Below are 72089 nucleotides of genomic sequence, written 5' to 3'. Positions count from 1 at the left end.
TTTACTTTTGTTTAGACATTCTGGAGTTAAACACTCGTAGTCATTCAAAAGCTTGTGATTTCATGAGATTTCGGGTTTTGGAAAATGTAGTTTCAGTTTGAGATCTTGTATTAGTATATGCCGAGCGACATCTTAAACGTTTCTATGTTTTTTCGCTTATCTTCAGTTTTATTAGTTTTTCCACATTTTGTTCTTTTTCCGCAATTGTTAGACTTACCTAGTCGTAGAGACTAGGTGCCATCACGACAGTTCACAGAGGGCGAACTTGGGTCGTGACATGTTTGGTCTTAGAATGAAAAGTGGAGTTTGGTGAGATAGATATCACTCTAATAATCACAAAATAAGATGTACCTTGGTTGATCAAAGCCAAGATCATTAATAAACACCTTCAGTGATAATAGCTCTTTGGAACCTTCTGTGACAATAATATATTCAACTTTTGTGGTAGATAGAGCTATGCATTTCCATAGTCTAGATTGCCAAGAAATAGCTCCCCATGCAAAAGTGATCAAATAACCGGAACTGGATATTGAATTACCAAGATTTCTTCCTAAATCAGAGTCTGTGTAACAAACAAGTTCAGGCCTGCCACTGCCAAAGCACACCTTCAAATCTCTAGTACCTTTCAGATACCTTAATATCCATTTTACTGCATCCCAATATTCCTTTCCAAGGTTAAAAAGGAATTTACTAACAACACCAACGACATATACAATATCCGGTCTAGTATAAACTATAGCACACGTCAAACTACCGTCAACAAAAGAGTAAGGAATATGAGACATCTCATTTTTCTCTTCATCAGTAGATGGGCTCTAACTAATACTTAATTTAAAGTGTCTAGCAAGAGGAATACTAACCACTTTTGCTTATGTCATATTGAACCTCTTGAGTACCTTCTCAATGTATTGCTTTTGGAAAAACCCCTTTCTATCCATGTGCCGATGGATTTGAATACCTAAGATTTTCTTTGTTGGCCCCAAGTCCTTCATCGCAAATGACTTTCTCAACTGCTTCTTAAGGACTGCAATTCTGGATTTATTCTTTCCAACAATAATCATATCATCCACATAAAGCAATAAGATAATAAAATCATCATCAGAGAACTTCTAGAAGAATACACAGTGGTATGAAGAAGTTTTCTTGTACCCTTGTTCTTTATAAGAGACTCAAACCTCAAATACCATTGCCTTGGAGCTTGTTTCAATCCATACATGCTCTTTTTTAATTTGCAGATATAGTTTTCTTTGTCCTTAGTTACGAAACCCTCAAGTTGCTCCATATAAATCGCATCATCTAAATCACCATGAAGAAAAGCAGCCTTTACATCTATCTGCTCAATCTCTAAATCTAGACTCGCGGCTAAGCCTAGAACCACGCTAATAGAAGACATTTTTACAATAGAGGAGAAAATTTCATCAAAGTCAACTCCTTTCTTCTGGCCAAAACCTTTAACAACTAATCTCGCCTTATACCTAAGCGCAGAGTATGTTTATCTTGCTTTACTCTGAATATCCATTTGTTTGATAAAGCTCTCTTACCTTTCGGCAATTTTACTAACTCATATGTGTCATTCTCATAGAGTGACTTCATCTTATATTCCATGGCTTCATCATAACTCTCAGATTCTCCCATGTCAGTCAAAAGTACGCACTCATCAGGAGGATATCGCATAGATTTTTGCTTCTCCCTTATAAAATTCTAAGAGAGGTTTCGGGAGCATTCGAAGTAATTACCTGAGAAGGAATTAGTTGCTGATTAACTATAACTTCATCAACTGGAGCATTCATAACATCTACATCATCATGATCATTTTGATCTTGATCACTATCTTCATTATTATCTTGTGCTCATTCGAGTGCAATAGGTGCTTTAGCAATAGAAACTGGATCAATATCAAATAAGCTCTATTACTATGAGAATCTATCTTCTCAGCTTTTTCAATATCTTCAATAGTTTGATACCAGTTATTAGGCTTAACCAACCCAAAGATACTCTCAACATGGTGTGATATTGTCCACTTTGGATCAATCCCGCACTGTTTTACTCAAAAGTTCTTACACCAATAAGAGATCTGTACACCTTATATGTAGGCTACCAATCTTTTCAGCTACCAATGTGGAACTTTATTCGCACACCCAACAATCTCCCCCTCGAACTAAGTTCCATGTGGTAGTGAGCCATGCACATTGTTAGAGTATTATGGCAACCGAAGCCCACAACTAGCTTCTTCTTGAGTGCGCACAGCGCCGCACCATTACTTTGCCATCTCTATACTCGTCCTGCCGAACCTGGGCTCAGATACTAGTTGTTGGGCTCATTCAGCCCAAAGATACTCTTAACATTGTATGATATTGTCCGTTTTGGGTCATGTCCGCGCGATTTTTCCCAAAAGATTCACGCCATTAAGAGATCTTGCACCTTATATGTAGACTCCCGATCTTTTCAGCTACTAATATAAGAATTTGTTCACACACCTAACAATACGTCATACAGTTTTGTAACAATATATAGAGAGGAGTATGCTCCATTCTCATAAACTTCGAGTTGAAGTCTACAAAGTCCGCCAAATCTTCAAAGTTTTCCAAGTGTTCAAGTCGATGTCGTCTTCGAGTTGAAGCTTTATAACTTTCCAATCTTAAGGTGGACATATAAGTCCCTTTGCACCTTAAGTTGGCCTTTTCGTGGGTTTGTCCTTTAAAAAAAACTATAACTTTCCAATCTTAAGGTGGACATATGAGTCCCTTTGTACCTTAAGTTGGCCTCTCCGATAGTCGGGTCATTTTGAGAGTAATCTCTCCGATAGTCGGCCACATTGAGAGTAATCTCTCTGATAGTCGAGCCACATTGAGAGTAATCTCTCCGATAGTCAGGCCACATTGAGAGTAATCTCTCCGATAGTCGAGCCACATTGAGAGTAATCTCTCTGATAGTCGGGCCACATTGAGAGTAATCTCTCTGATAGTTGAGGCACATTGAGAGTAATCTCTCCGATAGTCGGGGCACATTGAGAGTAATCTCTCCAATAGTCAGGTCATATTGAGAGTAATCTCTCCGATAGTCGGGCCACATTGAGAGTAATCTCTCCGATAGTAGGGCCACATTGAGAGTAATATCTCCGATAGTCGGGGCACATTGAGAGTAATCTCTCCGATATTTGGGCAAGGATGAGTACTCATCCCCTCACACCCCGTGATTGTCTTCTTCATGTGTGGATCATCTTGTTGAGCAAGAACATATCTTTCTCGCTTGACCTACAAAAAAAAATAACAAAAAAGAAGAAATTACCTTCGCATTAATGCTCCTGAGTCCGCAAAGCTAGACTCAATTGGCTTGTAGATTCTGCGAATTGATGCTCAACAAATACGAACATATGACTTTATATAGATCTTCATATATGGCTTTCTATGGCATATTGCACGATGTGGGATCGTGTAAAAGGCGGTGACTATTACCTGTTTCCGACATGGACTTGGTGGGGACTCTTCCGTATCCAAATAAAAGTCAATCAAAGCTATTTGGTTTAGAAAAGGATTTGGAAACATTCAACATCAAGCTGTGTGGTAAGAATATGTACACATTCATAAGAATTAATGCTTGCTTATGACTCTTCAAAGGATTTGTGAGTAAAAATTTCAAATGAAAAAGGTTGCCACGTACCATCAATGTTTCAGTAAAGCAAAAGTGAATTGCATCGGCAAAGTTGAAGTGTAAATGCCAAAAGTTTCAAGCTTATATGGCTTTCCATTGTCATCTTAAAAGATGAATTTCTATTATAAGTAAGTTTCGAGCAACTGACAAGATTTTCGTTACAAAATATTGCCTAGACTAGTAAATTGAGGCTTCAAAAGTATCCCATTTGATATCTTCATAATACTTGAATCTTTGTCTTAAGTTCGACATATCTAGGACTGACAAGTCTTGAAGTAGGGGGCATTTGTAGGCATATAAATTTTACATAAATTAAATCTATAAAATAATTTGGACTATATTTTAAATTCGAGATATATTGATCCAAATATATATTATGGGCTAATATAATTGGATTAATTATATAAGTCCAACATATATGGATTAAATAAATAAGTCTTAATCCCTTGGGCTAGCCCATTTAGTTGGGCTAAAGTGATGAGCCCACTTCATTTAGCTCAAAATGTCATCTTCCTAGAGGCCCAATTTGGTACCACGTGTCAAATGACGTGGCGCGCCAAGTCAAACAGAAAAGCCAATAGGATTGTGCCACGTGTCAAAATGACAAGGCATGCCCAATCAAATTAAAGGGCCAATGAAACCGCGCCATACGTGCAAGTGACATGTTTCGGCCAATCAAATGCAACCATGTCACACTTCAATTTGATTGGTCGGAAAAAGTTTATTCTTATCACAACTCCTCCCTTCCACAAATATAAATAGGGGTCTTCATAACTTAGAAAAGACACTAGAAGTTATAACAAGAAACAAGAGAGAGCTCGTGGATCAAACACCGCAAATTTCTCTACAAGTTTCAAGCAATCAAGTTCAAGTTCAAGAAATCAAGTTTAAGCTCAAGAATGAAGAACAATTCAAGTATTCAAGATCAAGAATGAAGTCAAATTAAATACAAGGCGTTCAAGATCAAGGCTACTTGTTCGTGATACAATTCGTGGCAACAATCAAAGTGTTCGCGACGGATAAATCAAATTCAAATTCAAGATCAAGCTCAAAGGCCCTTGAATTTATGTTAGAAAAGTAGAATCATAGGAATCATAGAGATTGTACACTCAAATATTCGAAATAAAATACTACGATTATTGCGATATTTTCGGTCTTGATTTTATTTTCTCGATGCAAATTTATTGTCTACAGCTAGTTATACAAAAAAGTTAATTTCACTTCTTCTAATGCCCATATAATAAAAAAATTATAGTATTACAAAATATTAGTCAATATTCATATCATATAATTTCAGTCTTGAGAAGCAAAAGATTGACAAAAAGCATACTTTCCGAAAACATTAGGACAATCAAGTCAATGCCATCGGCCATCAGCCCAATAAATCTTTAAAACTTTGGCCCTGTTTCATTGGATCGGACTGTGATTCACTTTTGTGCGTGTATGTTTGATATTAGCACTTTTGTTATAAAATACAACAAACTGGTACCTTCTCTGGTTTATATTATTTGTATTTTAAGTTTTTTGTACGTCTCTTAAGAAAAAGTTTAAATATTAATTTCCTAATTTTGTAATCTAGAAAAATATAACCATATATGTGTCTGACCAATTGATTAATTGAAGTAAGAATTTCGATTACGGTTCACATCTCTACTGCGAGGACCATACACCACTCCATATTTGGGTTTGGATCGAGTTTCATGTTGGGCTTTCCATATCTTTCTTCCATTGGTTAGACCACCTAGATTATCCATTTTTGAGAACTTTACACCGTATACCCCTCTAAAGAACCCTTAACACTATATACTTTAATTATAAAATTACATGTAATACACATTAATTAATTACTCCACATATTCAATTAGTTAAAGGACAATAACTACCTAACAAATTTGTCGCCTAAATTAAAGGAAATTATCTGTACAAAGCAAATCCAAAATCTTACCACGTCCATGTTAAACTTGGACATAAAATAAAATTAAAGAATAAAAATATTATCCATTAAATTAAACAATTTTTTTATTATGGGAACCTTTTCCTTATTTTATTGTATACAATAAAAAATTATATAGTAAACTAGTCATTGTGCAATATTAAAGTACGTTAATATTCCAAGTAAAACAATATATACACAATAAATAAAAATAAAAGTATGTTTGATTTGAATATTGTATTCCAAATTAGAATACTGCGCTATATTTAGTTTGAATACTATATTTCAAATTAGAATATTATGGTATATTTGGTTTGAATATTGTATTCCAAATTAGAATATTGTGATATGTTTGATTTTGAATATCTTATTCTTTATTAGAATATTATGGTATGATAGTTTGAATACTATATTCTTCATTAGTCTATTGTAATTTGTTATGTTTAATTTGGTTTGGATAATATATCCACATTAAAATTGTAGTATGTTTGGTTTGAATATTGTATTTTATTAGAAAATTATGGTATGTTTAGTTTGAATATTGTATTTCAAATTAGAATATTATGGCATGTTTGATTTGAATATTGCATTTTTCATTAGAATATTGTGGTGTATATATTAGTGTGAATACTTGTAGTATATTCTAATATTTCTTTTAGTTTAGATACTGTATCCCAAATTAAAATATTTTTACGTTATTTAACTTTTCTTTTGATTACATAGATAAAAGAGAAAAACAAAAAAGATGAACCACTTCATCTGACAAATAAATGATAAAAAAGTATTATCTTGTACATAACAAATGCTCCATTTTCATATTCTTCTTCCATCTGCGTCCCCATGTCGTAGAAAAGAATAGAGAGGGTTGTTTATTTAGAACAAGAGAAATTATTAGGGTTTGAATTATTTTGGTGAAAATGTATAATCCTAATTTCGTGGGATGATGGAGTGTTTTAAGGAATTTATTAAGTTGGAGTGAAAGATAATCTAGTCCCTCAAAAGGTGGGATATGTTTAATGGCATATAATTATATTAAAGATTTAAGAAGTAAATAAAGTTTTATAAAGTAGGTATAAAATGTAAAATAAATATTTTAAAAGTATATGTAGTTAACTGGTATTTTAATGGGTAGACCACGTAGATTATGCTTCATTTTTTTTTTGGTTTTATTGGGTTTATCTTCTTAAAATGGATTTCTACACAAATAGTCGAATTCAATATTTACTTTTCATAGCTTTTAAACATAGACTAATTTTAGTGTACGTAATAACAAGCGTGTTATTACTTATAGCAATATTATCCAACTAAAACGTGTTTTATTACTTTAAAACACCTTCCTAAACGTAATAACAAGCGTTTTATTACTTTAAAATACCCTCCCAAACGTAAAGGGTTATAAAGTGGTCGAAACCTGTTGTGAACTGAATAGTGTAGGAATTTTAGTATGGTAAGGAATTAAAAAGTCAAGTGCTAAAAAGTAGGACAATAATTAAATGACTCTTTCTAAATATAAAAAAAATATCAAATGACTACTTTGTCCAATGTGAACTCTATTTTAAAAAGGTAAAAAAGACGAAAGACATTTCACTAAGGAGTTTTGTGCTTTTAATATAGTATATATATATATAGTCGGAGTGTACATAGGTCGGTTGGTTCGGATTTTGCTTTTACCAAATCAAACCAACTGTGTCGGATTATTAAATCTAAAGACCAAACCAAATCAAACCAATAAAACTCGGGTTTTTCAATCTCGTATTTTCTCGGGTTTTCGGGTTTTTTTTGTTTTGTTTTTCCAGTAAAATCTTCGTAGAACAAAACATATAACTTGTGCTCAAACTATTTCTTTAATCATAGTAAGATACAACTATATAAGACATTTTTCAAGAAAATAATATAAAATATGAGATGTGTGATGAAATTATCCTAAAATATTCAACAATAAAGACAATAAAATTATGTAATAAAAATATTTCTAATTAAAAAGCCATAATAAAGATAAACATAATTTAAAATTACTAAGTCATGCTAAAATAAGTAGACTAATAAGAGAGTATTAATTACATGACTAAACGCTAAACAAAATATAAAAATAGGTTATTCATTTTAATCTAAATTATTACAAAACAAAAAATAGATATTCAATATATTGTCATTCGTAGTATTGAATTGAATGTCTTTTGTAAACAGTAGTATTGATTTGATTTTGGTTTGGGCTTTTGTTAGCATTATTTAAGTTACTAATACTAATGGCTATAAAATTTATTTAACATTCAAAAGTTCTAAGTCCAACCTTGAAATAATACCTTAAAAGATAAAATTATGAATTTTTTTAAGAAATATTTATAAATTACATCACAATAAGTATATTTATTATATTAAATATATCTAAATTTCTATATGTAATGACGGGTTGGTTTGGTTTCGGTTTGACTTTCTTTAGTTAAAACCAAACCAAACCAATTATGGTCGGAGTTTTTTTTTCTAACACTAAACTAAATCAAACCAAACCATAGTCGAGTTTTTTTCTCGGGTTGACTCGGATTATCGGGTTGGTGCAGTTTGTCGATTTCCTTGTACACCCCTAATATATAGTATATAGATAGATTATATTTGGTTATACATATATTATAATGAATTGTGCATAAATTATACATCCGTCGATAATTCTTAATTCAAGCGGTCGAATAAGCGACTATTAATTAGGTTAATTCTTCTTCTTAAAATGCTGGGTTTTCAGGATTTGCGGTCGCAACTCGCAAGCACATTACATTCGTATTTTAAATTTGCTAATATCCTCTTTACCTGATCATAACTGAAAACATCATTACCTGTAGACTTTAATAATAGCTTTTAATTACAAGGGTGGAGATTCCCTCTTGTATATTTCCCTCCACTATGCTCCAGTGCAACTTTCTGATTTTAAACATTCATAATCCATAAATTAGTACTACAGGAGTTATTTACAGATTAACTAGTTTAGTTTTAATTTATACTTGCAGATTATGATATTGAGGCATAGTAGTGATGGTAATTCCTCTCATTGATGAGGACATCCAATGCCATATCAAACATATAACGTAACACAAAGTTACTTGTTGTTATAGGTTAATTTAATCTTACAATGATGAAAATAAATTTATACACTATTCGTGTGTAGTGAACTTAAACTCTATAGATAGTATTTCTTTTCATTCGACGGTTAAATAATGGAGCGGAGAGAGTGTTCAAAGTCAGTTGAAAGAAAAGGAAGTTAAAGATCCTTTACGTTTGGGGGAGGGGTGGATAGAAGGGGGGGGGGGTCGTCTTTATTTACTAGCTACTGATCAGGACTTAGGTTGGAGAAAAGGTGGTCCATGAATTGTAGCTTACTAGTTACTATTATAATAAATGAGATGATTATCATGAAAGTCTTGTTTGTATTCTAAAACAGATGTGATTACCTAACCATTCTGTATGGGTCCAAATTTGACCGACCACGACCAACGACGAGTACGACAAACGACATGGTCTTTTTGAGTCGGCGTCCCGAGGGAGACGACCTTAAGACAAAGAAGAAATTGTACGACCCTTGTAATAGTGTAAGTCCATTGGGGGATATTAGGAATATTCTCGAATATTCCTTGTATTTTATCTTTTACAATTTAGAAGAGTTTCTCTCTTGGTACAAAGGGAGAACAATAACCTTGTAACAAGGAGGCTGGACTTTAGAGAGATTATGATTCTTGAGCGAAAAGTAACGACCATCTTCTCTTTATCTGTTATTCTTTCTAGAAATTATTATATTCAGCTAAGATTTACCCCTTCATCTTTGATTGATTTGTTCAAAAAGATTTTAATATCTTTTGAGTCAAACAATTTGGCGCCGTCTGTGGGGATTTCTATAGCTGAAATCATAGTTTTCATCTAGATTCTTGAAGGAAATAATCACCTTTCTCCAGCTCCATAAAAGCCAACGATGGCGGGAAAGGGAGAATCGAGACTAAAAGCAATAGAGGGTGTCACAAATAACCTCCTGAATTCCCTCAACGAGGCCAGTGGAGAAGACAATGAAAATGCAACACCAAGTGTTACACCTGAGGGTGAGATCCCACCTCTTCCGCACGGGGATCTAACGACCTTGCGCGAGAGAGGAACCTCAACATCCTCAGCAGGAGAAGCACCACCAACAGTCAAAAGGCTACTAGAAGAATGGTTAACAAGCACCTTGAGCAACATGCTCGAGAAACCCATTCAGGGAGGTGTCGAAGACGCGCCACCCACCGAAATTGCAGCTGCTGCCGATGAGCCAAGCGCTACACGAACAGGAAACACCCGTACTGTTACTGACGTAGGTGACATGCACTTATGGCTATCTTAAAGAAAATGGAAGAGATGGAGAATGAGAACAAAACACTCCGCGACCAGATGAAAGAACATCAGGAAATGGTCGATAAAATACCAGGCGCTCCGAAGCTATTACCAAAACGCGATGTGGGCCGATTCATCGAACAACCATATAGCGAAAGGGCAGCTCCCCATTCTATTCCAAAGACCTTCAGAATGCCTCCATATTTGAAAATATACGATGGAACTACGGACCCGGAAGATCACATAATCCATTACATTACCGCAGTAAAGGATAACGATTTATCAAAGGAACAAGTGCCGTCTGTACTGCTGAAAAAGTTCGGTGAAACTCTGACAGATGGAGCGCTGACGTGGTATTCCCAACTACCAGCACGATCGATATCCACGTTCGAAAAGATGACAGACAAGTTCGTCACCGCGCACGCGGGAGCGAAAAAGGCAGAAGCTAAGGTGCGACCGCTCAAAGTCGGAAATTACGTCCTCAAAGCTAAAACAACAACATCGAAAGACCTAATGAGGGAAAATTGGGAACGAACTAGGACGGACCATACAAAATCATAGCTGCAGCAAACAAAGGAGCATTCCAGTTAGAAACAATGGGGGAAAAACTACTCCAAAACAACTGGAATGTCGCCCATCTCAAGTACTTCCACTTCTAAAAGAAGGCATCACCTGAGTCGTACTCTTTTTCCCTCACCCGGGTTTTGTCCCAATCAGGTTTTCCTGGGGAGGTTTTTAACGAGGCGGCAAGGGAGACGCTTCAAGGATCGAAATGTTGTTCATTACCTCGACCCGACGACATGATCTCCGGAGTGAAGTAATGAAGGGATTGGATATAGATAATCGAATCTCCATTGTATGTGCAGAGTCGACATGTGATTCTCACAGGAATTTAATCGAATATCCATTGTATATGCAGAGTCGACATGTGATTCTCACAGGAATTTAATCGAATCTCCATTGTATGTGCAGAGTCGACATGTGATTCTCATAAGAATTTAATCAAACCTCCATTGCATGAACAAAGTCGACATGTCTTCCTGCGGGAATACGATCAAATATCCAACAAGAAATGGCCAAGGCCATCGGCGATAATATGAGTTCGACCTCGTTCGAAATACGACGGAATCCTATTTCGACGACAGTTCAAAGCAACATCGATATAGCCAAGGCCATCGACGATAATATGAGTTCGACCTCGTTCGAACTACGATGGGATCCTACTTCGACGACAGTTCGAAGCAACATCCCAATGGCCAAGGCCATCGACGATAATATAAGTTCGACCTCGTTCGAACTACGACGGGATCCTACTTCGATGACAGTTCAAAGCAACATCCCAATAGACAAGGCCATCGATGATAATATGAGTTCGACCTTGTTCGAACTACGAAGGGATCCTACCTCGACGATAGTTCAAAGCAACATCCCAATGGCCAAGGCCATCGACGATAATATGAGTTCGACCTCGTTCGAACTACGACGGGATCCTACTTCGACGACAGTTTGAAGCAACATCCCAATAGCCAAGGCCATCGACGATAATATGAGTTTGACCTCGTTCGAACTACGATGGGATCCTACTTCGACGACAGTTCGAAGCAACATCCCAATGGCCAAGGCCATCGACGATAATATGAGTTCGACCTCGTTCTTACTACGATGGGATCCTACTTCGATGACAGTTCGAAGTAATGTCCCAATGGCCAAGGCCATCGACGATAATATGAGTTCGACCTCATTCGAACTACGACGAGATCCTACTTCAACAACAGTTTGAAGCAATATCCTAATGGCTAAGGCCATCGACGATAATATGAGTTCGACCTCGTCCGAACTACAACGGGATCCTACTTCGACGACAGTTCGAAGCAACATCCCAATGGCCAAGGCTATCAAAGATAACATGGGTTAGATAAATGCTAGAAAGAACAAATCGACAAATTAAATTTTACATTACATCAAAATATTATTTACACTTGCCCTTAAAAACAAGCTCAAGTATGCCCCCCGCAAAAACCCAAAAACAAAAGCAAGTACAAACAAAGATTACACATCATCCCCGATGGGGTAAGCACCTTCGTACCACGAATCCGAAGCAAGGCGGTTCGCATCATCAAAGTTGATGTTATCCCCATCAGGTGTGAGGGAGTCGTACCCGCATGCCTCACGAGCTGCACGAGCTTTGGTGTGCACAGCCTGAAGCTCCGCCTCAGTAGCCCTTCCCTCAGCGTGAAAAGCCTTATACACATCAAGCCGAGCCTCCGCAAGGACCCACAACTCATATAAACGACGGGGCACGGCCGGATCAGCTGAGGCACATGACGAGAAGGCTGAGAACGTCGACTTGCATCCTCCTCCCTCAGTAAGGACATTTGTCCATTTAACGCAGCCAGCTCCGCCTCCAGTTCTTTGACACGCCCTCGAGCCCTGCAACCTTACGACCAGAGACCTCCCTCTCTTCAGCCAGCTCCGACCTACAAACGTGGAGGGCATTCTCTAAAGATGCGGTTCCAGAAATATCTGCCGCCAACTTATCAATGCCAACGCTCAGCTCGCCCTTAAGCCCTTCTACCTCCGCTGCCTTCGCATTCAACTCAGCGGTCAAATCGGCCACCTTCGCCTGCAAGTCGGCATTTTTGGCCATCACCACTTACTCAACTCAAGTTTGTCGTCCTTCACCTTAAGGGAAGCCTCGAGCTCACTATTGCGAGAAACAGCCTTCATGAGCTCCTCATCCCTCTCTATCAACTCTTCGATCTTACGCTCTAGTTGGTCATCCCGCTATTTGAGCCCCTCACGAAACAACTGAAACTCAGGGTCCTGATGATAAATGTCTGCCATCGCACGGTGCTTAGCACGATACTATTGATATTTGGAAGATATCTTCTCATAAAGGCCTGTCCTTTTTATCTCCCTACGATATCGCTCAATCTCTATGATGAGGGTCTGACAAAAAAGGGGAGAAGTTAGAAACAAAATACAGAACGACGATCACCACACAAACCTAACGACGAAAAGGGGAGGAAAGGCACCTACCTGCAAAGCCATACCGACGACCTTCTGAGACAACTCCACGTCGCTCATCGCCCTAAGTACCTCGTTCTTAGGGGCAGCACATAGAGGAGCTAGAGTAGACGCCACTTGCTCGTAGTTCAGCAACAAGTTGTAGCCCCCCGGAATGACTATGTGATGATCAGACCCTTCTGTTATGATCTCCACATGAGTATGGCGACCCATAAATTCATTGACATCCTTTGGGTCGACATCTGAGCCTGAGCCGTACCCTCAACACGACGACCTCCAACATTGGATGATGTACCGCCCTCAGTTAAGTGCACCGAGCCGGTTCCTAGGTAAGCTCCTTCTACTTGGAGAGACCTCCTCGACAAGATGGCATTAGCCATAAAAGTTGGAACGGGTGCTATCTGCGATGTCTTGCTTCTGTCAGCATCCACGGCCACGCCCTTCCCAAGCTTCATCCTTCTCATTTTTCTCGATAGTGGCTCATCCCCGTTAGAGGACTCGTCCAAAGGAAGCCGATACAGAAGAAGCCTCCTCCCTCACGACCACGACTCGAGCGGAACCTTCTAATTGAATAGGTTGAGGATGGCCCTCTCGAACAGACTCACTCAAAATAAATTGCGCGTCTGCGGCAGCAATGGCCTGTCAAAACGCAGGGACTGACGCCCTCCGTCTGGAAGCTCCACGACCTGTCTTCACGAAGGGTCGTATTAATAAACAAGGTCATACGACCAACGAAGTGGTAAAAAAAGTATTTACCAAAAGAGACTCTAGGGTCGTAATGCTTCACGAAGGCGGACCAATCACGAGTCTCCGCTGCATGAGGCAACAGATGGGCTACCCAACCCATGATATCCGTAATAAGGTGAGGCGGATGTCCCAGAGCTGCGAACAAGAAACAAAAAAACTTTAAAATTAAAACAGATGAAGGAAGAATAAAGCGAGCGGTGACACTTACGAGTCTCATTCCATCGCTCCGAAAACCTGGCGAAATCAAAAACGACATGTTCGGTTTTGACATAGAAGTACTTGTGCCAAAACGTGCGGCTTTCCAGGTTGTCTGTTCCTACCCCCAGCCCTTTCGTGTCACGAAGGCTCAAATGCACCATGGTACCCTTGTGGAAGCCGGGCGTGACATATATGGCGAAAGTTGTGATGGACAAACTTGGTAGAACCTACAGAATTTTTCCGCTAAGGGGAAGAGAGGAAAAGTATAACCGATCATAAAAGGGTACTCATAGAACGCGCAGTGCCCAGGTCTGTGGACATCCACGTAATCTCTCCCCGCCAGAACCATTTCTACATGAGCAGGAATGCCATACTTTACACGAAGAGCATCAATATGAACTTGCTCCGTCTCAGAAAATACGGGGTCCGGAGTAGGAAGGGGATCTTTGAGGAAACCACTCCGGGATGAGGGATGCCTCGGTAGTAACTCCTCCACCGTAGGAAGGCTGTCACCCTCTTCTACCACCGTATCTTCGCCGCCAGAAGGGGGCACCTTGGGCAACAGGGTGGCTTCAGGAACCTCTTCACGATAACGATGAGACCTCGACATAATATCGTTCAAAGGAACGTTAACACAAAAGGAAGAAGGAAGAAGAAGCTTCAAACGAAGAGCGTAAGAAGAAACAGAAGGATATGAGAGCAAATTAGGAAGAATGAAAGAAGTTACCAAGAGTGAAATGGCCAAAGTTTTTCGAAAAATCAAACCCTTCACCTATTTATAGGTTGGGTGGCGCCAGAATCGAGGCGACAAGTCACAAAGCAACGCAAGAATCGAAGCATCAAACCGTCAATTCCTGCCTCGAAAACATGCGTGATGATGACGCACGTAAAGCTGACATCATTTTCCCGGTAAAGTGTATCACTCGATGTCTTGCCGAACACGCTGACCGTCCCTTGTTGGCCACGCCGTAACGTTTCAACGGATCAAATTTTTCCATAAGAACGCATGAAGTCCGCTCATCGAGGACGCACCCGGTTGCAACCCCGACAAGCGGAGGGACTAACTGTATGGGTCCAAATTTGACCGACCACTACCAACGACGAGTACGACAACGACAGGGTCTCTTTGAGTCGGCGTCCCGAGGGAGACGACCTTAAGGCAAAGAAGAAACTGTACGACCCTTGTAATAGTGTAAGCCCATTGGGGGACATTAGGAATATTCCGTCAAATATTCCTTGTATTTTATCTTTTAAAATTTAGAAGAGTTTCTCTCTTAGTATAAAGGGGGAACAATAACCTTGTAACAAGGAGGCTGGACTTTAGAGAGATTATGATTCTTGAGCGAAAAGAAACTTAACGATCGTATTCTCTTTATCTGTTATTCTTTCTAGAAATTATTATATTTAACTAAGATTTAGTTCTTTATCTTTGATTGATTTGTTCAAAAGAATTTTAATATTTTTTGAGTCAAACACATTCACCATTTATTGCTTTAATACTGATGGTTGTCATTTTGAAACAGAGTGGTCGTCCTTGAGCAAGCTATGACGCAGCTGGTCGTAGTTTCTTGATATGCAGGGGTTTCCTACATGCAGTTTTTTATTAAACTAACTTGAATGACAAACTGATGCATCCACTTCAGAAAGTGATTTACTCTGGTGATGTTTTTGTATGTTTAACGTAACAGGGCTTCATTCAAAAAGTATCCCTAGAAAATACCTACTTAAATAGCCTCTAGTTATAAATGATTAGTAGTACTATATATAGGGGGAAAGTGGGCAACTGAATGCAAATTCAAGATGGTTCCCTTCATATATTCACTGGTAGCCATTTCACTACCCAACAGGCCAAGTGGCCAACGACTCCCTTTCCCCTAATAAATGGAGTAATTTTTTCTTGACGCTATTTTTCTCGTTCGCAAAATTGTGAGATAGAAAAAATACCTCGTATAATTAGGGTAAGTTATATGAGATACAAAATAAATATTTTTTCGAAAAATTTAACCTTTAATAAGTTGTGTTTCATACTTCATTTATATGATTAAATTGTATCTCAAAATTGCCCTAGTTTTATCTGAACTTATACCGAAACGTATATGCATCGACACTGATACTCCAATTTTTTTATTTTCTTCTGGGGCGAGGGAGCTTGAGACTTACGGAAATTCCGAAAAGAAAAATCTCCCTCCTCACGCTTACAACCCACCCCCCACCCCCACCCCCTGCGCGCAATGCACCGGTCCGGATTTGCTCCAGTGATTTTAAGTTCAGTAATATTCAATTCCCCCTTAGATTCTTGCCATCTGTCTAATTATAAAACTAATGGCTTGGATTCACTTTGGGCACTAAAAAGAATTAAAGCAGAAAATTTTAAAGAAAATTTAGTAACTCTAGTCAAGCTAACTGCAACGATGCAGTAAATTTTCAAGCACTTTGCAGCTGTCAACTAAGAATAGAAATCTAGTAATGCTACACAAAAATCCTTTTATTCAATTTTTGGAAAAGGTTCAAATATGCTATTGAGCTATGAGATATGGCTTATTTATGCCACTAGTTAATAGTTGGCCATATACAAGCCATCCACGTTACACTTTTGGTTCATATATGCCATTGTCCACAAACAATTCCTGCAACCGGTATTTAAATCCCAAAATCCAATTTTATGACCTAACATTTGCCACATTTCAGTTAATTAAAACCTCGGGTGAGAAAAGCGTTAGTAGATAATGATATATATGGGCCAAAAGTATATAGTCGATGGCATGTATATGTTCAACTATTAATGAGTGGCATAAATATGCCATTTCTCATAGTTCAATGGCATATTTAAGCAGTTTCCGTTTAAATTTTTTAAAAATAACATAGATCCTATTATGAAATAAAAAGTAAAGATAGAAACTTAAATTTTTTCCCTTGAATTTTCTATTCAATTAAGCCCAATAACGCGTTCTCTTATCTATACTATATTAAAAACACGAAGACCCTTAGCAAAATGTCGTTCGTCTTTTTTACCCTTAAAAATATATTTTTACATCGGACAAAATAGTAATTTAAGTTATCTTCCTAATATTTTAACACTTTGAAATCAACTAAAACTTTGTTCATCAGAATTTTCCTTATTTAATTTGTCACCTAAAAAGTCCTAATAATTAGGACACTAAAATAAAGTTAGATTTACTTTCTATAAAAAATTTACCTTCTAAATTAATGAACTTTATTTTACCGTAATTTTATATTGAGAATATTTCTTCTCTACAAGTATTTGTTTGTATTTGATTTTGTTAGAGTTAAAACAGTTGTTTATAATTTTGGATATCAAAAATAATTTCCTAGTTAATCGATGATTTTAAATTAATTAATACGTAGGAGATAGAACTAGGTAATATTATGATTCTGCCACTTTAATTTGAAGTACTTATTGTAAGCACGTGATTTTTGCTTCGCGAAAGTTACTCCGAAAAGAAAAAGAAAATCAAAAATATATGTTAAAATGGTGTGTTAATTGTTATAGGTGTTAACCAATATGTATGTAAGTTTATTTTAATTTTTACAATTTTTAGGAATTGTTAGTTTAATTTGTTGATTTGAAAAAAAAGAAAAAGAAAAAGAGAAAAGGAAAATCGGATTGGGCCCCAAAATGAGGCCCAAGCCAAGGCAAGACCCAGTCCAAACCAGGCCTGCCCAGGCACGTCCCCAAAACGCCGCCGCATAGGGCGTTCGATCTGAGCCACCCGTCCAGGCCAATCCAACGGCTCAGAATCTCTTTCAACAACCCGTTTTCAAACCCGACCCAACAACCGATCTAACCCAACCCCTCACTTAAACCAAACGACCCCGTTTAACTATCAAACGACCCCGTCTAATTTCTCATCATCAGATCCAAGCCGTTGAGATCATCTGATCTAACGGTTCAGATCCAATCCCCTACTCCGTATATAAGCCTTCCCTTACACCCCACGCCCCCTATACCAACACCCCATCCCATCGTCCCCAAGCTCAAACTTGAAACCCCCAAACCCTAGTAAGCCGCCCTAGTTTCCCTTCCACCAGAACCCGGCGGCATGAACGCCGATGACCACCTCCTGAACACCATAAGACCCCCTCACTCTCCTGAACATGGATCTGTCACCCCTAGCCTCGAATCACCTTCCTTCGTCTCGAATCTTCATTTGAAGATTCGAGTCGAACCCGGACCTATGCCAAACCACCCCATCTTCATACCAGACACTCCCCTGACCTTCCTCGTGACCAAACCAAGCTTGGTTTGGTCCGAATCTACCCACAACTCCTAAAAATCCAGATCTGAAAATCCAGACCTTAGAACACATGCACCTGGGGAATCCGGCCGGTCTTGAAAGGGGTTTGAGGTTCAATGGATCTTAACCAAGGTGTTCTCATATGAGAACACCCTGGTTAAAATTTGTTCGGCCTCAAATGGGCAGAGTTGAGTCAGATTTGGGTCTGTTTGATTTAAACATTTTCGGTAAGTTTTCCTTTCCCTTTGTTTAGTTCTAATTAAGTTGTCAGCATGATTTGTTGTTGTGAGTATTTGTTATGGTCTGTTACTTTTTCTGTTTTCTTCCATCTCTAGCAAAGACCTTTTATTTGGTCGATTGATTTTCTATGTGTGTGTTCTGAATGCACTCTGTGATAAACATGATCGTCAATTAGATTAGTCGTCAAATGAGTTAATTCATATAGGCCCCAGTAATTGAACAAAAGTTGTCTGATGCCCTTTAGGTCCCTGAACGTATTGTTTATATGAGCGACTGATTATTACCTGTTATAATTAGTATAGTCGACTCGATAAACGTCGTCGATTAGTTTTCTATAACTAATGAATCGAATGAGCTAATAATGTCACATGACTAATTGAACCTTGTCACTGACTGAATGCCCAGCATCGTCTGAAATAAGTTTGTTTGCATTGCAAAATGACTGAAAAGGTTCAGTCTAGGGCAGTCCTGAATTTGAACTTTCATCAGTTCAAAATACCCTGATGATGCAATGGGCAGGGCAGTAATAATCAAGGTTAAGCAGGGGTATTCTGGGGTGTTAAAAAGAACAGAAGTAATTAGTTTAAGTGAGCTGACAAATGGGGTACTGAATTTGGGATTAAACTAATACCAATGGGGAACAAGACACAAGAGTATGAGGCTTAAAATGAATAATAAAATGAGCCCATAACTCTTGATTAGAGAAAACCAGGCGTGAGGAACCAATGGCTGGCATCAAAAGATGCTTAAGCATGGGTTAAAAGAGTATGGGCAGTCTGCAAGTAGGGGGAGGCAGCTTAGCTGCACTGGGTCATTTGGCTTATAAATAGGCCATTTGAGAACTTAAAAAGGGCTGGAATTTTTAGTCTTGAGGCTGGAATTTTTAGTCTTGAGGCTGGAACTTTTTAGTCTGAAAAAGGTCTAGTGAGTTCAAAAGAGAACTGAAAAACATAGGGTAGTTTCCAGTAAACATTGCAACCAAACGTTGTCTGAAAGTGGTATAAGAGTGCATTTTGGTCAAGCTGTCTTGGCCAAGTTCTGTTTGTTTGCATTGACTGAGCTGTTTATGGTTGTTGAACTGTTGGTGTTGCTGCATTGAACACTCTGTTATTGCTGTTGTTTCTCTACTCTTTCCTGGGATTGCTCGTTTGATGCTCGACTATTTGCTGGTTCTCTTTGTTCTGGGAAATACTGCTGGTTGTCTGTGGACTGTAGAAAACACTTGTGGTTGTTGGTTGTTGCTGTGTTGTTGCTGTGTGTCTGCAGCTGCTGTGTTTGTTGCATACTACTCAACTGATTACTCTCTTTCTTCCTTTCCTTTCTATACCAGGTACACACCTAATACACTGTCAGATGTAGCTGGAAACTTGAGCATGAATGTAAATGAAAAGACCTGAAGAATGTTTTTTTATACATAGTTTGTTACTTTAAATATCATGTAATGTAGAAAAATTTTATTCTTGTTTTGGATGCTGGAGATAGCCTTCAGGCCTAATAACTGTTAATGAATGATAGTTGAATATAATTGGTGATAAGAGTATGCCCAAGGCAGTAGGTTGTATCTCAGATTTAATGCAATGGTGTAGTATAAGCCTATAATGTATGCCAAGCACGAAAATCGTACACTGTTAATTAAGTTCTTTCCTTTCCAATAAATTGCCATATAACTGTTAAAACCATGTTTTAAGATAAAGAACACAGGATTTACAATCTCAACCCCACGAAGGTCGAGCCCGGGTCAAAACAGACCAAGCAGGCTCGCATCGAACGAGCAGTGGCCCAGGTCTGGCCAATCACGCGTGGGCTGGATTTGGGCCCGTGATTATTTGTTCGGCTGACTGTGCACGCAGCCTCGTTTCTGATTTTTAAGCATTTCCGAATTCTGTTATAAATAACTTTCAAACATTTAATTAATTAGGACTATCTACTGCTTTCAATTGATAGAGACAAACACGACAAGAAACGTAGTTGCTATAGGATATCCTTTAAAAATAAGAACGAGATGAGCCTCGACGAAAATAAACAAAATGCGCAGGCTGCGGGGCCCTCGTTAAACGTATGGTATCGAAACATTCAGTTTCCAGGATGGGTCGTTTAGCAAATCTCACGGCCCTCCCAGAATAATAACGCGATAGTCTCTTTAAGCGCGTATCTAATAAATTTACCTTCTTAAATTCGGGTGCGCATTTATGTGACCCAAATCCGAATCTCGACGGATTCGAAATGCGTTTCTAATCACGGGTACATTGATTGTGACGTGGTTCGAAATGTATGTCCATGACGTCGCAAATTCCTTAAAAAAAATAAGAATGAGATGAGCCTCGCCCAAATAAAAATACAAATTTGCAGGGCCCTCAGTAAATATTTGCTTTAAAAATTGTTTAGACTTCGGGATGGACCGTTTAGTAAAATTCCACGGTCCTACCCAAAATAAATACGCTAGTCGCTTTAGGCGCGCCTTTAATAATTTAATTTCCTTAAACTCGGGTGCACATTGATGTGACCCAAATCCAAATCTCAACGGAGTCAAAGTGTGTCGACGACCACGGGTACATTGATTGTAACGCGGTTCGAGATACATTTTCACAACGTTGCAATTCTTAAAAATAATAATAATGACAAAAGCGGTTAAAAGATAAAATTTGCACATGGTTCATAATTGTATTTAAAATCAGATAAATAAGCCGAATATAACAGTTGAGCGACCGTGCTAGAACCACGGAACTCGGGAATGCCTAACACCTTCTCCCGGGTTAACAGAATTCCTTATCCGGATTTCTGGTACGCAGACTGTAATATAGAGTCATTATTTTCCTCGATTCGGGATTAAAATTGGTGACTTGGGACACCCTAAATCTCCCAAGTGGCGACTCTGAAATAAATAAACCAGTCCCGTTTCGATTGTCCTTTAATTGGAAAAAACTCCCTTGTGCCCCTCGGGTGCGGAAAAAGGCAGTGTGACAGCTCTGGCGACTCTGCTGGGGATCTCGACCCAGAACCACTGGTTCAGGGTTAAGAATTCGAGCTTAAAATAATTGTTATTATTTGGCTTTATTTATTATCTGATTTTTATTACATGTTTTGAGCCTAATGTGCTAAATGCTGCTTTTACTGCTTTGATATTGTTTGAACTGTACATATAAACTGTGCCGAAACCCTTCTCTTCTCTCTTGAGGAGCGCACGCTGGTCGTGGCTTCTTTCTGTTAGTGTCATATGCCAAAATAGAACGAGGATTCGGAGGAGTTGCAAAATCGGATGGCCTTTTGGTTACCGGTACACAGCTCCCATCCTTGGCTCGAGTTGTCCGCTCGGGTAAGCCAGGTCTAGAACAAACACCTAGGTTTTACAGCTTAGCATAACATAACTTCATGCCGGATCCCTAGTAGGAACGCTTATTTGCATCATGTGCATTTGACTTAGGGGACTCAGCACAGGGGCTGGGTCCGTCTAGGACAAGCAACCTGAGAATAAAGACCATCCTGCTACATCCTGTTTGCTTTATGCATTTACTTGTTTCAAGGCTTGCATGCTGACCGGTTTCTGAATATCGGGAATGGAAGAGGAATAACGGTTAAGGGGTTAATTATTTATTCTTGAAAAGTCACAAAAAATGGTTAAAGCTCTGCCAGAATTTTGAAAAAAAAAAGAAAAGAAAATGTGTGTCTTATTAATTTGTTTTAAAGAGAGTCTTTGATTCATTTCTAAGAGAAAAATATTGTGTCCCCAAAATTCGATTTATGCCTGAACTACGTCAGTTTGATTCTCGCAGGGTGCAAGATACGTAGGCAATCCCCATAAGATTCGACCGCTTTTTCAAAAATACAAAATAAAATAAAACACAGGGTTTCCCAAAGTACTTTAAAAAGGGACGAATGAGCAAACCGGGATGACGCATGTTGTTTGAGGCAAAGCATGTAGAAACGATTAACTGCCTAGGTGCATTGCATCCTCTATGTGTTATGATCAAATCTGTTAAAATCTAACGCTAACAAAGTTTGTTGTTGTCTATATCAGACAAGTTAGTTGTTAAAGAACTCTGGCAACACACTCCTACCAAACCAGATCCAAAGGACCGGTAGCAACAAGCATGACTACTTCAGAGAATAGTAATGAGGAAGAAAGGCCAATGAGCCAGTTGCTAAAAGAAGCGATGGAAAAGATTGAAAGGATGGGACTAGAGATGAATGCAATGCAGCTAGCCCTAGCCAAAACACAAAAGAGCCCTGAAACACTGGGACACATGCCGGAATACCCTCACTCTGGCCCTTCCACAAGCCGTCCAAATCCCCTTTATCACCAAGAAAGAAGCCCTCATGATTCTCAAGCTCCACCATCCCATCAACCTCTCCCAACACCCAATATTCCCATCTTTGTGGGACCCACATCAGCCCCTTTGCAAAGAACGACCAGTGAGCCATTGTTTCAGGCTCACGATACACAATACTATCCCCCTGAGCCTACATTCCATGCACCCGAGCCTCAAGCTTACAATCCACATTTGGAAGTGCCGGCAGAGATTGAAAAGCCGGCTAAAGCCCCTGAACAAGATGAAGTGCTGAGAAAGTTCAAAAGCCTGGAGCAGTCCTTCAGGAACTTACACGGATTGGGCAATCAAATCAGCGTAGCATACAAAGATCTGTGTCCTTTCCCAGACGTCCAACTCCCGGCTGGTTTTAAGATGCCTAAGTTTGATTTATATGAAGGGCACGGCGATCCCATGGCACATTTGCGGGGATTCTGTAGCAAAATGAGAGGGGCAGGCGGCAAGGATGAACTGTTGATAGCTTATTTCGGCCAAAGTCTGAGCGGATCTGCACTAGAATGGTATACCAGGCAGGATTCCAGCAGGTGGTACACGTGGGATGATCTGGCGCAGGCTTTTGCGGGTCATTTCCAGTACAATCTTGAGATAGTCCCCGACCGTCTCACATTATTGAGAACTGGGAAGAAACCCGGGGAAAGTTTTCGCGAGTTCGGGTTCCGCTGGAGAGAACAAGCAGCTAGAGTCGATCCTCCCATGAGAGAGGGAGAGATGGTGGACTATTTCTTGCAGACATTGGATCCAACCTACTTTGGTCACTTGGTGACAACAGTTGGAAAATCTTTCAACGAGGTGGTCAAGATAGGGGTCATGATAGAAGAGGGTTTAAGGTCTGACAAGATCTTGAACTATTCGGCACTCAAGGCCACAACCCAGGCTATTCAAAACGGCACGGGAGGTGCGTTGAGAAGAAATAAAGAAGAGGTTGCCACGATCGAGGCAGGCAGTTGGTCCAGGGCTGGCAGGCCACACTACAACCAACCCAGACCTCACAGGTCAAACTACCCATACAACCCACCACAAAATTTCTATCCGCCTCGAGAACCACATTGTTCCGTACACCAGGCCCAAGCATACACTCAGCCTCCGGTTCGCCCACAATGGCGCGCGCCGGCTCCCCAGAACATATATGCACCACCACAAAACACCTATCCTCCACCGAGGGCGTATAGAAACCCTTCAGGGGCAGGCTTCCGGGGAAATCCAGATGCTAGGAATGACAGGTTGCGGAAGCAGAGAACTTTCACGGAGTTGGGAGAAACCTACACCGCTTTGTTCCACAAGCTGAGGCAATTGGGTTTGGTTAGTCCTGTCCAGACTCGAGAACCAAATCCCCCACCTCAGAACTTGGATCGATCAATCAGTTGTGAATACTGTTCAGGGATGCTCGGGCATGATACCGAGAAGTGCTGGAAATTAAGGCATGCCATACAGGATCTTATCGACACCAATAAGATCGAGGTCCAGACACCAGAAGCTCCTAACATCAACCAAAACCCACTGCCAGCGCACCACGAAACTCACATGATTGAGTTGGTGTGTGAGGGAGGAGAATTGAGAAAACCCTCACAAACAGTGATGATGATCCAAGCCGCCCCGAAAGAAGTCTCAACCAGTGGAGGAACGAGTGTACAGTCGCAGGGAGAAGGCGTCAAGCCGGTAGTGATATTGGGAAAGAGCCCGTCCGCCATAACAAGCAAACCCGAGCCAAGCAAGTTGGTAATACCAGGGATCCCGCCCACACCGGCGGTCGTGTTGAAAGGGGTATGTAGAGAACGGGTGACCATAAAGCCTGTGGTCCAGCTGCCGATGATTGACAGCAGGGCTGTGCCTTGGAAATATGAAAAGGCGGTGGTGATGTACAAAGGAAAACAGGTGGAAGAAGTCAGTTGTGAAGCGCAAGGGCTGACTCGATCAGGTCGATGTTTTGCTCCGGTGGAGCTAAGAAGAACCAACCCAGTTGCAACCAAGAAACCTGTGTCCGAAGAAGAGGCTGAAGAGTTCCTGAGGAAGATAAAAGTACAAGACTATTCTGTGGTCGAACAGCTGAGGAAAACACCGGCCCAGATCTCACTGTTGTCGTTACTGATCCACTCTGAGGAGCATCGTCGGGCCCTGCTGAAGATATTGAACGAAGCTCATGTACCCAGTGAGATTGCTGTAAACCACCTGAAAACCATTGCCAGCAAGATTTTCGAGGTGAACAGGGTAACATTCTCAGATGATGACCTGCCGGCGGAAGGTACGGAGCATAATAAAGCTCTATACCTAGCTGTCAAATGTGAAGACTCGGTGGTAACTCGAGTATTGGTGGATAACAGCTCAAGCGCCAATATTTGTCCATTATCCACTCTGGACCAATTAAAGATCGACCGCGAAAAAATCCGGAAGAATAGCATCTGTGTCCGGGGGTTTGACGGAAACGGAACAGCCACTGTAGGGGATGTTGTACTTGAACTGACCATTGGTCCAGTCCTGTTCACCATGGAATTCCAGGTGTTAGATGACACAGTTTCTTATAACCTGCTGTTAGGACGACCCTGGATTCATGCAGCCAAAGCGGTGCCTTCCACCCTACATCAAACGGTGAAGTTCGAGTGGGAAAGATAAGAGGTCATGTTACACGGTGAGGATACAACGTGCACCATGGGCGGAACCATTGTACCTTTCATAGAGACCGCTGATGACAAAGGGCCTTGGGTCTACCAGATCTTCGATACAGGGTCGGCCAACAAAATTTCTGAAGGAGAAATCATCCCGCACCCTAGGGTAGCTGCCGCAACAATCATGATGGTCTCAGAAATGCTGGGTAATGGATTTGTGCCAGGAAAAGGCCTGGGAGTCGAGCTTCAAGGGATAGTCCAACCGGTCTCCCTTCCTAAAAATCTGGAAACTTTCGGATTGGGGTTCAAACCAACCACAGCAGACAGGAAGCAAGCGCGAAAAATGAAGAAGAGGGTCTGGTTTCTGCCTAAACCAGTGCCACGCCTCTCAAAGTCTTTTGTCAAAGCAAGTGCCAAGGGGTCGCCGGTCCCAAAGATTCGAGGACCTTTGATCGGTATAAATGAAGACCTGAATCAGAGTTTTGAGAGACTATTCGCGGATGTCAGTATGGTGGAAGCTGGAGAAGGTTCCAGCAGAGCAGAGATACAATTTGTGGGGCCTGAGGCCAAGACCAACAATTGGACGGTTACTCCTCTTCCTGTCCGAGGGGAGTCTTGGTAGTAGGCTTTGATTAATGTTTTGTTTGTTTGTTTGTTTGACCTAGTCTAATAAATCAATCTGAATCTGACTCAATGATGCAAGAGGTCGTTTGTGATGATGAATCTGAATGTGATGAAGGTGAAGCCTTCGAAGAGATAAACCGAGAATTATGCCAATTTGAAGAAAAACCCAAGCCTAACCTAAATGACACTGAGGCTGTAAACCTAGGAGACGCTGATAACGTCCAAGAAACCAAAATCAGCATCCACATTGAGCCGAATGTCAGGGAAGAATTGATCAGAACCCTCATGGAATTCAAAGATGTTTTTGCATGGTCCTATGACGATATGCCTGGATTGAGCACCAATTTAGTGGTTCACAAATTGCCCACTGACCCGGCATACCCTCCGGTCAAGCAAAAACTAAGGAAATTTAAAACAGAAATGAGTGTAAAGATCAAAGAAGAAGTAATTAAGCAGTTGCAAGCAAAGGTCATTCGGGTCACTCGATATCCCGAGTGGTTGGCCAATGTGGTACCGGTCCCAAAGAAGGATGGAAAAATCAGGGTGTGCGTCGACTACCGCAACCTCAACAAAGCAAGTCCCAAGGACAATTTTCCGTTACCCAACATTCATATCCTGATCGATAATTGCGCTGGGCGCGAGATCGGATCCTTTGTGGATTGCTATGCGGGTTATCATCAGATCCTAATGGACGAGGAGGATGCTGAGAAGACAGCGTTTATTACGCCATGGGGAACCTACTGCTATCGGGTAATGCCATTCGGGTTAAAGAACGCCGTGGCAACGTACATGCGAGCAATGACTGCTGTGTTTCATGACATGATACACAAAGAAATCGAGGTGTACGTCGATGATGTGATCATCAAATCTTGGCGTCAGGAGGACCATGTGGCAAACCTAAGGAGATTTTTCCAAAGACTCCGGAGGTATGATATCAAGCTTAACCTGGCCAAATGCGCGTTCGGGGTTCCATCAGGAAAGTTGCTAGGATTCATCGTCAGTCGACGGGGGATTGAGTTGGACCCATCCAAAATTGAGTCCATCCGAGATTTGCCACTGCCAAGGAACAAAACAGAGGTAATGAGTTTGCTGGGTAGACTCAATTACATCAGCAGGTTCATCGCTCAACTCACAGCGACTTGTGAGCCCATATTTCGGCTGCTGAGAAAGGATGCTGCAGTAGGTTGGACGGCAGAGTGTCAGGAGGATTTCGACCAAATCAAGGGGTATCTGTCTAATCCACCCGTATTGGTCCCGCCTAAGCCCAGGAAGCCCTTAATTCTTTACCTGACGGTCTTGGAAAATTCATTTGGTTGTGTACTGGGGCAACATGATGACACAGGAAGGAAAGAGCAGGCCATCTACTATCTTAGCAAGAAATTCACAGTGCATGAGGTCAAGTACACTCAACTCGAGAAAACATGTTGCGCCCTAACTTGGGTAGCTCAGAAGTTGAAGCACTACTTGGCTTCGTATACTACTTATCTCATATCCCGTTTGGACCCATTGAAGTATATCTTTCAGAAACCCATGCCCACGGGAAGGTTGGAAAAATGGCAGATTCTGCTCACAGAGTTTGATATCGTCTATGTAACGAGGACGGCCATGAAAGCCCAGGCGCTGGCAGACCATTTGGCAGAGAATCCCGTTGATGAAAAATACGAGCCCTTAAGAACGTATTTTCCTGACGAAGAGGTAATGCATACAAATGAGTTGGAATTGCCTGAGGAACCGGGTTGGAAGCTTTTCTTCGATGGAGCTGCAAACGCGAAAGGGGTTGGAATAGGAGCAGTACTCATTTCTGAAACAGGACGGCATTATCCTGTTACGGCTCAACTACGCTTCTATTGCACCAACAATATGGCCGAGTATGAGGCTTGCATTCTGGGTCTGCGCTTGGCTGCTGACATGGATGTCCAAGACGTCTTGGTCTTGGGAGACTCGGACCTCTTGGTACATCAAATTCAGGGTGAATGGGAAACACGAGACCTAAAGCTCATACCATACCGACAATGCTTGCATGATCTGAGCAAGCAATTTCGATCGGTGAAGTTCAAACACATCCCGAGAGTTCACAATGAGGTTGCGGATGCCTTGGCCACCTTAGCATCAATGCTGCACCACCCTGACAAAATGTATGTTGATCCTCTACACATCCAGGTCCGTGATCAGCACGCCTACTGCAATGCCATAGAAGAAGAAGCAGATGGCGAACCCTGGTTTCATGATATCAAGGAATACCTCAGAATGGGGATATATCCAGAACATGCCTCTGGAGACCAAAAAAGAGCCCTTCGGCGTTTGTCGAATGGTTTCTTCCTCAGTGGAGGAGTATTGTACAAAAGAACCCCGGATTTGGGATTGTTGAGATGCATAGATGCCAGTCAAGCAACGACGGTTATGGCAGAGGTACATGCTGGAGTTTGTGGGCCACACATGAGCGGATATGTATTGGCAAGAAAGATCCTTCGAACAGGGTGTTATTGGCTCACCATGGAACACGACTGTATCACTTTTGTGAGGAAATGCCATCAGTGCCAGATACATGGAGATTTGATTCATTCTCCGCCAACAGAGTTACATACGATGTCAGCACCCTGGCCGTTTGTGGCATGGGGCATGGATGTCATTGGGCCCATCGAGCCGGCAGCATCCAACGGTCATAGGTTCATTCTAGTGACCATTGATTACTTCACCAAATGGGTTGAGGCTAAAACCTTCAAATCAGTAACCAAGAAGGTAGTGGTGGACTTTGTTCACTCCCATATCATCTGCAGATTTGGGATCCCAAAAGTGATCATCACGGATAACGGTGCGAATCTTAATAGCAGTTTGATGAGAGAGGTATGCCAACAATTCAAGATTACACACCGCAATTCCACCCCATATCGTCCCAAGGCGAATGGAGCAGTCGAAGCAGCCAATAAGAATATCAAGAAGATACTGCGAAAAATGGTGGAAGGGTCCAGACAATGGCACGAGAGATTACCCTTTGCTTTGTTGGGTTACCGCACTACCGTCCGAACTTCCATAGGCACAACTCCTTATTTGTTGGTGTATGGAACTGAGGCCGTAATACCAGCGGAGGTCGAAATTCCGTCCCTCCGAATTGTCGCTGAAGCCGGGATTAATGATGATGAATGGGTCAAAGCTCGATTGGAACAGTTGAGCCTGATAGATGAGAAAAGATTGGCAGCAGTGTGCCATGGTCAGCTGTACCAGAAGAGAATGGCAAGAACATATAATAAGAAGGTGCGCCCCAGGAAGTTTGAAGTAGGGCAGCAGGTATTGAAGAAGATCCTCCCACATCAGGTCGAGGCGAAAGGCAAATTCGCCCCAAATTGGCAAGGGCCTTATATCGTGACCAGAGTATTGTCCAACGGTGCTTTGTGTTTGACAGATGTCGAGGGGAGATGTGTCGACATGGCTATCAATTCAGATGCAGTCAAGAGATATTATGCATAATTTCTTTAATTATGGCAATTGTTGGTTTATTTGTTTGTATTTGGCATTTATTGGATAATGGGATGACGGAGGCAATTCTTTCTTCTATCCAAACACTTTTAACCCTTGATTCCCCCTTTGAGCCTTAAGTAATTCTTTCATACCCCTCTTTTGGAATCACTAATGGAAAAGACATGAAAAAAAAAGAAAAAAAGAAAGAAAAAGAAAAGAAAAAGAAAATGAAAAGAAGGAAAAAAAAGGAAAAGAAAAAAAAGAAGAAGATAAAATCACAAGAAATACAAAACCGTGGGAACTACGTTTGACCTGATTCCTCGAAGAGGATACGTAGACGCCTCACGGCTCGGTCATAGTATGCATCATAGTGAATATAGGATGCATAATGTACATAGTGTGCATAATAGGCACATAGTGCGTAATGCACATAGCGCAACATAAGTGTAAATTCCCCAAGCAATAAAACTGGGGCAGAGGTTATGTTTTAAATTCCAACAAAGGTTTGATTCCAAAAGTTGTAGCACATCACCCATCAAATTATTTTCATTTTTCATAGCCTTTCTTTAACTCCACACCAAAACCAACATCAATGTCCAAAAGACCTCCCGATCAATGTTCAAGAGATGTCGAGTCAAGCAATGAGGCCGAGAATAACACACCGATCCCCAGCAAAGAAGAGGATCGTAAGAATGGGAATGAATTGATGGTCAAAGGAATCTCCAGAAGAGAGGGCCGTATCTACAACGCCCCGATTCCCCGAAAGAAATAAAATGAGAGAGTCTTATCGGTGAAAACCTTCACAGGCACCGAGAGGCGATGTAAGATGAGGGATATGAAATGAGAGTCTTATTGGTGAAAACCTTCACAGGCACCATAAGGCGCCGGGAGATGAGAGAAAAGAGAGAGTCTCATTAGTGAAAACCCCTCGAAGGGCGCTATGAGGCGACAAGATAGATCAAAAAAAAAAAGACCACATTTGCAACGAAATGGACGGTCATTTATCATCCCCAGCAAGTCAGACCACCGGGCAAATCAATTGATACAAATAGACTAGGTCGGGAATCTATGGTGCACGTCATGATCGCGGGGACCAGTCATGTCCTCCAGATAAGTTCTTCTGAGTTTCTTCTCCCCCACCAGATATGGGTTCAGAAAGATTTTCTCCTTCTAGCTTTAATTTCTCTTCCTAAAACTTGTCTTGAAAAGGATTTTTCAAAGCTTACTACCAGAGACCGAAGGGGAATTCATCAAGTGCAGGATAATACAAACAGTCTTAAAAGCCGACCTCAGGCAATGCAGTGATCATGCCCGGCAATTTTGGAGGAAGTAAGCTCCTAAAGGGAGTGGTTTCGGGAGTTTAAAAGCAGACTCCCACAGCATATGCTTAAAGAGAAAGCAGAAAAGAGAATTAATTGAAAGCTAATCCCCAGCAGGCTAGAGACCCCCAGCAGGCAACTCTGCCCACTAATCAATTAGGGGACATAGAGCAAGAAAAGAGAAGAAAGAAAAATCATCCGCCAGAAAGGCACCCTCTACCACCACGATAAAAGCTAATTAAATCCTTTTGTTTGCTGCAGGAAAACAAAGGATTGATGATGGCAGCAAGAGGCAACGCCAGGGAAGTCACCAAAAACCGGGGCAGAAAATTTTCTGCCGATTGTCGAAAATTTTCTCGGAAGAACGGGAAAGCAATTTCAATACTTTTAAGTTCTAGGTCGCCAACCAGTATAATGCGGGAATACATTTAAGTTCTAGGTCGCCCACCAGTATAATGCGAGAATACTTTTAAGTTCTAGGTCGCCCACCAGTATAATGCGGGAATACATTTAAGTTCTAGGTCGCCCACCAGTATAATGCGGGAATACATTTAAGTTCTAGGTCGCCCACCAGTATAATGCGGGAGTACATTTAAGTTTTAGGTCGCCCACCAGTATAATGCGGGAATACATTTAAGTTCTAGGTCGCCCACCAGTATAATGCGGGAATACTTTTAAGTTCTAGGTCGCCCACCAGTATAATGCAGGAATACATTTAAGTTCTAGGTCGCCCACCAGTATAATGCGGGAATACATTTAAGTTCTAGGTCGCCCACCAGTATAATGCGGGAATACTTTTAAGTTCTAGGTCGCCCACCAGTATAATGCGGGAATACATTTAAGTTCTAGGTCGCCCACCAGTATAATGCGGGAATACATTTAAGTTCTAGGTTGCCCACCAGTATAATGCGGGAATACTTTTAAGTTCTAGGTCGCCCACCAGTATAATGCGGGAATACATTTAAGTTCTAGGTCGCCCACCAGTATAATGCGGGAATACATTTATGTTCTAGGTCGCCCACCAGTATAATGCGGGAATACTTTTAAGTTCTAGGTCGCCCACCAGTATAATGCGGGAATACATTTAAGTTCTAGGTCGCCCACCAGTATAATGCGAGAATACATTTAAGTTCTAGGTCGCCCACCAGTATAATGCGGGAATACATTTAAGTTCTAGGTCGCCCACCAGTATAATGCGAGAATACATTTAAGTTCTAGGTCGCCCACCAGTATAATGCGGGAATACATTTAAGTTCTAGGTCGCCCACCAGTATAATGCGGGAGTACATTTAAGTTCTAGGTCGCCCACCAGTATAATGCGGGAATACATTTAAGTTCTAGGTCGCCCACCAGTATAATGCGGGAATACATTTAAGTTCTAGGTCGCCCACCAGTATAATGCGGGAATACATTTAAGTTCTAGGTCGCCCACCAGTATAATGCGGGAATACTTTTAAGTTCTAGGTCGCCCACCAGTATAATGCGGGAATACTTTTAAGTTCTAGGTCGCCCACCAGTATAATGCGGGAATATATTTAAGTTCTAGGTCGCCCACCAGTATAATGCGGGAATACATTTAAGTTCTAGGTCGCCCACCAGTATAATGCGGGAATACTTTTTAGTTCTAGATTTTGGAATCAGCAGCCCCTCCTGAAGACTGAAGGTTACAACAGAGATCCCCAAGCAGGAAGCAATAAAATCCCCCAGCGCCAAGAAGCAGAAGGCTGCAAAGGCAAGCGCACAGTTCAAAAGGAAGAAGGAACGCATCTCAAAAGAAGCAGTTTGGGAACGTTGAAATTTTGATGAAAAGCCATACCACTGAAGAAACCATCGAAAGACTTAAAGAAAAAAGCCATGTTCCCAGCAAATCAAGAAAAGTGATGAAAACTGGCATTCAGAAAAGGCGAAGGACCAGTATCATCCCCCAAGCTCACAAATAAAGGCATCAGAGGAAAGCATTAGCCGACAAGAAAGCAAGGCAACAAAAACAAGTCGAAGATAGATGAGACTTCATGATCCATAGTCTAGCTTAGCTTCTTGTTTTTCCTTTTAGAGCAATGTAACAGGGAGATCGGTTGAGCAGTAGCATCCTGCAGCATCATGCAACAGCGCACAACAACAGCGAGCACTACAGTCACACGGTAGTCCCAGCTACCAAAATTTCCCGAACTACATTGACCTGATTCCTGTTCAGCCCAGGATATGTAGGAAACCTCTGAAGCAAAGGTTCGGTCAAATCTTTTTCAAAAAATGCTTCACACGGAGTATTCGGACGGGCAAAAATCGCTCGCTTTATCTTTGCGCGAAAACCCTTCGTGTCTTCGGGCAAAGAGGGGCAGCTGTAAGCACGTGATTTTTGCTTCGCGAAAGTTACTCCGAAAAGAAAAAGAAAATCAAAAATATATGTTAAAATGGTTTGTTAATTGTTATAGGTGTTAACCAATATGTGTGTAAGTTTATTTTAATTTTTACAATTTTTAGGAATTGTTAGTTTAATTTGTTGATTTGAAAAAAAAAAAAAAAGAGAAAAGGAAAATCGGATTGGGCCCCAAAATGAGGCCCAAAGCCAAGGCAAGACCCAGTCCAAACCAGGCCTGCCCAGGCACGTCCCCAAAACGACGTCGCATAGGGCGTTCGATTTGAGCCACCCGTCCAGGCCAATCCAACGGCTCAGAATCTCTTTCAGCAACCCGTTTTCAAACCCGACCCAACAACCGATCTAACCCAACCCCTCACTCAAACCAAACGACCCCGTCTCATTTCTCACCATCAGATCCAAGCCGTTGAGATCATCTGATCTAACGGCTCAGATCCAATCCCCTACTCCGTATATAAGCCTTCCCTTACACCCCACGCCCCCTATACCAACACCCCATCCCATCGTCCCCAAGCTCAAACCTGAAACACCCAAACCCTAGCAAGCCGCCCTAGTTTCCCTTCCACCAGAACCCGGCGGCATGAACGCCGGTGACCACCTCCTGAACACCATAAGACCCCCTCACTCTCCTGAACATGGATCTGTCACCCCCTAGCCTCGAATCACCTTCCTTCGTCTCGAATCTTCATTTGAAGATTCGAGTCGAACCCGGACCTATGCCAAACCACCCCATCTTCATACCAGACACTCCCCTGACCTTCCTCGTGACCAAACCAAGCTTGGTTTGGTCCGAATCTACCCACAACTCCTAAAAATCCAGATCTGAAAATCCAGACCTTAGAACACATGCACCTGGGGAATCCGGCCGGTCTTGAAAGGGGTTTGAGGTTCAATGGATCTTAACCAAGGTGTTCTCATGTGAGAACACCCTGGTTAAAATTTGTTCGGCCTCAAATGGGCAGAGTTGAGTCAGATTTGGGTCTGTTTGATTTAAACATTTTCGGTAAGTTTTCCTTTCCCTTTGTTTAGTTCTAATTAAGTTGTCAGCATGATTTGTTGTTGTGAGTATTTGTTATGGTCTGTTACTTTTTCTGTTTTCTTCCATCTCTAGCAAAGACCTTTTATTTGGTCGATTGATTTTCTATGTGTGTGTTCTGAATGCACTCTGTGATAAACATGATCGTCAATTAGATTAGTCATCAAATGAGTTAATTCATATAGGCCCCAGTAATTGAACAAAAGTTGTCTGATGCCCTTTAGGTCCCTGAACGTATTGTTTATATGAGCGACTGATTATTACCTGTTATAATTAGTATAGTCGACTCGATAAACGTCGTCGGTTAGTTTTCTATAACTAATGAATCGAATGAGCTAATAATGTCACATGACTAATTGAACCTTGTCACTGACTGAATGCCCAACATCGTCTGAAATAAGTTTGTTTGCATTGCAAAATGACTGAAAAGGTTCAGTCCAGGGCAGTCCTGAATTTGAACTTTCATCAGTTCAAAATACCCTGATGATGCAATGGGCAGGGTAGTAATAATCAAGGTTAAGCAGGGGTATTCTGGGGTGTTAAAAAGAACATAAGTAATTAGTTTAAGTGAGCTGACAAGTAGGGTACTAATTTGGGATTAAACTAATACCAATGGGGAACAAGACACAAGAGTATGGGGCTTAAAATGAATAATAAAATGAGCCCATAACTCTTGATTAGAGAAAACCAGGCGTGGGGAACCAATGGCTGGCATCAAAAGATGCTTAAGCATGGGTTAAAAGAGTATGGGCAGTCTGCAAGTAGGGGGAGGCAGCTTAGCTGCACTGGGTCATTTGGCTTATAAATAGGCCATTTGAGAACTTAAAAAGGGCTGGAATTTTTAGTCTTGAGGCTGGAATTTTTAGTCTTGAGGCTGGAACTTTTTAGTCTGAAAAAGGTCTAGTGAGTTCAAAGAAAACTGAAAAACATAGGGTAGTTTCTAGTAAACATTGCAACCAAACGGTGTCTGAAAGTGGTATAAGAGTGCATTTTGGTCAAGCTGTCTTGGCCAAGTTCTGTTTGTTTGCATTGACTGAGCTGTTTATGGTTGTTGAACTGTTGGTGTTGCTGCATTGAACACTCTGTTATTGCTGTTGTTTCTCTACTCTTTCCTGGGATTGCTCGTTTGATGCTCGACTATTTGCTGGTTCTCTTTGTTCTGGGAAATACTGCTGGTTGTCTGTGGACTTTAGAAAACACTTGTGGTTGTTGCTGTGTTGTTGCTGTGTGTCTGCAGCTGCTGTGTTTGTTGCATACTACTCAACTGATTACTCTCTTTCTTCCTTTCCTTTCTATACCAGGTACACACCTAATACACTGTCAGATGTAGCTGGAAACTTGAGCATGAATGTAAATGAAAAGACCTGAAGAATGTTTTTTATACATAGTTTGTTACTTTAAATATCATGTAATGTAGAAAAACTTTATTCTTGTTTTGGATGCTGGAGATAGCCTTCAGGCCTAATAACTGTTAATGAATGGTAGTTGAATGTTAGATTGTGTATATAGGATGGTGATAAGAGTATGCCCAAGGCAGTAGGTTGTATCTCAGATTTAGTGCAATGGTGTAGTATAAGCCTGTAATGTATGCCAAGCATGAAAATCGTACACTGTTAATTAAGTTCTTTCCTTTCCAATAAATTGCCATATAACTGTTAAAACCATGTTTTAAGATAAAGAACACAGGATTTACAATCTCAACCCCACGAAGGTCGAGCCCGGGTCAAAACAGACCAAGCAAGCTCGCATCGAACGAGCAGTGGCCCAGGTCTGGCCAATCACGCGTGGGCTGGATTTGGGCCCGTGATTATTTGTTCGGCTGACTGTGCACGCAGCCTCGTTTCTGATTTTTAAGCATTTCCGAATTCTGTTATAAATAACTTGCAAACATTTAATTAATTAGGACTATCTACTGCTTTCAATTGATAGAGACAAACACGACAAGAAACGTAGTTGCTATAGGATATCCTTTAAAAATAAGAACGAGATGAGCCTCGACGAAAATAAACAAAACGCGCAGGCTGCGGGGCCCTCGTTAAACGTATGGTATCGAAAGCATTCAGTTTCCAGGATGGGTCGTTTAGCAAATCTCACGGCCCTCCCAGAATAATAACGCGATAGTCTCTTTAAGCGCGTATCTAATAAATTTACCTTCTTAAATTCGGGTGCGCATTTATGTGACCCAAATCCGAATCTCGACGGATTCGAAATGCGTTTCTAATCACGGGTACATTGATTGTGACGTGGTTCGAAATGTATGTCCATGACGTCGCAAATTCCTTAAAAAAAATAAGAATGAGATGAGCCTCGCCCAAATAAAAATACAAATTTGCAGGGCCCTCAGTAAATATTTGCTTTAAAAATTGTTTAGACTTCGGGATGGACCGTTTAGTAAAATTCCACGGTCCTACCCAAAATAAATACGCTAGTCGCTTTAGGCGCGCCTTTAATAATTTAATTTCCTTAAACTCGGGTGCACATTGATGTGACCCAAATCCAAATCTCAACGGAGTCAAAGTGTGTCGACGACCACGGGTACATTGATTGTAACGCGGTTCGAGATACATTTTCACAACGTTGCAATTCTTGATAAAAATAACAGTAAATGATAAAAGCGGTTGAAAGATAAAATTTGCACATAAGTTCATATTGTATTTAAAATCAGATAAATAAGCCAAATATAACAGTTGAGCGACCGTGCTAGAACCACGGAACTCGGGAATGCCTAACACCTTCTCCCGGGTTAACAGAATTCCTTATCCGGATTTCTGGTACGCAGACTGTAATATAGAGTCATTATTTTCCTCGATTCGGGATTAAAATTGGTGACTTGGGACACCCTAAATCTCCCAAGTGGCGACTCTGAAATAAATAAACCAGTCCCGTTTCGATTGTCCTTTAATTGGAAAAAACTCCCTTGCGCCCCTCGGGTGCGGAAAAAGGCGGTGTGACACTTATCTCCTTCGATTGAAAAATATAGTGACTACACCTTAGAACTATTTGTTCTATTTTCTTTTGAATAAATTTTCTTGTGTTTAAGTTTCCTCCTAACATTTAGAAGTTTTAAATCAACTAAATATTATGCATTAAATACTTTCTTATTTGAAATATTTCTAATATAAATATTTTATATAAATCTTTCCTTAGTTGAATTGTGTAAAGTAGTAATTTTGTAAAAAGAAATGCCAAAATATAATGAGATCAAAAATGTTAAAGTCCACAAAGAATAAGCAAGAACTAACTATTACTAAAGTCGATAAACCAGTTACCACTCTTTCATATTCAAGAAAATTTAGATTTTCAAACCCTAGGTCCGTAAATATATATGATGGTTAATTATTATTTTTTTAAATATGACCATCTTTAGTGTCAACAATTTAAAACTCATGTAATATTATTTAATAACAAAAAATACAAAAAAGAATCTGCATTTTCTGAAAGAAGAAAACACTGTTCTTGGAACTTTGATATGTGAATGACACAATATAACTCTTTCCACGTCCAAACTTATCCGTTCTTTAAACCACTATATGTAGGTCTAAAGAAAGTAAGATTTTTTAAAATAAATGTAGTAGTAAAGGTAAACGCGCAACGCGCGTACGCTAAAACTAGTAAATTTTTAAAAGTATTGACGTCTTTTCGTAATTAAACTTACTGCAATAACTAGCTTATTTGTTTTTAATTAACATTATTTATTTGGTAAGGAAAGAATACATTATCTAACTCGAACGAATGAGTGCGGCTTTTATACGAACTTAGGCATATTCAATCATTATATTTCAAGCACTATTTATTTTTTTAGTAGTGCTTGAAAATTTACTGCATCGTTGCAGTTAGCTTAACCAGATTTAATACTTTTTTAATTTTTTTTCTGCCTTTAATTATTTTTAGTACCCAAAGTGAATCCAAGCCATTAGTTGTGCGCTCACGCACAAAAAAACAAAGGTTTCAACCTTACATATTTGTTTGTTTAGGTAGCTCGGCAGGTAAAGAAGAGTGGTGGGAACAGCATATGTAACATTGATTGAAGCGTACAGCTATCCCAAGTAAGACAGACCAAATCAACTGTCGTTTCAAAGTATTGTTTTGAGAGAAAATAGCAAAAATTAACCAAGAATCTTGTTCGGTCATGGAAGAAGAAAGAATTCAATGTAGTTCTTGATTGTGTAAGATAAGGTTCAAACTTACAAGCCCAAACAACATCATGTGTCCCCGTTATCCGGGACATTTGCATCTATACTCGTTTTTTTGTCAGATTTTAACTTGTGTCCGCTTTGCCAAAAAAATTGCAAGCGTACCCGTTTTTTCACATAACTTCAGCACACGGGGCTGAAATAGCAAAGACAATCACGCAAAACTTCAGCATTCTAGTAGCCGGGCCTGAAGTTCAGCTCTAGAGTTGAAGTTTTTGTGTTGTAACTGGGAAACTTCAGCTCTAGAGCTGAAGTTTTTGTGTTGTAACTGGGAAATTTCAGCTCTAGAGCTGAAGTTTTTGTGTTGTAATTGGCTACTTTTAACTCCCTCTCTGTAATGCACATAACACATGAGTATCTGGCGGGCATGTTTACTTGATCAAAACGGGATATTTCTATAACCACCGTGTCATCGTCCGTGAGAAGTCGTTGCTTCCATGGTTCCCCATCCATCCTCATAAATGTATGCTCAGCAGCACCATTGTGAAACTCAAATTGGATTCTGTTAGCCTACAGATATATAATAGAGAACAACATTATAAATCCATGATAAAACCAAAGAGCATTAGCTTCTCTGTATTATGAGCACTTATTAACCAAAGAACTTAACAAAATGTACCAGAGAAACACATTGACGAATTGATCAAACATATTTCCATCTTAAGAATAAGAGCTGAAGTTATTAACTGCTACTCCCAGGGTGAAGAAAGATTTTCGACGCAAGACCAATAAAAAAAATAGGCTCTGCATTTTGTCTTTTGTTGAGAAGAAGAAAACAAATGAGGAGAAGAAGGAGGAGAAAGGAGACTGAAGTTATTTAAGAAGTGGGTACAAGTTAAAAGTTTTTAAAAAAATGGGTATAAGTTAAATGGGGGCGACCAAATAGGGTGCCCCGTGCAATTTTTACCCGTTATCCCCAATCTCTTCCAATATAGTCAGTTTGGGCCCACAAACAAGCATCTTGCTTGGTACATGTTCTATTTTTTTTATAATTTCAAGAATTAAATTAAATAGCAGTTGACTTATTCGTTTAAATTAAAAATAATCTGTGAATATTTAATATATATTACGTGTAGTTCATATATAATATTTATGTATATCAGCTAAAAAAAATAAACAATGAATCCGATTGACTATTTGTGTAGCTTGTAGCCAACAAACTCGTGGTCGTAGAGCCTACTTTTGCCTTGAGAAGTTGTAACCTTGATCAATGGAAATTTCTGTTTTTACAATTTTTGGTAGAGGTGGATCTTTGAATTAAAGTAGTAAAAGACAAAAGAGAGATGCTTGAAGGGATTAATATTGTACACCTAACAAGGTTCTACCTTTCAGCATTTACTTACGCAACATTGAATAAGAAGATTGTATGGGATAAAATTAGTTAGCGACATGTCACGATCCGGATTTTCACTCTTGGGAGTTGTGATGGTGTCTACTTGTGAAGAGGATGCAAAGGTCTGCGAACGCCTGCAGAACTACTTCGGATCTCCACTAGACTGAAGATGTACCGCCATAGGTAGTAGTGAAGAGCTTGGTGAACCTGTCCAATCTCCACAAAGCATATGAAGACATAGCTGATCCATCACTGGTCTGAGATACAACAACCGGTGGAACTACCCTAACTGGCCGAGCTGCTAGAGTCTGAAACTAGGGAGCCATCTGCTCCGGAGTGCGAGTAGCGGGAGTCTATGCTCCTCCCCCAGCCTGAGAGATGGTTGGTGCCACAGGATGTATGCCTGCTTGAGTGACACTCTCCATAAGGCCCACTAGACGGACCAGAGCATCCTGGAGTACCGGGGTAGCGATGAACCCCTATGGGACCTGATCTGGGCCTGCTGGAACTGTCTCGGCCGGAACCTCTTCATCAAACTCTACCTGAGGCTCCGCCGCTGCTCTAGGCTGAGCTCTGCCCCTACCTCGGCCTCTAGCACGGCCTCGGCCTCGCCCTCTAGCATGACCTCGGCCTTGCCCTCTGCCCCTCGTAGGAGCTGCCACTGGGGGCTCGGGCTGCTGATCTGCTGATGAAGCGATATGAGTTCTCGCCATCTGCGAAAGAGTAGAGTAGAAGTTCAATTAGCATTGAGAAATCAACCGCACGACAGAGATGAATAGTAATGAAACTGTTCCTAACTCCGTAGCCTCTTGGGGATAAATACAGACGTCTTTGTACCGATCCCTCAGACTCTACTAAGCTTGTCCGTAAATTGTGAGACCTAAGCAACTTAGAGCTCTGATACCAACTTGTCACGATCCGGATTTCCCACCCTCGGGAGTCGTGATGGCGCCTACTCGTGAAAGCTAGGCAAGCCGACAATTACAGTTGTTACCACCATTTTTATTAATCACATAGAATCAAATATTAGCTAAGCAAGATAATTAAGAAACGCGGAAGAGACATAGCAAACCAATAGTCTAATACATAGCTATGGATGTCACAATCCACGATCGACTAAGATTTTTACTACAAATACAAGTCTGAAAGAAGTACAATTGTTCTTGAAATAGAAGAGATAGAAGAAAATCAAACAGGGAAAGGAGGGACTTCAGGCTCTGCGAATGCCAGCAGATCTACCTTGGTCTCCTTGGACTGAAGACAGCTACCTCAAGCTACTCACCGGGTCCGACACCAAAATCTGCACAAAAGAGTGCATAGTGCAGTATTAGTACAACTGACCCCATGTACTGGTAAGTGTCGAACCTAACCTCGGCGAAGTAGTGACGAGGCTAGGACACGACAACCATATAAACCTGTGCAGTTAAATCATATACGAACAGAACAATAATGACAGGAAATAGCAGATAAAGATGGGAAGGGGGCATTGCTGCGGGGAATATCAAATTCTAACAATAAACCAATAGAGAAGCATAATGAACATCATATTTGTATCAACAAGAATAATGAAACAGTAACATGTGCACGACATCACTCTTCATGTTTTTACTCTCGTCCTCCCCATATGAAACAACAAAAATGGCACGGCATCACCATTCGTGCATTACCTATCATAATCATGGCACAACATCACCCTTCATGCATTAACTCTCATAATATTGGCACGACATCACCCTTCGTGCATTAACTCTCAAATCATGGAACGACATCACCTTTCGTGCATTAACACTCACAATATCGGCACGACATCACCCTTTATGCATTAACACTCACTCACAATATCATGCACGACATCACCCTTCGTGCTTTACACTCTTGCTCACCCAAACAATGGAAATAATATTTCCCAGCAAAGGAATCAACAATATAAACAATAACATCCTGGCAAGGGAATCAACTATAACCAATCTCGTTTCAATAGTTATTTCAAAAAAATAGATCTCAACTTGAGCCAATACTCAAAAATGGTCAATTACCAAGAAACTTTTATAAATCTTGTTCAACATTGATACTCATCAATTTAAGCATGGACGTTACATATTAGAGTCACAACAATCATGGTATAAGACTCACGGGCATGCTTGACACCAACGTATAGATACTCGTCACCACACCTATACGTCGTACTCAACACTAACACGTAGCAAATAAGACCACGACTCCTATTCCCCCAAGCTAAGGTTAGACCAAACACTTACCTCAATTCCATGGACAAACTCAAGCCTCAAGTACCGCTTTCCCTCTAGATTTCACCTCCAATTCATTTGTATCTAGTCATAATTAACTTAATAACATCAATAAATGCTAAAGAACTCAAACCCAATGCCTAATTATAGGTTTTCTATCATTTTTCCCAAAAAGTCAAAAATCGACCCCGGGTCTGCTTGGTCAAAACTCAAGGTTCGAACCAAAACCCGATAACCCATTCACCCCCGAGCCCGAATATGCAATTGGTTTTGGAATCCGACCTCAATTGAGGTCTAAATCCCCAAATTTCACCGAAAAACACCCAATTTCCCATGAAAATCCCTAGATTTTGTGATGAAATCTTGTAAAAAGATGAAGTAGATTGAACGAAATGAATTAGAAGTTGTTTACCTATAATTTGGGGAAGACCTTTTCTTAGAAAAATCTCCTATGGGAGCTTAGGGTTTGAAAATTTGAAAGAATGAATTGAAATCCCACCAAAATCTGTTTTTGAGCAGTTGCAGGTATCGCATTTGCGATCACAGGTTCACAATTGCGAACTAGAAAATACGACCAATGCTTCGCAAATGCGAAGAACCTGCTGCCTTCGCAAATGCGAACCAATGTTAGCAATTGTGGCCTCTGCTCTTGTCGCATTTACGACTCTGAACTTCACAAATGCGAAGGTCCCCTACCCAGCCCAGTCATCGCAAATGCGATGGTCTTTTGCAATTGTTGTGCTCGCATTTACTTGAGAAGCCTGCATACCTGCAACACACCAACAGTTTTTTCTAAGTTCAAAACACTCAACGGCCTATCTAAAACTGACTCGAGCCCTCGGGGCTCCAAACCAAACATGCACACAAACCTAAAAATATCATACGGATTTGCTCGTGTGATCAATCACCCAAATAACATCTTAAACAAGGAATTTAACATCAAAATCAATGAAATTTGACGTATGTAAGGATGGTGATACAAAATCATAGAATAAACAACAAACAACAACAACAACCATCCAGTAGAATCCTACTAGTAGGGTCTGGAGAGGGTAGAATATACACAGACCTTACCCCTACCCCGAAGGGATAGAGAGGCTATTTCCGGGAGACCCTCGACTCAGAGATAATAGATCCGTAACCACAACAGAAACCAGAAAAATAGTATCAGCATCATTAAATACAACAAATAAATGGAAAGAACAAAATGTGAAACACAATAAAAATAAAAATCGCAATCAGACTAATAAAATAATAAAATAAAAATTATGAAACACAACAAAAATTGCTAGCAGTCCTAGACAAAACACTATCAGACTAGCCGGTACAGCGAGGAGAAACGCTCGATTACCCTCTAACCTACAACCCTAATGCTCGACCTCCACACCTTCCTATCAAAGGCCATGTCCTTGAAAGTTTGAAGATGCGCCATGTTCTGCCTGATCACCTCGCCCTAGTACTTCTTAGGCCGCCCTCTACCTCTTCTCGTAATTACCAGAACCAAACGCTCACACCTCCTAACTGGAGCATTTGGGCTCCTCCTCTGCACGTGCCCAAACCACCTAAGCCTCGCTTCACGCATTTTGTAATCCACGGGAGCCAAACCCACCTTTTGAATAACCTCATTCCTAATCTAATCCAACCGAGTGTGCTCGCACATCCATCTCAACATCCTCATTTTTTCTACTTTCATCTTCTGGATATGTGAAATCTTGATTGGCCAACACTCAGCCCTATACTACATGGACGGTATAACCACCGCTCTGTAGAACTTACCTTTAAGTTTTAGTGGTACATTATTGTCACATAGGACTATAGATGATAACCTCTATTTCATCCACCCATCCCGATACGGTACGTGACATCCCCGTCGATCTCCCCATCTCCCTAGAAAATAGACCCTAGGTACTTGAAACTCTCTCTCTCTCTCTCTCTTAGGTATGACTTGTGAGTTAAGTCTCACTTCCACATCCACTTCCCTTAAAACGTCGCTAAACATACACTTCAAATATTCCGTCTCGGTCCTACTCAACTTGAAACCTTTAGACTACAAGTCCTGCCTCCATTCCTCCAGTCTCACGTTAATGCCGCCTCACGTCTCATCAATAAGAACTATATCATCAGCCAGCAACATACACCAAGGCACCTCTCTTAGAATATGGTGTGTCAGTGCATCTATCGCTAGGGCAAATAAGAACGGGCTGAGCACAGATCCTTGATGTAACCCCATAACCACCGGAAAAGGCTTTGAGTCACCTCCCACTGTCCTAACCCGAGTCTTAGCTCCATCATACATATATTTTATCGCCCTAGTATAAGCTACCAGAACACCTTTCGCCTCTAGGCATCTCTAAAGAACGTCCCTAGGGACCTTGTCATACGCCTTCTCTAGGTCAATAAACACCATGTGCAAATCCCCCTTCCTATCTCTGTACTGTTCCGCCAACCTCCTTATAAGATGGATAGCTTCCATAGTATAATGACTCGGCATAAACACGAACTAGTTCTCTGATATAGACACCGCCCTCCTTACCCTCCCTTCCACCACCCTCTCCCAAACTTTCATGGTATGACTTAGTAGCTTGATACCCCTATAGTTGTTACAATTTTGGACATCACCTTTGCTCTTGTACAGCGGAATCATCATACTCCACCTCCACTCATCTAGCATCCTCTTCGACCTAAAAATAACATTAAATGGCCCAGTCAGCCATTCCAAGACTGCTCTACCTATATACCTCCAAAATTCTACTGGGATCTCGCCTGGTCTGGTCTCTTTGCCCCGACTCATGTTACGCATCGCTCCTACTACCTCCTCAACCCTAATACGCCTATAGTACCTAAAGTCTCGGTGAATCTCTGAGTGCCCCAATCCCCCTAACATGATGTTTCTTTACCCCTCTTTGTTCAACAGTTTATAAAAGTACGACTGCTATCTTTGATTAATTTGGGCCTCTTCCATCAATACCCAACCTTCCTCGTCTTTGATGCACCTAACTTGATCTAAGTCACGAGCCTTCCCTCTCTTACTCTAACTAGCCGAAATAACTTCCTATCCCCACCTTTGGCCCCCAGTTCCTCATACAACCGACCAAACGCAACAGTCTTAGCCTCCGTGACCGCTAATTGTTCCTCCCTCCTAGCTTCCTTATATCTTTCTCTGTTCGCTCTCCTCTTCTCCTCGTCGGTGCTCTCCACTAACTTAAGGTATGCCGCTTTCTTTGCTTCCACTTTACCCGAGATCACGTCATTCCACCACCAGTCGCCTCTACGCCTGCCAAAGTAGCCCTTCGAGATCCCTAACAGCTCCCTCACCGACTCCCTTATACATTCCGCCATTGCCATCCACATAACGCTAGCATCGTCACCACTCTTCCAGGCCCCCATAAACGTTAACTGCCTCTCCAACTTCTGTGCATTGTCCTTAGTCAAAACTCCCCACCTGATCCTTGATTGACCCTATACAGACCTCTTCTTCCTCTTTATCCAGATACCGACGTCCATCACCAGGAGTCTATGTTGTGTTGCAAGGTTCTCACTCGGGATCACCTTACAATCCTCGAGCAAACTCATATCACACCTCATAAGGAGAAGATAATCAATCTGAGTCTTAGCCACCATACTCCGAAAAGTAATCAAATGCTCCTCCCTCTTTGGAAAAATAGAGCTCACAATCACCAACTCAAAAGCTCTAGCAAAATCCAACAGTCAAGTTCCTCCTCCGTTCCTATCCCCAAAGCCGAAGCCACCATGCACCTTGCCATAGCCACCAGCATACATCCCAATATGACCATTGAAATCCCCTCATATAAATATCTTCTCTATAGGTTGAATACCCTGCACCACCTCATCCAACGCCTCCCAGAAGCACCTTTTAACCTCCTCGTCCAAACCCGTTTGTGGTGCGTACGCGCTAATGACATTCATGGTGCTCTCTCCAACTACTAACTTAATTTTCATCAGTTGGTCATTTACCGGCTTAACCTCTACCACAGAATCTCTGAGCTCCCTATCCACCAAAATACCCTCTCCACTCTTGAATAGAAAGATATTACAACCGTAGAGCAAATCTTCGATATTTCAAAGTCGGTGATTTGGTTTGAGAAAAGTAACTCAAAGTACTCGAGAATTTAATGCAAGGAAGCTGGGACCAACATGAGAAAGACCTTACTGATTTATGCTATAACTAAGAAATGTTCATATCAATTGGAGAATCAAGACAAAGCTAAATTTTTAAGCAATTAGAACGTGACTCACCTGAAAAGGTATTACTTCTAAATATCCTTGTTGATTATGAAGGTACGTACTACACTCCTTTTCCTTTCATCTAGTTTTTGTCCCAATTGGATTTTGTTGGCAAGGTATGAGGCGGCAATTAAAAGCATACTACAAAGAAAGGGTCGTCGGTGATAGCAAGATCTCCAATGTTCGAATTCTCATACTTAGCATCCAAACACTGGGGGACTATTGCATACTAAGGTACTAAAAGTGTCATGAAGGCCGGGGACTTTTAGATCCGGGGTCTATGTCTTATCAGGACCGGGGACTACATGTTTAGACCTGTAGAAATAAGTTATACAAGCTAGCCACATGTATTGGCAGCTTTATTTACTTCAGCAAATGAATATTTATGTAAATGTACTTTTAAAGATGGAAGGAATAAATCAAAGTCCTTTTGTTTTTATCTTATTTCTTGTCCAAATGATATGTTTAATTATTTTCCATTTGAAAGTTAATTAAAACTTAAAATGCTTGTGCCCTAATAAGAAGGAACATATGGTCCCTATCTTATGAAACCCTCATAGTCAAAGGGAAGATACCGAAAGTGTGAATGCTCGGAAACAAAGTTATCGGATAAAAACAAAAAGAGTTCTGATCTTTATTAGATAAGTAAAAGGAATATTTTTTGCACTATAAACAAGGAAATGATTTCTTTCATTAATTAAAATTCCAAACTTAAACAAGTTTTGGCATAGTTATATATATATATATATATATATAAGAAGGGAAGTGTTTTCAGCTTCATTTGTAGGTGAAGGTTGTTCCGCATCCGGACCATGGCCTTCATCCTTGTCTTTTCTTCTTCTTCTTCAGCTTTCTCTACATATATATATATCCAGAGGAAAGGAAGTATTTCCGTCTTCATTTGCAGGTGAAGGTTGTTCTGCATCCGGACCAAGGTCTTCATCCTTATCTTTTCTTCTTCTTCTTCAGCTTGCTCTTTGGTTCCCGAATACTCGTAGCTAATGTTCAAAGATTCAGAAGCAACGGGACGAGCATGGAGGTTCTCGAGAGTAGTTAACTCCAATTCGCGAGCCTTGGCGTTGCAATTATCTATGTTTACAATGCCTTTTTTGGTATCCTCAGAAGTATTCCTCCTTCATGTTTACAATGGTCTTTGAGTTTAGCTCAGAGTTTCTCAATTTTTCATTGGAGTTTGTCATTTTCGGTTCTCACGACGTCGATTCTGGAATAAAGTCCAGTGTTGGTTGTTTCATGAAGCTGGTTCTGCTCCATAACCTTTTTGAACCTTTCTTCTATTTTGTCTCTCTTCTCCTCGACAGTGGTAGCCTCTTTAGTTTTGGAGCATAACCTATCCTCCAAATTATTGATTTGCTCCATAAAAGCTAACATGTGCTCGGCCGCTATAGTCACGGCATCATGTAGTTCAGTCCACTTGGCCTTCGCTTCCTTATGATCTTCATGTAATTATCGACTTCTCGGTTGTAGGCCATTCTATCTTGCTTGGTGTAACAACCCGATCAGTGATTTGGTATAATTGCACACCACTTCCCTTTTTGATGTTTCACACATGTGTGTTTATGGTTTTATTTCTTACAGGGTTGATTAGTTTTGTTTGGGAAAGATTTCGGGTTAATTTAAACCCTTTGATTCTTAACTTAAAAAATTGACCAAACTTTGACTTTTGTGAAAACGATCTTGGAATGGTGTTTAGATGACTCCGATAGCTTTGTATTATGATTTTTGACTTTGGTGTATGCCCGGAATTGAATTTAGAAGTCCATAGGTTGATTTGTGTTGTTTACTGAGATTTATCAATTTAAAGTTGAAAAGTTTGATCGTAGGTTGACTTTTAGCTATTGAGCCCAGAATGTGATTTCGGGACTTGGAATAGGTCCATTATGCTATTTAGAACTTGTCTACAAAGTTTGGTATCATTTGGAGTTGAATTGATAGGGTTCAGACATTTAGTTGCAATTCTAGTTGTTCTTCAACTTTACTTTGAAATTCATGTGTTTTAGTATTCGATTCATAGTTCTAGATATTATTTTTTTTGTTTTGATCACGTAAGACAATTAGTATGATATTTTTAGACTTGTGTGGATGTTTGGTTTGGAGCCCCGAGGGTTCAGATGAGTTTCAGACCTGTTTCAGAATGAATTGAATTGAAAATGAATTATTGGTGTTGCTGGTCCTCTATTATGACAATTGCGATCACCAGCCTCGCAACTGCGAAGGTGACAATGGGGGATCTGATTTCACAATTATGACTGACCCCTTTGGAATTGTGAAGTCAACATGCATGAGGCTTGGTTCGCTTTTGCGAAAAGTCCAGCTTCGCAATTTGCAAAAATTATTGAGGCTGTCAGGGTTCAAAAATGCGATCCCTGGTCCGCAATTGCTAGGGTTCGCAAATGCAAACTCTCTGTCGCAAAAGAAAACTCTGTGTCGTAGGCTACATCTGCAGCTGGAAAAAAAGGCTGGGAGATGGGGTTTTTCAATATATTCTCTTATTTTAGAACCTTAGACTCAGTAGGAGGCGATTTGGAGAGGACATTTTCATCTACAAACTATGGGCAAGTGATTCTAACCTATTGCCAACTATATTTCAGCAATATATCTTAGATTTTAACACCAAAATCATATGAACCAAAGTGAACATTTGTGAAACTTTGTCAAGTTTTTGAAAATAAGAATTTGAGTTTTGAGAGTCGATTTGGATTCAGATCTTAAAAGTAATCACATATATGAACTCGTGGGGTCATGAGTAGTCAGAATCTGCCTTTGGACCTAGGTTTTGACTGGGTAGGCCCTGGGTTTACTTTTATAGCCTTTTTGGGAAAAATATATAGATCATAGCTTTATCTATTGTAATTGTTTTTCCTTGCATTGTTTGATGATATTAATTAATTTTGGTTATATCTGAGCCGTGTGGAGGCAAATTTTAGGGAAAAGGCTATTTTCAAGGGTTGAGTTGGCCTAGTTCAGGTAAGTATCTTGCCTAACTTTGTATGGGAGAACTACCCCTTAGCATTTGGATTGACTGTGTCATTCGTGCTATATGAAAGCCGTGTACTCAAGGTAATGAGTGGATACATGGGTTATATGTGGTATTTGACTGGTTTAGGCTACTTAGACTCTTTCCATCCTTTAATTGAATTGTCATATCATATTCTAAATTTTCATAGTCAATCTAGTCTTACTTGTGTTAATCTATCCTTACATGCCTTAAAATGACCTTGTTAACACTTGTGCTACATCTTACTTGATATTTTGCTCTTATGCTTTAGTTGAACTTGTTGTCTCTTGCATTGTTACATGTTATCTCTTCCATTGTTGATTTATCATTATTTGAAGTCATCATTATATGTTGTCTCTTCCATTGTTGATTTATCATTATTTGAAGTTATTGTTACATGTTATCTCCTTCATTGTTCATTATCATTATTTGAAGTCATTGTTACATGCTATCCCTTTCATTGTTGATTATCCTTATTTGAAGTCATCGTTACATGTTATCTCTTCCAATGTGAGTTATTCTTATTTACTATCGTGGTTACCTATTATCTTTCTCATTGTTGAGTTATTGGTGATGAAGTTGTGAAAGTCGTTATCACATTGAGGCAAAGTGTTAATTATTGAGATATCTTACTTGTTGAGAAATTTACATCCATTATTATTGTTGATATTCTTATACACATTGTGGTTGATCCATGGGCTATTATTGTAAAAACATTGAAATTGTTGATTATTGGCAAGATGTGACATATAGGCACTTGTGGTGCGAGTTGTTATTGTGATGTGATATTGATGCACATACAACAGTATAAGGATAGGGGTTAATGTGCATGCGACAACATATGGTGGGACTTACGTGTTTCTTGTAAGGGAACTACTTAAAGCCACGTGATGTCATAAGGTGGGCTAAATGGGTGTAGCTATTTCGGGAAAAAATGTTTTCAAAACTATTTAAATTTAAGGCCCACGTAGCTGTATAAGGGAAGATTTTGATTGAAATTTAGAAATATGAATACGAGGTGGTACCTCAGTTGTGATTCTTGTTGTATAATCGGTGGTGATTCTTATTATGTATGAGGCGGTACCTCGTCCGTGATTCTTGTTGCTTATCTCATGTTGTAAAGAATTATTGGTGAAATACTCTTTATTGCTTTTATTCTTCCTTGTCTTATCAGTTTGGGAAACTGTTGGTTATTGTACTGTTGAGTTATTATAATAGTGTAGAGGTTTAATTTGAAGTTTTAGTGTTATTTATGCTATTTCTCTATGCATTTTAGGCTTATCTAGTCATAGAGACTAGGTGCTATCACGACATCCTATATTCCATCTTTCAGGAGAAGCGTATTAGTGGTGGCGAGTTTATGAGGGTAATCCAACCGATGTAGCTTCATTCACATAGACTCAGTTTTTAGAGAGGTTCTTGAGAGAGTTTGTTCCTTAGAACCTTAGGGATACATGGCGTGCGGAGTTTGAGAAGCTGTGCGCCAGGGTACTATGACAATGTCAGAGTATGCTGTCTGATTCAGTAATTTGTCCTGACATGCACCTGCCTTACTTTCTACAGTTAAAGAGCGAGTCCGTCAATTTATCGAGGGGCTCCACTATGGTATTAGATTCAGCATGACTCGAGAGTTGGAGATAGATACCCCATATCAGTAGGTGGTAAAGATTGCATAGAGGTTGGAGGGTATGCGGGTCCGTGAGAGAGAGGACAGAGAGGCCAAAAGGCCTCGAGGTACGGGAGGATTTAGTAGTGGCCACATTGCAGCTACAACCAGTCATGGTAAAGGCTATGTGAGCTGTCCACTTTATTTATCCCTTCCAGCTTTTAGTGGTACTCTGACTATCCCGAGGCCTTAGGTTTCACACTTTGCTTAACCACTTTCTAGTGCACTTCTTGCATAGGGTGCCTTCAGCAGCCAGTCTAGCCGACTAGGTTTGAGCCAATCCCATCAACCACGCCTACCAAGATATTTTTTTGAGTGTGGTGATACCTATCATATGGTTAGAGACTGCCCTTAACTTAGGAGGGGCGCACCTCTACAAATTACTCAGGTTCCATGGATTCAGTCAGGTCCATAGACCTCTTAGGGCATGGTCGCTGCCCCAATTGCCGCTCCACCTGCACAAACAACTTGAGGTAGGGAATAGGTGGGTAGAGTTCACCCTAGAGGGCGAGGCCAGACCAGATTCTATGCTTTCTTGAGTAGGACGGAGGTAGTTGTATCAGACACAGTCATCACAAGTATGGTTCTAAATTTGTCTTAGAGATGCATTAGTCTTATTTGATTCGGGATCCACTTATTCATATGTGTCATCTTACTTTGCTCTGTATTTGGATATATCTCATGATTATTTGAGTTCTCCTGTTTATGTGTCCACACTTGTGGGAGATTCTATTATTGTGGACCGTGTGTATCGATCGTGTTTAGTTGTATTTGTGGTTTAGAGACCAAAATTGATCTATTATTACCTAGTATGGTTGACTTTGATGTGATCTTGGGCATGGACTGGTTGTTGCCCTATCATTCTATTCTAGATAGTCACTCCAAGACCATGACATTGGCTATGATAGGTTTTCCACGGTTAGAGTGGATGGGTGCAATTGATTTTGTTCCTTGCAGTGTTATGTCATTTCTTAAGGCTTAGCGGATGTGTGAGAAGGGGTGTAATGCATATCTAGCCTTTGTGAGAGATGTTAGTGCTAATACTCCTACTGTAGAGTCAGTTGATCTGGTGAGAGACTTCCAGATATGTTTCCAATAGATACCACTCGATAGGGATATTGATTTTGATATTCACTTATTACCTAACACTCAGTCTATTTCTATTCTACCATATCATATGGCCCCAGCGGAATTGAAAGCGTTAAAAGAGCAGTTGCAAGAGTTGCTTAATAAGGGTTTCATTCAGCCTAGTGTGTCATCGTGGGGTGCTTTGATTTTGTTTGTGAAGAAGAAAGATGGTTCTATGTGCATGTGTATTGATTATCAACAGTTAAACAAGGTTACAATAAAGAATAGGTACCCGTTACCGTGCATTAATGACTTATTTGATTAGCTACAATGTGCTAGAGTGTTCTTAAAGATTGATTTGTAGTTGAGGTATCATCAGTTAAAGATTCGGAATCCAGATATCTCGAAGACTGCCTTTAGGACTCGGTATGATCACTACGAGTTCCTTGTGATGTCATTTGGGTTGACCAATGCCCCAACAACTTTTAAGCACCCTGATGAGCAGTGTATTCCAGCCATATCTTGATTCATTCATCAATGTGCTTATTGACGACATCTTGGTGTACTCCCATAGTCGAGAAGATCATGAGCAACATTTGAGGATTGGGCTCTAGACCTTGAGAGAGAAGAAGTCATATGCAAAATTCTCAAAGTATGATTTCTGGCTTGATTCGGTGGTGTTTTTGGGTCATTTGGTGTCGAGTCAGGGGATTAAGGTAGATTAGAAGAAGATTGAAGCGGTTCAGAGTTGGCCCAGACCGTCTTCAACAACTCAGATTTGGAGTTTCCTTAGTTTGGCCATGTATTATCGCTGTTTTATAGAGGGTTTCTCATCCATTGCTGCATCTATCACCAGATTGACCCAGAAGGGTGCCCCTTTCAGATGGTCTGAGGAGTATAAGGCAAGCTTTCAAAAGCTCAAGGCTACTTTGGGTACAACTCCAGTGTTGGTATTGCCTATGGGTTTAGGGTCTTATAATGTGAATTATGATGTGTCACGTCTTGGTCTTGGAACGATGTTGATGCAAGACGACAAGGTGATTGGCTACGCATCTCGGCAACTGAAGACCCATGAGAAGAATTATCTCGTCCACAACATGGAGTTGGCTACTATTGTTCATGCATTGAAGATCTTGTGGCACTATTTGTATGGTGTCCCTTATGAGGTCTATACTGACACCGGAGTTTACAATATCTGTTCAAACAGAAGGATCTTAACTTGCGACAACAGAGATGGTTAGAGTTGCTTAAAGACTATGATATCACTATTTTATATCATCCTGAGTAGGCCAATGTAGTGGTTGGTGCCTTGAGTCAAAAAGCGGAGAGCTTGGGCAGTTTATCATATCTACCGGTAGTAGAGAGGCCACTAGCCATGGATGTTCATACCTTGACCAACCAGTTTGTTAGATTGGATATATAGGAGCCCATGAAAGTTCTTGCTTGCATGGTTTTTTGGACTCCTTTATATGATCACGTCAAAGAGCGTTAGTATGATGAACCCATTTGCTTGTCCTTAAGGACACGGTATATCATGGCGATGCCAAAGAGGTTTCTATTGGATATGACAGTGTGTTACGAATGCATGGCTGGTTATGTATGCCCAATGTAGGCGAGCTACGTGAGTTGACACTTCAAAAGACCCACAGTTCACGGTACTCCATTCATCTGGGTGTTGCTAAGATGTATCAGTATTTGAGTCAACACAATTGGTGGAGGAGGATGAATAAAGACATAGTAGAGTATGTAGCCTGGTGCCTAAATTGTCAGTGGGTGAAGTATGAGCATTAGAGGCTGGGCGGTTTGGTTCAGAGACTTGAGATTCCCGAGTGGTGGTGGCAGCATGTCACCATAGATTTCGTTGTTAGGATTCCACAGACTTAGAAGCAATTTGACGTGATATGAGTAATTATGGACAGGTTGACAAAGTTGGCTCATTTTATTACAGTAATGACTACCTATTCTTCAGAGCAGTTGGCTTTGATCTTTATATTCAAGATTTTCCGACTTCATGGCGTGCTAGTATCCATCATATTTGATCGGGGCATGCAGTTCACATCGCGTTTCTCGTGAGTTGTGCAGCATGAGTTAGGAACACAGGTTGAGTTGAGCATAATATTTCACCCCAGACGGACGGACAGTCCGAGCGCACCATTTAGATATTGGAGGATATGCTTCGTGCATGTGTTATAGATTTTGGGGGTTCTTGGGATCTGCTCTTACCACATGCGGAGGTTGCCTACAACAATAACTACCAATCGAGTTTTCAGATGGCTCTTTATGAGGCCCTATATGAGAAATGATGCCATTTTTCCAGTTGGTTGGTTTCAGCCGGGAGAAGTTAAGTTATTGGGTGCAGATTTGATTAGGGATGCCTTGGAGAAAGTCAAGTTGATTCAGGATCGGCTTCGTACAATGCAGTCTAGATAGAAGAGTTATGCTGATTGGAAAGTTTGTGATATAGCATTTATGATTGGCGAGCGGGTTTTGCTTCGGGTTTCACCCATGAAAGGTATGATGAGGTTCAGGAAGCAACGCAGGTTGAGCCCTAGGTATATTAGACCTTTTGAGATCCTTGAGAGGATTGTTGAGGCGTCCTATAAGCTTGTATTACCACCTAGTTTATCTGCAGTTCATCCGGTGTTCTATGTTTATATGCTCTGGAAGTATTATGGAAATTCGTATAATGTTTTAGACTTTAGCACAGTCCAATTGGACAAAGATTTGCTTATATATAGAAGCCGGTGGCTATCTTGGACAAATAGGACCGGACGTTGAGGTCAAAGAATATTGCTTCAACGAAGGTTCAATGGAGGGGTCATCTGGTCGAGGAGGTGAACTGGGAGACCAAGCACGACATGCAGAGTCATTATCCTCATCCATTTATCACTTCTGGTATGTCCTTATGCACATTTGAGGATGAACGCTTGTTTTAAGAAGAGGAGAATGTAACGACCCGATCGGTCATTTTATATAATTGCGCCTCGTTTTCCCTTTTGATGCTTCACACATGTGTGTTTAGAGTTTTATGACTTACGGGGTTGATTAATTTCATTTCGGGAAGATTTTGATTTAGATCTTTTGATTCTTAGCTTAGAAGCCTAAGTTAGAAATGTTAACCAAACATTGACTTTTGCGAAAATGACCTTAGAATAGTGTATTGGTGGCTCCGATAGCTTTGTATCATGATTTTAGACTTGGGCGTATGCTGGAGTTGAATTGTGAAATCCGTATGCTGATTTGTGTTATTTTGCCGAAATTTATCAATTTGAAGTTAAAAAGTTTGACTGTAGGTTGACTTTTAGATATCGAGCCCTGAATGCTATTTTGGGACTTGGAAGAGGTCCATTATGCTATTTAGAACTTGTCTACAAAATTTGGTATCATTTGGAATTGAATTGATAGGATTCAGACATTTAGTTGCAATTCTAGCAATTCTTGAACTTTACTTTGAAATGTATGCTTTTTAGTGTTCGATTCATAGTTCTAGATGTTATTTTGTGTTTTGATCGCATAAGAGAGTTTTTATAATATTTTTAGACTTGTATGGATGTTTGGTTCGTAGTTCAGAGGGCTCAGATTAGTTTCAGACATGTTCGGAATGAATTGAACTGAAAATGAATTGCTGGTGTTCCTGGTGCTCTATTATCGCAAGTGTGAGCACCAGCCTCACAATTGCGAATGTGACAGTTGGGAATCTAATGTCGCAATTTCTAATGACCCCTTCGCATTGCAAAGCCAACAGGCATGAGGCTTGGTTCGCTTTTGCGAAAAGTCCAACTTCGCAATAGTGAAACCTTTGTCACAATTTCAATAATTATTGAGTTTGTCAGGGTTTACAAATGTGATCCCTAGTTCGCAATTGCAAGGGTTCACAAATGATTCATCTGCAGTTGGACAAAAGGACTGGGAGACAGGATTTTTCAACATATTCTCTCATTTTAAAACCCTAGACTTGGTAGGAGGCAATTTGGAGAGAGGGTTTTCATCTACAAAAATTTGGGTAAGTGATTCTAACCTATTCCCAACTATATTTCATCAATATATCTTAGATTGTAACATCAAAATCATGTTAATAAAAGTAACAATCTGTGAAACTTTGTTAAGTTTTTGAAAAATAAGAATTTTAGTTTTGAAAGTCGATCTGGATTCAATTTTGAAACTAATCACATATATGAACTTGTAGGGTCATGGGTAGTCGTAATCTACTCTTGGGTCTAGGTTTTGATCGGGCGCACCCAATGTTGACTTTTGTTGACTTTTTGGGGAAAGTGTAAAAATCATAGCTTTATCTATTGTAATTGTTATCCCTTGCATTGTTTAATGATATTATGTCAATTTTAGTTAGATTGAGCAGCGTAGAGGCGAATTTTAGGGGAAAAGGTTGTCTTCAAAGGTTGAGTTGGCCTAGTTGAGGTCAGTATCTTGCCTAACTTTGTGTGGGGGAACTACCCCTTATGATTTGGATTGATTGTGCCATTCGTGCTATGTGAAATCCGTATACGCAAGGTGATGAGTGGGTACACGCGTTATATGTGGTATTTGACCGGTTTAGGCTACTTAGATTCTTTTCATGCTTTAACTAAATTGTGATATCATGTTTTAAATTCTCATAGTCAATCTACTCTTGCTCCTATTAGTCTATCCTTACATGTCTTAAATGACCTTCTTAACACTTGTGCTACATATTACTTGATATTTTGCTCTTATTCTTTCGTTGAACTCGTTGCCTCTTGCGTTATTACATGTTATCTCTTCCATTATTGATTTACAATTATTTGAAGTCATTGTTTATGGGTTATTTTTGGACTTGAAGGTCTGACTAGGTGTTAAGTTGGAGGGGTATGATGTACTTAACAGTAGGATGTTCGGATTAGACATCAACTTTCTTTGTTTTGTTCTTCTAGGGACACCACCAAAAAGAAGGCTAGAGTTTCTGAGGACAGCGGTGTTAGAAGACACAATGGTAAGAAATTTGAGTAGTGAGATTATACTAAGAAAGATGAATTTTGCAGTAGGGTTCTAAGGAAATTCAAAGAAGAAGAAGGATTTGGAAAAGTGAAGGGTACAAGTGATTAGTAGTGGAGAAGTTTATAGACAGCAAAATTTGTGGTCATGATTACCACAAAAACTGGCGGAATTATTTTCCGAATCACGAAATAACACGTGTTTGGGTCATTAAATGTGAGAAGACGTGCGTCCTTTCAAATAAAAAAACATTCAAGAACTTTCTTGCCAAGAAAAGAGGTCTTATCTACTTCTCGGTAACATAAAGTAGTGCCACCGGAAAGTAGGAGGAATATTTGCATGGAGTAAAATTGATTAGCGATAGTTGGATGAATGACGAGATGACACGTAGAACTAAAGATAGGTAATATGTGTGTAAGCAAATAGTTGGCACCAGATACAAGCATATGACTGGTGCTGAGTGAGTTCCGAAGGTATTAAAACCGAGAATGAAGATTTGAAAGTAAGGTATCATTTGGAAAAGACAACATTCATTAAGCAGCCGTTACAAGGAACCTCTGTATTAATGACCAACCGTTATAAAGCCATCAATAGGGATTTTATTATCATTCAAGAAGAGCTTGATTTCGGGTTCTTGTCTCCCTGAATAGAGCTATAAATAGGAAAATTTGTATTCATTGTTGGACATGAAACATTCTGTTTGCAAAAATTAAAATCAGCTCTTATTCTATCAAATTGCTCTTTTTACTTTATTCTAAATATTGTTCTTGCTACTGCTATTCGAGAAGCTAAACTCATAGGTAGACTTGTATTGCCTTTAAGTTATTTTATAATCACGTATCTATTCTGATTTATTTCATATTTTAAGATCAAATTAATTCACGCGTCTATAAACTACATTATAAATTCAACTGTACCATTTTATGGGTAAATAGTTTAGCGTCCACCATGGGGCATAGAAAATTCTGTAATTGCTTTGATCCATTCATCTATTACTATTGAATTTTGATTCCTTTATTAGCAAAAGAAAAATCATATATGGCAACTAATGTGAACAATGCTTCCAATATTGGAACATACAACGAGCGAGAGGATGTGTTCCAGCAGGAAGATTCAATTAGTGAAACTCACAACGATGGAGATGAGACAACTCCGATTCACGAAGAATTAAATCCTCGTCATGTGATACGTCCAACTCCTGATAACGTGGATGATGAACATGTTATTTAAACAGTCAAAATCTTGAGAGAGCAACAAAGGGAAATTATGAAGCATCTCCCAAGGTAGGACCAGGTGATGACAGAGTTGAAGCAGACGCTTTTGGTGGCATCAAATATCCCCCAATGGAGCAGTTCAGATTCCTCCCATCGTGCCTAGAAATCAAACATCGCAAGGAGCCGATAACATTACTCTAAGGAAAGGATTCAGTTTTAATGAAAATGAAGCACGTGGTGTTGGTAGTGGATCTAGGAATGATAACAATGCTAATCATTTCAAAACCGATCTCATGAGATTCATGAGGGATATGAATGAACGAATGGACCAAAATGCTAAAGAATTTCATGCTCAGATGGATCAAATCCTAGGAGCACCATTGGTGTTGAAGGGATCAAATTCAAAGAATTATACGCAACTGTCGTTCAAACCGAGTGTGGCCTCAGAGTTTATCCCGAAAGATTCCAGATGTCAGATATTCTGAAGTATGATGGGACTTCAGATCCACAAGTGCATATCATAACTTATACTACGACAGTAAAAGGAAATGACTTGGACCCGCACGAGATTGAATCTGTCTTACTTAAGAAATTTGGCAAAACCCTAACGAAGGGCCAAAAGTACTTACGAGAAAAAGTGAGACGCTGGGGAACCAGCCAAACGTTGTAGGGTCACCTTGCTTAACGCTAAACATGATCTTTGTGGAAAATTGACCATCAACTGTTGAAATTTTCCACATAGGAAGGGGTCAATTAGAGGAGATCAACCAGCTGTAGGAGAGATGAACACAGTTACCTTGTCCAGTAGCATAGGGAAAGAAACAAGAAAATAGCAACTACAGGAGTTGGTGCTCTCTTCCACCCCAATTGAAGATAATGGAGAAGAGAAGTATCAAATTTTTATCAGGTACCGAGGTCTTTTTAGGTACAGGAGGAAAATAATGTTGCAAAATCAACCGCAAAAGAGCTCGAACAAGTGGCCTTGTTCACGGAGTTCATTGAAAGAAAATTCCACTTAGGAACAAGGTTGAGTCCCGAACTCAGATTAAAAATTATTGACTTTATTAAAGCTAACTTTGATCATTTTGTGTGGTCACACTCAAATATGACAGGAATTCCACTAGAGGTGGCTATCCACAAGCTGAGTTTGGATCTCAACTACCCTCCGGTAAGATAGAAAAAATGAGCGATAGTAGAGGTCAGAAACCAGTTTGTCAAAGAAAAAGTAACCTAACTGCTAAATATAGGCTCAATTCGAGAGATAGTTACCCTGATTGACTAGCTAACATAGTAGTAGTACCTAATTTGTTTTAGAATGTGTGTAGATTATAAAGATTTGAATAAGGTATGTCCTAAGAACTCTTTCCCATTGACAAACATTGACCAAATGATCGATGCCACGACCAGACTTGAGTTAATGAACTTTTTTGATGCATATTTCGGGTATAATCAAATCAAAATGCACCTGAAAGTTAAAAAAACATCGCTTACCATAAATTTTTGCACATGCTGATATAATGTGATGCCTTTCGGGCTTAGAGATTAATGATCCACTTATCAAAGACCCAATAATAAAATATTTGAAAAATAAATTGGTAAAACAACGAAGGTGTATATTGATGGTATGCTGGTCAAGTCTCTTAATGCAGGTGATCATTTGTCTCATCTATAAGAGACATTTGACATTCTGAGAAAGGATAACATGAAGCTCAATCCTGAAAAATGCATCTTCGGGGTTGGTTCCGGAAAGTCCCTAGGTTTCTGGTCATTCAAAGAGGAATTGAAGTAAACCCCGATAAGATCAAAGCCATCGAGGATATCCTGTACTAATTAATAAATATGAAGGAAGTACGAAGGTTGTCCGGCAAGTTGGCGGCTTTAAGCATGTTTATCTCAGGGTCTTCGGAGAAACGCCATCATTTCTTTTCGCTTTTGTAAAAGAAGAACGATTTCGTATGGAATCTGAAATGGCAGCAAGCATTGAAAGACTAAAAATGTACTTGTCTAGTCCTCCGTTGTTTTCAAAATCGATGGATGATGAGCAATTATTAATTTATCTAGCGGTCTTGGAAATAGCGGTAAGTGTTGTTCCGGTCCGGGAGGAGAAAGGTACACAATTTGCTATTTATTATGTTAGTAAAGTTTTATCAGGAGCGGAAACACGTTATCCACACCTTGAAAAGTTGGCCCTAGCTCTCGTAGTTGCCTCTCAAAAGCATAGGCCTTATTTTAAATATGATCCCATAGTCGCTGTGACAACTTTTACCTTGATTTATATCCTTCATAAACCTGAATTATTGGGTCGATTGGCTAAATGGGCAGTCGAAGTTAGGGAATTTGACATTGAATACAAACCCAGGATTGCTATCAAGTCACAAGTTTTGACCGACTTCATGACTGACTTTTATTCCGGAACTGATGCCTTTAGCTGCTAAAGAAGAAGGTGCTGGCATCTACGACGGTGTCTGGTTTTTGGACCTTGTTTACAGATGGAGCTTCCAACGTAAATGGATCCAGTCTTGCGATAGTATTAATCACTCATCCGGCAGAAACCCTGAGGCAGACCATTAGAAGTATACCATTGGTTGCAGGACTTAAATTAGCTTGGGGACTAGGCTCATATAGAATTGAAATAAAGCACGACTCCCAGCTAGTAGTTAACCAGGTGTATGGAATTTTTGACGCCAAGAAGGAGCGCGTGCAACAATACTTTGAATAAGGTTCAAGTATTATTTTTCCGATTCAGGTAATGGTCGATCATCCACATACAAAAAGAAGAAAATGTGGAGGCGGACATATTGGCCTATTTGGGGTCGTCCACGAAAATGAAAGGATCTGATTCTTTTGCGGTCATTTAACTGTTGTATTCGGTATTGGATGTGGATGGCTATTGTGAAGTTAACTAAACCAACCTAATTTGGGATTGGAGAATCGAGTTTATAGAGTATTTAAGGCATGTCAAATTTCCTAAAGATCTAAAAACATCTCAGGCACCACGGACTAAAGCAACTCGTAACTGTCTTGTTGGCGGTCATTTGCACAAGAAGTCTTTTCATGGATCATTGGCTCGATGCATAGGGATATCAGAGGTTGACTCGTGATGAGGGAAGTTCATGAAGGAGTGTGTGGGAACCAATCCAGTGCAGACTCATTGGTTCACAAATTGATAAAGGCTGGATACTACTGCCCTAGATGGAGCAAGACGTGAAGACATTTGTACAAGAATGTGATAAATGTCAGCATCATGCACAATTAGAGCATTAATCAGAGAAACTTTTGGATTCGGTGATATCACCATGGCTATTTATGAAATGGGGAATGGACATAGTTTGTCCCTTACCACAATGACCTCGCAAGTAAGATTTCTTTTGGTTTTAACTTACTATTTCACTAAATGGGTTGAAGCAGGTACTTATAGAAAGATTGGAGAATGGGAAGTGATGTAATTCATCTAGGACCATGTCATATGTCGGTTTGGAATATCAAAAGAAATTTCTTGTGACAATGAGCCACAATTTATAGGTTCTAAATTACAAAGTTTTTGGAAGGATTGAAGATCAACCAGATTACATCTTCTCCATAACATCCAAGTGCTAATGAACAAATAGAGTCTACAGACAAGATACTAATTTAGAATCCCATAAAGAAGTTAGAAGATGCTAAAGGCAATTGGCCAGATGAGCTACCGGGTGTGTGGGGGCATATCGAACAACGATGAAATTGAGCATGTGTGAAACACCATTTTCACTTGTGTACAGTATGGAATATTTGACCCCGATGGTGATTGGGGAGTCGACCATAAGGTATTCTGAGCAAATGAGGAGGAAAATAATGAATCACTACTGATTAAACCAGATTTGCGTGAAGAGCACCGAAATCTGACGTATGCAAGGATGGTGGCACAAAAGCAAAGTAGTTTTTTAGAAAAGTAACTCAAAGTACTCGAGAATTTAATGGCGGAGTTAAGTCACCAAGCAATTGGAATGTGACTCACTTCAAAAGGTATTACTGCTGAAGATCCTTGTTGATTTTGAAAGTATGTGCTGCACTCTTTTTACCTTCGTCCAGTTTTTGCCCCAATTGGATTTTTCTGGCAAGGTTTTTAATGAGGCAACAATGGAAAGCATACTACGAAGAAGGGGTCATCGGCGATAGAAATATCTCCAGTGTTCAAATTCTCATTCTTAGCATATGAACACGAGGGAACTATTGCATATTATGGCACTAAAAGCGTCATGAAGGTCTGAGACTGTTAGATTCGGGGTCTAATTCTTATCAGGATCTGGGACTGCATGTCCAGCCTCAAAGAAAAAAATTGTATAAGTTAGCCACATGTATTGGTAACTTTATTTACTTAAGCAAATGAATGTTTATGTAAATGTACTTTTAAAGATGGAAGGAATAAATCAAAGTCTTTTTGTTTTTATCTTATTTCTTGTCAAAATAATATGTTTAATTATTTTTCGTTTGAAAGTTAATTAAAACTTCAAATACTTGTGCCGGAATAAATAGGAGACTTTCTCTTCAAGTGAACCATAAACATAGGGGTCCTCTCTTATGAAATCCTCATAATCAATGGGAAGATACCGGACCAAGGCCTTCATCCTTGTCTTTTTCTTCTTCTTCAGATTGCTCCTTGGTTCCTAATTACTCAGAATTAGTGTTCGAGAGTCAGAAGTAATAGACCGAGCAAGGAGGTTCTCGAGAGCAATTGACTCCAATTCACGAGCCTTGGCAATGCAATCATCCATATTTGCAATGCCTTCTTTGGACTCCTCCAAAGTCTTCCTCCTTGTGTGATAAATTGCATAGGATTTATTGAGGAGGAATGAATCTTCTTGCTGTTGGAGTTTAGCTCAGAGTTTCTCAATTTTTAATTGGAGTTTGTCATTTTCGACTCTCACAATGTCGATTCTGGAATCAAGTTCAATGTTGGTTGTTGCATGAAGTTGCTTCTGCTCCATAACTTTTTGAACCTTTCTTCTATTATGGATATCATATCATCGACAACAGTATCCTCTTTTGTTTTGGAGCATAAGCTAGCCTCTAAATTATTGATTTTCACCATAAAAGTAGACTTACACTCAGCTGCAGCAGTCACAACATTATGTAGTTTTCCTATTTGTGTTTCGCCTCCTTAAAATCTTCATGTAATTGAGCAGCTTCTTGATCGTGGGCCACTCTATTTTGCTCGGATTGCTCTTATCAGTCCTCGAGCTCGCCTATTTGAGCAACTTTGCCTTCCGACACTGGGTGGCATTCAATAAGCTGATTTCATTCGGCCAAAAGTTGATATCTTTATATAGTAAGTTCCTCTTTATCCAAAATCAACCTTTGTAGGCCCTTGGAAGCAAGGAGGTTAGCCTAAAAATGTTAAAGATAAGGTTATTAAGAAAAATTCTAATAAATAAAAAATGGTAGAAAAGAAGGTTAGATTGATACCTGAGATGAACTGTGCATTATGTTGTTTATCAGACACTCAACATAAAGATAGTCCATTTTTCTCCAATCATTTTCTGTGGCTAACGACTTCAGATAGTTGGCAACCTCCATCAGCTTGGAAAGTATGTGGAACTCATTTAAAACTATGAGAATGACACTTCATTTTCTATTAGGGTTTTGAGTGGGTGCCGGGTAAGTGTTTCCCAAATTTTCATGGTGGGATGACTGTAGGGAAGGACCATCTTCTATCGGTTAGGATGGGGCCGGTGGAGAGGTAACAAATGGCGTAGAAGGATATGGGATTGCAGTTGGCTCACAAGTTGATGGCGGAGGATTGTCAGGGGTAGAATTCATCTGACTGGAAGCAACAATAGGGATTTGAAAACGAGATGCAACATTTTTAGCTAATTCCATTTCTGTGAAGTGTCCTTGAACTTCTTCCTTGTGGTGTTTGAAGCTCTCCCGGCTGAGCATCCGGTAGAGCCGATAAAGATATTTTTCTTCTTTGAAGAGAAACTTATTCATCATCAGTTCCTTCATGAACAACGACCACTGTGGTTGGTTCGGTTGGAGTTTCTTTTGTTGAAGGTTTCTCTCGAGTCCCATCTATAGTGGTGCATTTCTCTTTGATTTGTTGTATTTGGGCTGGGGACTCCGAGATGAGGTGCCTACACCAAAAGTGAGAGTGGCTTCACGAGCTCTCTTCCGATCAAGGGCATTTTGCAATGGTCATTGAGCTTCCTCGATGGAGGGGAAAACAGAAGATCATTTTGGAATACCTATACATTGAAAAAAATTGCCTGTAAATTGATTTTAAGTCATGTTGAAAGATTGAAAGAAAGAAGGAGGAACTTTTATTTACTATGGTTTTTGGATTTCCAATTAAATCTGGGAGCCATTTCTTTCCACCTTTGAGAGTCCGATGTAGATATGTCTAAAATTTTATGTACCCATTGGTACAAGTTCTTAACCTATGGTGGTTCTCAATGAGTAGCTGGAATAATAAAAATACAAAGTTTACGGAGGAGGAAAGTCTTTTTAAACACGGAAAGGAAAAGATATTCGAAGACTTATGAAAAAGGTTTCAAGATTTAGGATTAACACGTGTTGTTGTTGGGAGGATGTCTTTGGTAACAACAATAATGAATCATTCCATCCATCCACGGTCATTATCATCATTAACACTGGTAAGGATGGCATGGTTGCCGCATTTGCTGAGTTTTAGCAATCCTCTACAAAAGATCTTTGGGGAATAGAGGTTGATCAAGTGTGCGAGAGTTAGGGTTTCCTCAGTCTCGGAGTACAACTTTCGAAGGCAAGCACCATACGCCATACTGATGGGCCTGCTTGAGCCAACATATTTGGTAACGATCGTATAACTCCAAAATTATGGGATCGATCCAACATATTTGGTAACGATCGTAGAACTCCAAAATTATGGGATCGATTCCTTGACCCAATATTAAAGTGAAAGGCTATGTATAAACATAGATGAACCTTGATTTGGAGAAGGTGATCCTTTCCACCTCATTAGGGCAGAAAAATTTCAATGTTATTCCAATCACAATCTTTTTGGACTTGAAGGTCTGACCGAGTGTTAAGTTGAAGGGGTATGAAAGAATTAACGCTAGGCGATTTGGATTCAGCATCAACTTCCTTTGCTTTGTTTTTTAGGGCCACCACCAAAGAGAAGGCCTGAGTTTTCGAGGACATCGATGTTAAAAGACATGGTGGTAAGAAATTTGAGTAGTGCAATTGTAACGATGCAGAGTGAGTTCTGAATGCATTGAAAATGAGAACAGAGATTTGAAAATAAGGCATCAGTTGGAAAAGACAACATTCAATGAGCATCTGTTACAAGGAATCTTTGTACTAATGACCAACTGTTATACAACCATAAATAGGGGTTTTGTTCTCATTCAAGAAGAGCTTGATTTGGGGATCTTGTCTCCCTGAATAGAGGTATAAATATGTGATGACCCGTCCAATCATCTCATGAGTTACCACTCCATTTCTCCCATTTCTACTTCTTATTACTTTGTTTATCGATTCTATATGTGATCGGGTTGGTTGGCTCGGGTTCGAAAAGGTTTTGAGAAAGTTTGAGACACTTAGTCTCATTTAAGGAAGCTTAAGTTGAAAAAGTCAACCGGATGTTGACTTATGTTTTAGAGGGCTTAGATGTGAGTTCCAGTGGTTCGTACAACTTTGGGAGATGATTTGTGACTTAGGAGTGTAATCGGAATGTCTGTTGGAGGTCCGGAGCAGATTTAGGTTTGAATTGGTGAAATTGACATTTTGGTGTTTTCCGGTTGATAGGTGAGATTTTGATATAGGGGTCAGAATGGAATTCCGGGAGTTGCAGTAGTTTTGTTGGGTCATATGGGATGTGTTTGCAAAATTTCAGGTCATTCAGATGTGGTTTGGTATACGTTTTGATTAAAAGCGTAATTCGAAAGATTTTTGAAACTTAGGCTTCAATCCGATGTGTTTTGGTTGATTCTATGTTGTTTGAAGTGTTTTGAAGATTGGTATAATTTTTGATGGTGGTATATCATGTGTTTGTGCTTTTGGTTGAGGTCCCGGGGGCCTCGCGGTGATTTCGGATGGTTGGCAGAAAGTTTGGAACTTGGTTTTGGCTGCTGAAGATGTGCCATTTGCTATCATAACCGCACCTGCGGCTAGGGGACCACATGTGCGGTCTCGTAGAAGCGAGATCGGAGTCGCAGAATCGGAAAGGGCCTAGGAAGGCAAAAACCACAGAAGCGGTTGAAGACCGCATCTGCGATGGCGCAGGTGCAGATTGGGCATCGCAGATGTGAAAATGGAGGACTTAAGTGAGGATTGCAGATGCGACGCTTGGGACCACAGAAGCGGTTGCGTAAGAGCGAGATCTAGACCGCAGGTGCGAAAAGCCTGGTCCAGAAGGTATAAAAGCATTCCTTCGCGATTTTTGAGTTGTACTTCAACATTTCAAGTTGGTTTTGGATTAAAAGGTTAAAAATTGGGAAACTAGGGCTTGGTATTGGAGACCTTAACTTGGGAATTTGAGGGGCCATTTGTAGTCAGATTTTGGGACTTTTGATGTGTATGAACTCGTGGGGAGATAAGGAATCTATTGATGTGAATTTTATTGAATTCAGAGATGTGGGTCCGAGGGTCGGGTTTTTGGTCAATTTCGGGATTTATGTAGTAAATTGATTATTTTCGTATGGGCTTCGTTCCCTTAGCATATTTTGACGACGTGAATCTGATTTTGGATAGATTCGATGGGAGTTGAGGCTGGTTCGAGGGGCAAAGGCATCGCGGGCTGGAGTTTGGATTGGATTGGGGTGAATAATGATTTTAAATGTTGTCCTGAGGGTATGAAACCCCAGATTACACATCGTTGTGCTATATTGAGGTGACACACATGCTAGATGGCGAACGTGGGGTCGTGCAAAGTTGGGGATTGTGACTTAGTCCATGCGGAATGACTATTTTACCGCGTATTTGATTGAAAACTATTTGCTATCATCATGTTTTGGGCTGAATGCCATACTTGCGCCTCGTGCCAACTATTTGGACCCTTATGGGATTTTGTATTGATATTCCTCACAGTTTTGACTTTATACTTGTACTCAGTCATGTTATATTCTAGTGTTTTCAAAACTCAGCCATGTTTACTCTATTTTAACACATTAAATGACATTTTAAATGATAATTTGGGCTGAGCATCATGTTTTACTCTTGCCCGAGTAGCTTATGAGATTCTAACTGAGTAAGGCCGAGGGCCTATATTGTGAGGATACACTGATTTACGATTAAGAGGCTGAGGGCCTGAGATTGTACGCTACGTGGTGGCTTGTTGATATGAGGCCGATAGCCTATTGATTTTGCCACGAGATAGCTTGATATTCTGCTTGGGCCGTAAGGGGACCCTCCCGGAGTCTGTACACCCCGAGTGAGCGCGGGTATCCATTGTGATATGAGATATAGCCCGAGGGGTTGGTGTTGTTTCATGATATTGCCCGAGGGGCGGATTCTGTTGACATTGTGCCCGAGAGGCAAATTTTTATGTGTTTGTCTATTATATCTGCTTTCCATTTAACTATTTAACTATTAAAAACGTGTTTTAAAGAAGTTTCTTATGAATTAAGTGTTTTATATGTTTTTACTGTTTCACTGCTTTTACTGGTTTTATACCACTTCTTTATAGTATATTGATGTGCTTTTACGTGATTTTTTATCGCTTAGTCTTCATTTATTATTATTACTCACTGAGTTGGAGTACTCACTTTACTCCCTGCACCCTGTGTGCAGATTCAGGCGCTTCGGGTCCCGCTAGTGAGTGTTGACTTCTTCCAGCTCAGGCGGATTCAAAGATTCACTAGGTAGCTGCTTGGCGTCCGCAGCCCAGTGCTTCTCCCCCTATCTTATTTACTCTGTTTTACTTCTGTAATAGACTATGTAGACTTTTCCTGTCTTTATTCGGATAGTAGATGTTCATGACTGGTGACACCCCGATGTCGGGCTATGTCTAATCCGCAACTGTAGTACTCACCTTATTTTGGGATTATTATTATTATTTTAAAGACTTAATTTGTATTATTTAATTGCTTAAAATAAATTGGGAGTGTGTCGGCTGGCCTTGTCTTCACGAGAGGTGCCATAACGGCCGGGTCCGGGTTTAGGGTTGTCACAAAATAGGAAAATTTGTATTCGTTGTTGGACATGAAACATTGTGTATGCAAAAGTTAAATCAGCTCTTATTCTATCAAATTGTTCTTTTTACTTTATTCTTAATATTGTTCTTGCTACTGCTATCGGAGAAGCTAAATTTATAGCTAGACTTGTATTTCCTTTAAGTTATTTTATAATCTAGTCTCTGTTCTTATTTATTTCATATTTTTGGATTAAATTAATTCATATGTCTATAAACCACATTACAAATTCAATTATACCGTTTTACGAGTAAATAAAGATTGAAAATTTTGATTAAAATTGTGATTCTGATTGTTGAAGTGATTAAAATTGTACAAGACAATTACCTACACAACATTGATAAGAAGACTATTCTTGATCAGCTTTGTATCTCGTGGCCAGTGGCATTCCTAATTAGATGAGTTAAAGAATTCAACAAAGCACGAGAGGAACACCTCGGGGTTATTCTAAGAAAGAAACTGGTTCTGACAGCTGTAAAAGAAGAAATAGGAGCGGAATGGTTAAAGACCATTAAAAAGGGATAATGCACGAACCTGCCATAAATAAGAAGGAAATCGACATTAATCACAGTTACGGGAAATCCTCACCCATAAATACTTTTGTTACAATTATATATGCTAACAGATAGTCAAGGAAATTAATGTCATTAACAAGCCCAAATTAAGTAAGGAAACCGTTATAATTGTGTACTCCTATATAAGGACTTTGTCCTCATTTGCAGTGGCATCCGATTTTTGTTGAAATATATACAATTACTCTTTACTTTATTCATAAGATTCTAACTGCAATTCTAGAAGTGATTATCAATCTATTTTTCTTTCTTTGTCAATTATTTCCATTATCTATTTTATTCTTCAAATTATTGGGAAAGTGAAGTAAATCTTGGTTATCAATAACCTGATTTCTTTTTTATATTAACTTTGACCAAGAAATCTATTTTTGGGTTAAGCAAATTGGTTCCATTATAGGGAATCTAATAATTTGTTCACTTCACAAACTTCATTTTTAATGACCAAATATGGCAACTGCTAACGAGAACAACCAACTGAAACAACAAGGTAGAACTCCACCACATCACACACCCATGGGATCTCCTCAGCAATCCCATGAAAGTTCACCTGAAAGGTCTGCTTCCTGCACTAATGGTCAGCATGGAGGCAACCAAGCTGTTGAACACGATGCTCTAAAGCAATTGATTGCAGAACATGTGAACAATGCACTACGGGCTTTTGTAAGAGAATTACCTAATACAGCGCAAACTCCTCCACCAGTTAATACAACAACTTTGGAGAACCTGCATTCGAGGCTTGATAACTCTCGAAGTGTAGAAATACCCAATGAATCTCGCAATTAAGGGTGAGGTACACCAAATAATTCTAGAAATAGCTGAAGGAGCAAAACGAGTGTATATAGCAAATACCTGGCGTACCTCCCGTGATCAATGGTGTGGATATTAACAAGTATTCACAGCAACCCTGGAAGGCAAGTGCAACACCTCTGCCAATTACCCAAAAAGTTTAAAATGGATGATATTCCCAAATATGATGGGACGTCTAACCCCCAGATCACGTGACCGCATTCACTACCAGCGTGAAAGACAATGATTTAACCAAGCATGATACCGAATCAATTTTGGTTAAAATATTTGGCGAAACTCTCACAAAAGGAATGTTAACATGGTATTCTCTGTTACCTAAAAATTCCATTGATTCTTTTGCTGAGCTTGCAGATTCCTTTATAAAAGAACATTCGGGGGCTCAAAAAGTTGAAGAAAGGATATAAGACATATTCAAAGTTAAACACGGGAGTACAAAATTACTCAGGGAATTCATAGATAGATTCCAACGAGAGAGGATGATGCTGCCGCGAGTACCTGATAACTAGCGACTATGGAATTCGCGAGCAACTTGAACGAGAAAAGTTTAGAAGCCTCGAGGAGGTTGAAAGAAAGTTTTTGAGAATTTCCTACAAAAGCTTGGAGCGATTTATACAATAGATATAGCACGAAGATGCGGATAGAAAAAGATACGGTTGCACAGCCAAGGGTTGACGAAAGACTAGGTTTGAGATGCTCAGAATCGGAGAAAAGATCCTGTAAAAATAGGTACGAGCCACATATGGAACCAGCAAGGCGAGACTCTCGATCTAAATAAGAGAATGCACAATTTAATTCAAGATCAAGGCAAAAAGACGCGAGTTCTTCACCCAGGTTCAAAAAGGAACGAGATGCCCGAAGCAATGATTTCGATACTTAAGCAAGAATAGGGGATTACAGCTTTAACATTAGCACCTCTGAACTTGTGGCTATTTTAAGAGGGATGGGAGATAATGTGTGATGGCCAAAAGAAATGAGATCAGATCCAAACAAAAGGAACCCAGATTTTTGGTGCGAGTTTCATAATGATCATGTCTATAGAACAACAGATTGTAGGCTTTTGCAAGGATAAGTCGAACATTTACTGAAACAAGGCTATTTTACTGATCTGTTATGTGAGAAAGGGTGTTATGCCCCGCAATATTACGACGATGTTACGCTTTGTAGTACTAAATTACTACGATGTTTCACCCTGTAGTATTGTACGTTGAATTTATCGTAAGGTAATTGACATCAGTCAAAAGAAAAGATCATTTGGAGATTATAAGGATTATGCTATTTCACAAGTGATGAGTAAATTCGTGAAGGTGATAGGGAAAGCAAGTCAAATAGAATAAATTTTCGTCCAAGTGTGACATGTTGGGATAAAATTTGGACCGAGCGTTAATACCCGATATTTATGGACTAGTACCATACAAGGTACCATATGACCATGGTAGTATGATATATAAAAGGGTATTAAAAATAAGTAGAATTTTAGATAATTTGAGACAATTCCTAATTATGCAGGTAATTGGTTAATTACCGGATAATGAAATATTACCTAATTAATTAATTGGTTATGGGATAAGATTAAAACCCCTCCCCAGCCCCACGTAGCAGCAAGACATTAACCCACCAAATGACTCTTGATCAATTTGGATTAGGTGGCAACATAGTGTATTAATTTCAAGACAACTCATTTCTAGGATCTTAAATATCAAGAATACAATTCAAGCTGTAGCTTTGCCACAAGTGTTATTTATGCATGTTTATAGTTGATTTATCATTTAGACAACCATGTATTCTAACTTCTAGGAGTTCAGATTAAGAACCTGACAAATAGTATTCCAGTGGAGGATTGAGTATTTTCTCAATGCTCTTATTCAACTATCTTTTTGGAATGTTCGCCCATTAGCAATAAGGTTTTTGTAAATTAATAGTCAAGTCAAGTTAACATGAACATGAATATTTATACATTCCTACAAAGGAATACTATAACATAATGCTAGAATTCCTACAAGTTTCAACAATTTCAATGAAAATTATTTACACATTAGCAACGTAAGATTTTACAGTGCAACCTTTTCCAAGAACATTATATGGATTTTCCCCTACTCCAGGTATGTTAAGACTATCCTTTCTTTCTTTTGGCATGATCTATACAACACAAACGAAACGAGCAAATGCGCAATTTTCATATATGACTCTATTCATAAAAATACTAGAGATGCTTATGTTCTTGATTCTCCATGTGTCGTTATTCTATCATTTGTTCATGGGTCTCAGAAAAATACATAAGTTGAAAAAGTTTACTTCAAGATATTATTCAAAGACATAATGGTCTTATGACGTTCTAAGAGATTTTATTGACGTACTTCTCATGCATTGTATTCATGTACATCGACCCATGACCAGATGACGTTGTATACGTGTATAAATATATATGGGATATGGAAAAAGGTTACGGCGTTATATACGGACAACTACCTGATCAGCTAGTA

The sequence above is a fragment of the Nicotiana sylvestris genome, chromosome 2 (assembly GCF_000393655.2).
Source record: "Nicotiana sylvestris chromosome 2, ASM39365v2, whole genome shotgun sequence".
NCBI lineage: Eukaryota > Viridiplantae > Streptophyta > Magnoliopsida > Solanales > Solanaceae > Nicotiana > Nicotiana sylvestris.
The sequence above is the reverse complement of the archived record's forward strand: the minus strand, read 5'-3'. Positions refer to the sequence as shown.